The following is a 72,089-nucleotide window of genomic DNA, read 5'->3' on the forward strand; positions in this document are numbered from 1 at the left end:
GGGCAAAGGACCTAAATAGACACCTTTTAAAAGAGGACATTCAGAAAGCCAAGAGACATATGAAAACATGCTCAAAGTCGCTAATCATCTGAGAGATGCAAATCAAAACAACAATGAGGTACCATCTCACACCTGTCAGAATGGCTATCATCAACAAATCAAGAAACAACAAGTGCTTGAGAGGATGTGGAGAAAAAGGAACACTTGTGCACTGCTGGTGGGAATGCAGACTGGTGCAGCCACTATGGAAGACAGTATGGAGTTTCCTCAAAAAACTACAAATGGAACTACCATTTGACCCTGTGATCCCACTTCTAGGAATATATCCCAAGAGACCAGAAACACCAATCAGAAAGGATATATGCACCCCTTTGTTCATAGCAGCACAATTCACCATAGCTAAGATCTGGAAACAGCCTAAGTGCCCATCAGTAGATGAATGGATTAGAAAACTGTGGTACATCTACACGATGGAATACTATGCTGCTGTAAAAAAAAAAAAAGGAACTCCTACCATTTGCAACAGCATGGATGGAACTGGAGAGCATTATGCTAAGTGAAATAAGCCAGTCAATGAAGGAAAAATACCACATGATCTCACTCATGCATGGATAATAGAGACCATTATAAACTTTTGAACAATAATAGATACAGAGGCAGAGCTGCCTCGAACAGACTGTCAAACTACAGCAGGAAGGCTGGGGAGGGGGGGCGGGCAGGACGGGGGGGGGGGGGGTAAGAGATCAACCGAAGGACTTGTATGCATGCATATAAGCATAACCAATGGACATAAGACACTGGGGGGTAGTGGAGGCCAGGGGATTGTCAAGGGCAGGAAAAAAAAAGGAGACATATGTAATACTCTTTGTAATACTTTAAGCAATAAAAAAAAAAAAAGAGAAATAGCTAAATTTTTTTCACTTTATGTTGTTTACTATAGAGAATTTATATATTTTTAAGATGTTCATTAAAATGGTGAAGAAGTAAATATTAGTATCCTTGATTTCTGTGAAATTGTGCTTTCCTGATTCTCTTCCCTATTTTTAACTAAGGAAAGCAAAGGGCACTTTCCACCTGCCAATTCTATAGCAGAGGCAGTGTGAGGCATCAGGGCTATAAGGTATTCACAGCCTGCTGAAATCAGTTGAGGCCTTTGGGAGCAGAGGACAGAGGGCTCTTGGTCACGCTGGGGGATCTGGAAGCTTCCAGAAACAGCACTATAGAGGGAGACAGAATAGAGATTTGGGTTGTTTGGTTGCAAGCACAAAATCTGACTCTGGCCAACTCAAGCAAAATCAGACCATATTAGAAAGATCTATCAAAGACAGACTCAGAAAAGACAGTAGTCAGAACAGGTCCAGGGATCCGGAGGTCCAGACAGCAAGGACTTGCTGACCATCGGTCAGAGCTCCAGAGCTGGGGGGAGGAGATTCTAGCATTTCCTGTTCTTCCTTGCATCATTTCAGTCATATTTCCTAATCCTGAGATGAGGATCTAGGGACCCACCCTGAGTCACACATCTTTCCCTTAGCCAGGGTAGGTCAGAGTGTATAAATGGCAGATCCACAATTCTGCACATATGGTGGAGAGAAAATACCACTTTAAGAATAATGAGGCTCAGTTGATAGTGTGTCATCCTATGCACTGAAAGGTTGGCAGTTCAATTCATGGTCAGAGCACATACCTGGGTTTTGGGCTCGATCCCAAGTAGTGGGGTGTGCAGAAGGTAGCCAATTAATGTTCTCTCACATCAATGTTTCTCTCTTTCTCCCTCTCCCTTCCTCTCTCTAAAAAAATCTTTTAAAAAATAAGGAGAAAGAGATTCTGATAATAAAACAAGAAATAGCCAAAACCGGTTTGGCTCAGTGGATAGAGCGTCGGCCTGCGGACTGAAAGGTCCCGGGTTCGATTCCGGTCAAGGGCATGTACCTGGGTTGCGGGCACATCCCCAGTGGGAGATGTGCAGGAGGCAGCTGATCGATGTTTCTCTCTCGTCGATGTTTCTAACTTTCTATCTCTCTCCCTTCCTCTCTGTGAAAAATCAATAAAATATATTTAAAAAAAAAAAAAAAAAAAGAAATAATCAGTAAGTATAGCAGAAATTATCTAAATGAGGAGGAAGAGAAGAGCTTGGCAGTTGTATGGAGATACAGTTGCTTATATTATTGGAGCAAAAGTTCAATGTTGGGAATGACAAGATTGAGCAATAGGAATGGGAAGGGTTGACCCTGAAGAACTTTCAGTCATAGTCTATGCCAGCGGTTCTCAACCTGTGGGTCATGACCCCTTTGGCGGTCGAACGACCCCTTCAAAGGGGTCGCCTAAGACCATCCTGCATATTAGATATTTACATTATGATTCATAACAGTAGCAACATTACAGTTATGAAGTAGCAACGAAAATAATTTTATGGTTGGGTCACAACATGAGGAACTGTATTTAAAGGGCCAGAAGGTTGAGAACCACTGGTCTATGCATTATCCCAACAGCCTGGAGAGGCTCCAGAAACCACTGGAAGGTTTGAGACAGGGAAGTGACTTGATAGGGTTTGTATTTTTTTTTAATCCCAGGCAAAGATGGAACTGGCTGGGAAGGGACCACCTGAAGGGAGGTGGGTGAAGAGTGATGAAGAGCACAGAGGGAGATGGGGATAGGGGTCAAGAACAAATGAAGGGACAGAACCCCAGAACTTGATGGTTGAACTTGGGAAACTGGGTCAGGGAGTCAAGAATAATAACAGGAATAATAACAGGAATTCTGGCTTTTTTCCTGTTGTGACAGGAAACAAAGGTGAAGAAACAGCTGAGGTCCCAGGAGCACAATAAAAAGTGAGTTCAGCCCGGCCGGCTGACCAGTTCAATTCCTGGTCAGGGCACATGCCGGGTTATGGGCTCGTTCCCCAGTGTGGGGTGTGCAGGAGGCAGCTGATCAATGATTCTCTCTCATCATTGATGTTTCTCTCAATTCTTCTCCATTCCTCTCTCAAATCAATAAGAATATATCTATTTTTTAAAGTGAGTTCAGTTTTGGACATGTTGAGTCTGAGGTTTTTATGAGGTTTTGCAGGGTCTTAAAACCTCAAATCTACCCCTCCCCCCCAGTATAATTGTTTTGTTTATTTTATTTATCAAGCATTTATTGACCTCCTATAATGTGCCAGTGTTGGGAATATGGCACTTAACACAATCTCTGCCTTTTAGAACTTGCCATCTAGTGGACAGATTCTAATAAAGATATACAGCACAGTAAGATAATGTGCTACATAGAAGGGTAGTTAAGAAAGGTCAAGTAAATTTCCTCTTTTACTCTTTGGCCTAAAGCCAGACCTAGGTAGAAGAAAGCTTTTTTAAAAATCTTTTTAATGATGATTTTAAATATTATAGTACTCCTGGAGTCATTTTTCTTGTGATTCCCAAACTGTGTATTTTTAACTCTTCAGAGACCTTCCATTTTCACACTATAAAGACATGAAATTACCAAAAAATTTCCTCTTCTATATTTTAGTTTGTTTCAACTCAATATGTAATTTATATTCACACAGTATACATATGAAGGGATAGAACCCCAGAACTTGAAGAGAGTTTGTAAACAGCTACAATAAACAACAAATTGGTCAGAACACAACTTGACAGAAAGCCAAGCTGTTAAATGAATCCCAATCACTCCCACAATTGCCATATGCCCTGCCACCAGAGCAGCCCTGGGAGTGTGTGTGTGTGGCGGGGGGGAGGCGGGGGGGCCCCAGGCAGGAAATCTGGAAACTCCTTCTTGGTTTCCCCACCTCCATCCTCTTGCTGCTCTCCAGTCCTGACCCAGAGGATAATTTCGTGTGTCTCACAGACATACACATCCCTGAGGTCACCTGTTTTCAAGAAATTATTGTGCAAAACTCATCCTGGGAAATGTACTACAAAGATGTCTCTTATACCATGATTCATATTGTGAAGAGTAGAAGGCAAAGATGAAGGGGGAGCTATTCTATCTGCTGATTTAGGAGTGATGCATGCTCTTGATCAATGGCTTGCCATTCTCTAACTCAGCGGTTCTCAACCTGTGGGTCGCAACCCCTTTGGGGGTCAAAAGGCCCTTTCACAGGAGTCGCCTAAGACCATCGGAAAACACATAATTACATATTGTTTTTGTGATTAATCACTATGCTTTAATTATGTTCAATTTGTAACAATGAAAGTGGGGGTCACCACAACATGAGGAACTGTATTAAAGGGTCGTGGCATTAGCAAGGTTGAGAACCACTGCTGTATACACTTTGAGCCAGTCATCCATATGGAGAAATACTTTGTAAGGAAATAAATATGTAAGTCACAAGTATGTAGCTCCAAGATGGTCTCATAGCCCTTTTATGACAAAGAAAACTAAGACTCATCCTAAATGTCAAACGAAAGGTTGCTTATTAATAATTGATAACACATCAGTACAGTGAAATATTATTTAGCAATTATAAACAAAGGCTTCTTTTTTAAAATTTATCTTTGTATTACAAAGTGTTGAAAATATTATAGATGCCCCCCTTTTTTTTCCTTTAAACCGCCTCCACCCCGGCCCCCACCCCCTGTCTCAAGGCCTTCATAGCACTATTGTTTGTGTTCATGGGTTATGCATATCTATAATAATAATAAGAGGGTTATGCATATCTAATAATAATAAGAAGCTAATATGCTAATTAGACTGGAATCCTTCTGGGTGTCATTCTGGACGCCCTTCCAGATGAAGCTGGGGCCAGAGTAAAGCCTGGGTCCCAAGTGCCAAGCCAGCCCGGGTCCCAGATGCCGGCGGGAAGCCAGTGCCAGCAGCCGGGGTAAAGAAGGCCTACTCTTGCACAAATTTTCATGCATCGAGCCTCTAGTATGCATATAAATTCTTTGGTTAATCTCTTCCTGCCCTTCCCTTGCCCCCTTTCCTCTGAGATTCATCAGTCTGTTCCATACCTCCATGTCTCTGGATCTATTTTGTTCATCAACTTATCTTGTTCATTAGATTCCACATATGAGTGAAATCATATGATACTTGTTTTTCTCTGACTGGCTTATTTCACTTAGCATAATACTCTCCAGGTCCCTCCATGCTGTCTCAAAGAGCAAGAGATCCTTCTTTTTTACTGCTGCATAGTATTCCATGGAATAAATGTACCACAGCTTTTCCCCCCACTCATCTACTGATGAGCACTTGGGCTGTTTCCAGATCTTAGCTATAATAAATAGTACTACTATGAACATAGAGGTGCATATATTCTTTCTGATTGATGTTTGGGGATTCTCAGGATATATTCCTACAAGTGGGATCACTGGGTAAAATGGAAGTTCCATTTTTAATATTTTGAGGAAACTCTAGTAGTGAAACCATAAAAATCCTAGAAGAAACAATAGGCAGCAAAATCTTAGACATCTCTCATAGCAATATGTTTGCCAATACATCTCCTAGGGCAAGGGAAAAATAAACTAATGGGACTATATCAAAATAAAAGGCTTCTACACAGCAAAATAAACCATCTTCAAAATGAAATGGGAGTCCACTATATGGGAGAACATATTCACCAATGATACATCTGATAAGGGGTTAATTTCCAAAATATATAAAGAACTCATACAAATTAACAAAAGGAAGACAAACAATCCAATTAAAAAATGGCAAAAGGACCTAAATAGACAGTTCTCCATAGAGGACATAAACATGGCCAAGAGACATGTGAAATGATCAAAGTCACATCAGAGAGACGCAAATTAAAACAACAATGAGGTATCACCTTGCACCTGCCAAAATGGCTACCATCCGCAAATCAACAAACAGCAAGTGCTGGAGAGGATGTGGAGAAAAGGGAGCCCTAGTGCACTGCTGGTGGGAATGCAGACTGGTGCAGCCAGTACGGAAAACAAAGACTTCTTAAATAAACTACAGTTCAGCCATTCAACTAAATATTATATGTGGAAAGAATAAAACTTCCGCCCTAGCCGGCTTGGCTCAGTGGATAGAGCGTCAGCCTGCAGACCGAAGGGTCCCAGGTTCCATTCTGGCCAAGGGCACATGCCTGGGTTGCGGGCTCAATCCCCAGTAGGGGGCGTGCTGGAGGCAGCCATTCAATGATTCTCTCTCATCATTGATGTTTCTCTCTCTCCCCTCCCCCTTCCTCTCTGAAATCAATAAAGAAATATATTTAAAAAAAAAGAAAAGAAAAAAAAGAATAGCCCTAACCGGTTTGGCTTAGTGGATAGAGCCTGCGGACTCAAGGGTCCCAGGTTCGATTCCAGTCAAGGGCATGTACCTTGGTTGCGGGCACATCCCCAGTAGGGGGTGTGCAGGAGGCAGCTGATCGATGTTTGTCTCTCAGCGATGTTTCTAACTCTCTATTCCCCTCCCTTCCTCTCGGTAAAAAATCAATAAAATATATTTTTTTAAAAAGAATAAAACTTCTTCTAGACAAGATGGAATAAGGGAGACCAGATTTACATGCTCACCCAAAACACCTAAAAAAAATGGACAAAATACACGAAACAATGGTTTTCAGGCATTGGATAATAGGCATCGCAAAACAATTCTCCAGAGAGAAGAGGGAAAAATAAAGTGATGCCTGCAATACCCCAGCTTACTGCTTTGATAAATATTTCAGACCGTGGCACAGAAAGGTGGAACTTAGTCAGAACCTCGTGGTTTCTCGAGTTGGGAGGTCAGGAAGGTCAGGACAGCTGAAGTTCACAGTGCTGAATATCAACAAGGAGAGAGCTGAACAAGAGGACATTCTCATTAATGTGCAGGTGTTTCTCCTCATGTAGACAAACATGAGAAAACTAGCCCAGGTTAGGGAAATAATTTCCCAAAAGGATTAGAAGGAACGACCTCCAGTGATCACACTGGGGCAGGAATAGTGCCTGCTCTCACCATTCAGAGTGGAAAACTTTTTTTTTTCACGCGAGGACATGCTTTTTTAAATTTTATTTGATTGATTTTGAGAGAGAGAAACTTCGACGGGTTGCCTCCTGGCACCCTGACCAGGGTTTGAACCCACAATCCAGATATGTGCCCTGACCACGAATCAAATTCACCACCTTTCAGTGTACCGGACAATGCTCCAATCAACTGAGCCACGCTGGCCAGGGCTGGAAAACATTTTAATTCAGAGAGATTGGGTACAGTACTCAGGAAGGTTTTGTCTTAATAGTGGAGGAAATTAATGCTAAACTAAACCCTGTTCTGATCATCCCTTAGAAGCAACATTAAAAAAAAAAAAGTATTTCTTTATTACCTTACCCACATTCCAGAACAAAGTTCAAGAATATTTACAGAAATATAAAAATATCCAGCACCTATCAAGATAAAATTTCCAATATCTGGGATCCAATTAATATTTAGCAGGCATGCAAAGAAGCAGAAAAATATAACTCATTATGAAGAGAAAAATTAATCCATAGAAACTAACACAGAAAAGATATAGATGATAGAATAGAAGATAAAGTTATTAAAAACAGTCTGTATTATTGTTTTTCATATGTTCAGGGGATGAGAGGAACCAGTAAACATGTTAAAACCAAAATCAAAGTTCTAGAGACAACAATACAGTGTCTGAGATGAAAAACGTACTGAATGGAATAACAGCACATTAGACATTGCAGGAGAAACCATAAGTGACATTGATGACAAAGCAATAGAAACTACCTAAAATAAAACACAGAGAGAGAAAAGATATTGAAAAATATACAGAGTACAAGTAGATTGTTGGACAACTTCAAGCAGATTAATATACATGGAATTGTAGTCTCCAAGGAAAAAAGAGGGTGTAACAGAAAAAAAATTAAAAAAAGAGTTAAAGATTTAAATAATATGTTAAAACTATAAGTCTACATATTCAAGAAGGGCAAACAAACTTTCAGCACAAACAAGAAGCATGAATAAAACTATACCAAAGCACATCATAATCAAATTGCTTAATACTAGTAACAAACAGAATATCTAAAAGCAAATAGAGGGGGGAAAAACACATTATATGCAAAGGAACAAAGATGAGGCTGACAGCAGATTTCTCACCAGAAACAATGCAAGACAGTGAAATAAGAGGTTTAAAGTACTAAGGGGGAGCCCAGCCGGGTGTGGCTCAGTGGTTGAGGGTCGACCCAGGAACCAAGAGGTCACTGGTTCGATTCCCGGTCAGGGCATATGCCCAGGTTGCAGGCTCTATCCCCAGTGAGGGGTGTGCGGGAGGCAGCCAATCAATGATTCTCTCTCATCATTGATGTTTCTATCTCTCTCTCCCTCTCCCTTCCTCTCTGAAATCAATAAAAATATATATTTTTTAAAAAGTACTAAGGGGGAAAAGAAAAAGAAACTTCTGTCAATCTATAATTCTTTACCCAACAAAAATATCTTTCAATATGGTTATACAAACAATAAAACAAATAAATATACACACAATGGTTACAGTTACCACAACTTAGTAACTTAAAACAAATCTATTACATAGTTTGGAGGTCAGAAGTCCAACATCAATCCCAGTGGGCTAAAATCAAGGTGTTAGTGAGTCTGCATTCCTTCTCGAGAATCTATTGGGAAATGTTTGCCTTTTATAACTTCTAGGCTGACCCTATCACTTCAATCTCTGCTTCCATTGTCTTTTTCCATGACTCTTACCCTCCTGTCTCCCTCATTTAAAGACCTTTATGATTACATTGGGTCTACTCAGATAAACAAGGATAATCTCCCATTTCAAGATCCCTAAATTAGTCATATGGCAAAATCCCTTCTGCCATGTAGGAAACATATTTACAGGCTTCAGGGGACATATAGTTCATATGAGGGAGAGACAGTCACATACACAGGGTGTGTGGTAAAGGGACAAAAGTAAAACAGGATCTACCGGAGAAGGGCGAGATGGAGCAGAAGACAACTGCAGTCTGGAAACAGTGAATCATTCTTTATATTTTCCATCTAAACTGATTGGTCAGCTGCATATACAGTTAATTCTCATTATTGGTGGAAGTTAGATCCTCTACAGTTGCAGGGAACACTAAGTTAATGAATCCAGAACCATTGCTCCTAGAGAAAATACAGGGTTAGGTTCCTACGAGCCTCTGGTCACAACATTTTCATGAACTGATCGCTACATAACCTTGCTTTATGAGTGTTTTTTTTCAATACATCAATTTAATATATAATGAATCAATATATCAATTCAATAAGATTGAACTCATGACCAACAGCACTACAACTCAGCCTGAAAGAAGCTTATCAAGCACTTGTATTTTCTCCGTAAGGCACATCACAGCCTTCTTGCACCTAGGTAAGCTAGGCAGCACTTAAGTGCTGCATTTGGAGGCAGTGAAATCACCAAAAACACAAAAACGTAGAAAACCTGACACTAAAGAGACCATGAAAAGGACACTTGTTTACAGTATGAACAAGAAGGCAGAGCGTCACCTTATTGACCTCAGCTGGGAGCACGCATGTGGAGAAACTCAAATTTTTCCATTCTCTGTGCACATCTGCAAACAACTGCTGGAGGCCAGGAAGCATCGATTCTGAGGTTACAAACACATTTTAGCAAGTAGGTGAATTCTCAGATACGGAATCTGAGAATAATGAGTATTATCTATGTCTCTTCAAGATCTTAATTTGAACATTTATGGATAGAACTTTTAATTTACTCCTTTCCTATACGAAAAGGAGAGGCGAGGGCGCCTGTGCTGGTCAACAAGGGTGACAGCCGCTCCACCACCCTGGATGCCATCCTCTGACTTCTTCCTCAGCCTGGAATCAAAGTGCGTCATAAAACATTGTGCTGACTACAAAGCTTAGGATTCTTCTGTGGCTCTCTCTCCTCAGTTCAATTTCACTGTAGCCATTGTTCTTGTCTAAGCACTTAGGGTATAAGTTAAGCTTTGGTAACAAGAAAAAGTGGAATGACTCTGGAAAAATCAGGCATTTCTTGTAGATTAATATCTATCAGTTTCAATCATTCTCAGAGCAGAGTACCTGAGGGTGATCTCTTTGCTAGAGAAGAACAGTTGAAAAATAATCCTTGAGAACTGTTAGGTTAGGTGGCTCAGGAGGCAGCGTAGGAAATAAAGAGAGTCGAGTTAATCAGAAAAGAAAGAAAGGAAAGGCTTTATTCTGCGTCCCGGGCGACCCACGAACCCCAAAGACAGGGCACGTGGATCCACACCAACAGGGAGGAGGGCGCTTTTTTTATACAGCTGTTCAGTGAGGGCGGGGGAGCATGAGCTGTGGGAGTTCCCGCCTCGGGGGGTCGTCACGGTTTCCAGGTGTCGTCATCTGTCTGGTAGCTGACCTGTTAGGAATTCCAGGGCGGGACCGGTATCTGCGTCACCATTTACCTGGTACACTGGCCTGTTATGGATTTCAGGAAGGGCCCAGTATCTACGTCACCATCTGCCTGGTAGAGGCATGCATCAGCTCCTGGACCCCCTTTCAACCTAACAAGAACAAGGCAGAATTAATGTTTGTATAACACAAAACAAAAAATGTGGATAAAATAGCTTTGGGTGAATGAACAAATTATCCGGCTATATGAAATTAAAGCTGGGGTGATACAGTGAGTCAAATGTTTACTTCTGAAATGTCTTTCTTCCCTAAATTATAACAATTAGGAGTAAGAAAAAACACATGAGATTCCAAATATTATTTTAAATTTTGCTGACATGAACATATAAGACTAAATAGGAAGATGGCGCAAAGCCCACCTGGGGGTGGGGGTAGTGGAGGAGATAATTTGGTGAAGAAAGCATAATAATAGTACAGGTGTAACTCATCTCCAACAGTGGCATATAGCTAAAGCCCAAAACAGTTATAATAGAGAACACAAAACATAGATTAATACCTTTCATGACTAATAGAAAACATCATAGATTTTTCCTCAGAAATTTATAGAGTTAAATAATACCTAGCTACTTTAGTACCATTTTTTCTAGTTTGTTTTTGTGCAGGAAACTGGCTATAGTTAAATTCCTTCTCCTCAATCTACTCTCATTGAGAAAGAAATATTTCAAAGCACAAAAATACTAATTTATCCCTTCTGACAACTTAATAAAAAGATGACAATTTACTCACAACTTATCATCAAATGTGGAAAAACATGGTCTAGATAGAAACTTTCAACAGCTCATTCACCATTCCACACACAGAATATTTTATGTCAAGAAGTGTGCCAGGACAGAACCTAGAGACAGAACCTAGAGACAGAACATGGCAAAAGATCCTGGACAGAAACTGGCAACAGAACCTAGAGACAGAACCTGGCTACAGAATCTGGATAGAACATGGCAAGAGAACCTGACTAGAACCTGGTGACAGAACTGGCTGGAGAACCTAGCGAGGGAACATGGCTACAGAACCTGGCTGGAGAACCTAGCAAGAGAACATGGACACAGAACCTGGCTGGAGAACCTACACAGAACTTGGCTGGAGATTGTGGCTAGAGATCCTGGCAAGGCTGCTGATCAACTGAAAACTTTCTCCATGTCATTCCTTCTTCGCTGACTCCACCCACACCTATGGGGAACCCCTGGGCCTGCTGGGGTTGGACCCCAGCGCCACAGCAGATTAGGGGAAGCTGAGGATCAAATCAGTGAATTAGAAGAAAAAGTTGATGCCCTGACTGGTTTGGATCAGTGGATAGAACATCAGCCTGTGGATTGAAAGGTCCCAGGTTCGATTCCAGTCAAGGGCATGTACCTTGGTTGTGGGTACATCCCCAGTGGGGGTTGTGCAGGAGGCAGCTGATCAATGTTTCTCTCTCATCGATGTTTCTAACCCTCTATCGCTCTCCTTTCCTCTCTGTAAAAAAATCAATAAAATATATTTTAAAAAAAAAAAGAAGTGTGCCAGGAGATGGGAAATGGGGTTTACTGGAAAGGGTAGAATTCCTCTCAGGGTGTGCCCTTGGGTGACTAAGGAGACATTACTAACCAGGTGCTATGAGAAAGAGAAGCCTGGGGAGATTATAGGAGCTCAGAAGGAGAGAACATACCCAGTCAAAGGTCAGAAGGAACATCCTGGATAAGGTGGTGCCTGAACATAGACATACAGAGACTTAGAGAACCTCAAGTTTATACGAAGTGAAAGATTCAAATGTGAACCTTGGTGAGAGATGAACTGGGCAGATAGGCAAGGGCCAAACCTTGAGGGCTTTATTGGTTAGGCTAAGAAGTTTGGATTTGCTTAGAAAGCAAAGGGGCAATCCACAGGATTTTCAATCATGGGGGAAGAATTATGAGTGTAGTGTCAGGTTTACAATTTAGGAAGATCAGCCAGGAAGCAGGGTGAGAATGGACTGTACATGTGGGGCTCAAGTCAGAAAAAATGGCTAAGTGGCTGTTTTGCAACTTAAGTAATGGTAATTCAAGTAACAGTAATCCAAACATGATGAGGGCCTGAATTAGGATAGTGGTAGAGGGAAAAGAGGAAAAAAAAATGAAGAAACATTTAGGAGACAGAATCCCAAGGACCTGGAAACTGATAGAAGTGAGGTGTCAGTGAGACAGAAGGAGTCCAGGATGCTTCCAAGTTCCTAGCCTGCACTGCTAATTGAACAAGGATGACAAATAGTTCCTTATGACTGAATGCGACAGGCTTTTTATGTTATAGTAACAGCACCTGATGATATTTAAATATCGGAAATAAAAATAATCATTGTGACTGATGGGAGTGTGACAAATGGTAAATTCTACTCTGTGATCTTAAAAAATAAACATTTAGCCCCACAACTGAGCACAACACTGTGAAGTGGACATCTGCCGGAAGCCATTCCATCCTTACTGCTTGACACAGTCACTGCAGGGAAGAAACATCTGCACAGCGTATGTTCCAAGGGACCTGGCGTATATGGCAGACTGTTCTTAATATGTTTGCTCCCCTTCTTAGTGCTATGTGTTCTAACCAGGGCCACCTCCCTGAGAAAGGTTGTTTCCCTAGATGGGAATGTTTCCCTGGAGTTAGGGATTAACGGGACTAGGGAAGGGAATAAATCAGTAAAACCCCCTAGTGTTACAGAAATACCATGTACTACTTATGAGGAACGTAGACTAAGACTGTTAGCAATAAATTTAGGACTTGCTAGGCCCACATCCCCAGGGATCTACCTACCAGAGAAAGTACCAACGCCTATACCCCTAAAAACCTGCCGATGCAGGGCAGTCCCAAGGAAGATCACCAGTAAGGCTAAAAAGACAAATATCAAACAGTTAAAGAAATACTGCTGCAAACAATGCAGGCAGGCTCCTTATCTAAAAATCTTATGTGAGCTGTGCAAGCAGAAAGACTTAAACTAAGTGCCAGACAGGTAGTTAATCACCATAGCTAAGAATAATCATGCTTAAACTACATAACCTTTACTTGGGCCATAGAATAGGAAAACGTCCTTCAGTTATTTTCTTATAGCTTAACAGTAGAGCAGTAGAATAGTGACCTTGGAATAGAAATAACAAACTAGCCCTTATAATGGAACACAGAAACTAACCTTTAGAATAGAATGTTGAAACATAGACAATAGATAAGATTAAAATCAACAGAACTAGATAGAGATAAGATTTTTAGCAAAGGTCAGATAAGAAACTATAAACATAAAACAAGGAACTGTAAAAGGTCAAAGGAGGACCCAAAACATACCATGATGTAACTATAGAGGCATGCTTATAGAATCAAATAGTATAAATACAGCTGTAACAGGACAATAAAAAAGAACATGACTATGCTGATCATCTGAATGGTGTCTCCGTGTCCTTCATTCTTCGCCAACGCCGTCCACACCTTTGGAAACCCCTGGACCGCTGGGGCTGGACTCCCGCAGACATCCTGACCCCTAAGAGCTATTACAGCCCTGTGACCATTCAGGGGGTCTGGGATTCTCTGTACAGACAACAGCATCAATCCCATTGTAAGCAGACCCCTTCTGACAATCAATCCTATAAAATAAAAACCTAATATGCTGAATGTACCGACTGTTCATTCAACAGTTCGATCAGTCGCTTTGATGCACACTGACCACCAGGGGGCAGACGCTCCGACTGGTAGGTTAGCTTGCTGCTGGGGTCTGGCCGATAGAGACTGGGTAAGAGGGCCCGGACATGCCCTAGAGCCCTTCCTGGGTCCCTCCCCAGCCCCTATCATGCACTAGTGGGGTCCCTTGGCCTGGCCTGCACCCTCTGGCAATCCAGGACCCCTCGGGGGATGTCGGAGAGCTGGTTTTGGCCCAATTCCCACAGGCCAGGCCTAGGGGCCCCACCGGTGCACCGGGCCTCTTATACTCTATAATAGGATCTAACTGAATAGGATATTAGCGCCAGGGGAACTGATCATATAAAACAGGGTGGAGCTCAGACTTTTGGATGAGATTTTGACTGGGCTTCTGCATTTCTTACTCTTATATGAAAGCATTTCACTCTAAATCAGTGGTTCTCAACCTTCCTAATGCCACGACCCTTTAATATAGTTCCTTATGTGTGGTGACCCCAATTTCATTGTTACAAATTGAACATAATTAAAGCATAGTGATTAATCACAAAAACAATATGTAATTATATATGTGTTTTCCGATGGTCTTAGGCGACCCCTGTGAAAGGGTCATTCGACCCCCAAAGGGATCTCGACCCACAGGTTGAGAACCGCTGCTCTAAGTGAAGTATGGTAGCAATCATCTCAGGTAGAAACTATAGTTTAACTTTAACCCTGCTGTTTGGCTTCTGTACTTATTTGCTTTGTTTAACAATAGAAAAGTTATTTTGATTTTCTGAACTATATAAATCATCCCATTCGATTGAATACCCTATTGATTGTAATATGAATCATACTGCTCTTAGAAAGCACATTTTCCTTTACCTGGGAAGAACAGCACAGTTATCCCAAGGTCAGAGGGCTCCAGTTAACGTGTCCCTGTTGACTCAGTGTTCCAGAGACCCAAAAAAACTATAATTTAGATAACATGCTGCTTCTACTTCTGTAAACTGCTTTTTGCAAACCAGGTTCCTCATTCCAGACCCAAGGTCTCTAGATAATGTGTTTCTGTCAATTCAGTGATCCGGAGACCCAAAACTATAATTTAGATAACATGCTGCTTTGCTTCTGTAAACTGCTTTTTTGCGAACCAGGTTCCTCATTCAAACCCTGGGATGTAATCAATACCTTTGTGATTTTTGCCTATATAAACCTGGTGTTGCGACCATCTTATCACTATGAGATCTGGGAGAGCGAAATGCCCCCTCATAGTCCTGGATTTGCAATAAATGTGACCCTTTAATTCGACTTCTTGAGGTGTCTTTGTGTGATTCACAGGGTACATTACAACATAAGTATATAGTAGGAATATATGATTATACTAGGAAATGGATAACCAGGCATACTACTTAAATCTTCAGTGGCTCTCCATTGCTCTTGTTGTAATGTTTTGGGAACACTGAGTCAACAGGGACACGTTAACTGGAGCCCTCTGACCTTGGGATAACTGTGCTGTCCATCCCAGGTAAAGGAAAATGTGCTTTCTAAGACCAGTATGACCACAACAAATAGGATTTCACATTACAATCAACAGGGTATTCAATTGAATGGAATGATTTATATAATTCAGAAAATCAAAATAACCTTTCTATTGTTAAAGCAAATAGGTACAGAAGCCAAACAGCAGGGTTAAAGGTAAACTATAGTTTCTACCTGAGGTGATTGCTACCATGCTTCACTCTCAACACAGAATCCGAAATCCTTATCATGGATAAAATCATCTTCAGGTTCAGGTGGAGCATCTAACCCACTCACAATGGCTCCCTTTTCTGAGAACTGGTCTCTTCACCCGTAAGGCCATGGTCACCATGATTAAATGGCGTGGCCTGCACTCCTGAGAACAGTTTAATACACCAAGGTGGACATTCTCTGCCAGTAATGTCTTCCCAACCCTCTCCCCTCACTCAAACACTGCCATTTAAGGGGTCTTTAGTAAATGACAGCTGGTAGAGATGCAAATAATTTGGGGGGTGGGGAGGGGAGTTACTTCAAAGGTTATGGTTTTATTGCTCTGTAGGACATTAATCATTTTTGTATCAAACTTGGCAATCTATTCCAGCATTTTTTTACACTAACTATATAAACTATTCTTTCAAATGCTGTTATTACTATACTGATTCCCTAATTAGTAAGTTAAGTCAATCTTTGACACATGTTCTTTCTGTATTTGTTAAATTATACTTTTGATAAAGAGCTAATTTCCCACACCCCACTTTTCTGTGTGAAATATAAGAGGCATAAGCCCAGGAGAGTTCACTTGTATTATAAAAGGGTTCGCAATCCAAACCTGCTTCCCAGTAAAGGACTTTTAAAAATATTAATAGTATTTCTATGAGAGGAGTTTCATCTTCTGGAGCCCACTGAATCTCCCAGAATCCGCATTTTCCGACTAGTGTATCCCATTACCTCCGAGGGCCACCTAACTCAGCCTGGGAGCGGGGTCAGGGTCTTTGACTCAGCTCAGCCTCCCAAACATCATCTTGCAATATCTGAAAAAATATTTAGAATAAGTCCAAATTGTTCTACTTGGCCTTCAATCTCACCCCCACCTACACTATTACCCAGATCCGCCTGATGAAGCACAAATAATAATGGGCCACCTGCACGGAATAATAAACTCACTTGGGCCTTGGACTCCGAGCAGGGGGTTGAATCAGGACTTTGACCACTTTGGGAAAGTCACCTAATTAATGTTTTCTGGACCTCAATTCCCACACCAACAAAACGAAACAAGGACCTAGCGCGTCCCCGCCCACCTGCTCCCACAGCCCCGCCCTCGCGATCCGGCCCCGCCCCTATTGTGTCCAGGCCCCGCCCCTATTGTGTCCCGGTCCCGCCCCTATTGTGTCCCGGCCCCTCCTCGCCACCGGCCCTCCCCGCCCTCGCCCCGCGGCCGCACTCCCGCCCCCAGCCCCTCCTCCCCCCATCCCCGCGCCCGCCTATCCGGGCCCTTCCACCCCAGCCTCACCCCACCCACCGAATTCCTCCACGCCCCCGGGATCGCTATGGCGGGCGTGGCGGGGAGGCTGGCCCGGCGCTGGTGTCGGAGTGCCGTCCGGAGGTAAGTGCTGAGCCCGGGCCCGTCACACGCGGGACGCCGCTGTCCTTGCGGGGGTGCCGCCGCGGGAGCTCCCTCTCTGTGTCTTGTCTCCGCTGCACCGGGGTTTTGCTGGTAGGGTCTTCCGAGGAGAGAGTGACACCAAGTGCCCTTCAGAAAGGCGCACCCTCCTCCTCGGCGCGGAGGGGTCACGGGGAGGCGTCGGGAAGCCCGACTGCTGTTCCCTTTGCGCGGGGCCCCCACCCTGGGTGCTCCGTGCTGAAACGCACCGACTGAGAGCGTGTGAGCATGCCGTGCTTGTGTGCGGGACGCTGTGGAAACAAAAGTCTTAGGAGCAGTGTAACCAGCGGTTCTCAACCTGTGGGTCGCGACCCCTTTGGCGGTGGAACGCTCTTTCACAGGGGTCGTCTAAGACCATCCTGCATATCAGATATTTACATTACGATTCATAACAGTAGCAACATTACAGTTATGAAGTAGCAACGAAAATAATTTTATAGTTGGGTCACAACATGAGGAACTGTATTTAAAGGGCCAGAAGGTTGAGAACCACTGTCTGCCTTTTGGAGAATACTTCTGTAATGCCAAATGGCGGGGTACGAAAAACATGTAAAAACCCAAACGAATCTATCCGTAGGAAACAGAAAACCCTGGGACCTGGTGGTTGCCTTGTGGTAATGGAGTTTTGAGTTATTTTCTTTATTTTCTATATTAAACGGTCGTGTTTTGCAATTTTTTAAAACTCACTTTATTTTAAAATAAATAAGTTTGCACTATAGTTTGTGAGAACTTGCACATTTAGGCCTTATTTGGACTTTTTTTATTTTTTACTTTCTTTTCGTTTTCTACTTGGAATCTGCCAGGTGCCAAATTCCTATAGGATACAGAGTTTTCCCCACGGGGGAGAAAACCAGCACTCGGTCAAATATTTAGTATAAAACCTATTGAAGACCAGTTTTATTGAATTACAGAATAATATCTCAATTCTTGATCCTAGACTTCATCCTACTCTTTGAAGATTACATTAGTGCAGAGGAGGTGATACATTTGCTATGTTTGGGCTTTATTTGTAACTATTATTTTGTCATCTTTGGCGCAATTAACTTTATTATCCAAGATCATCATTGTGAACATCCATTTTTTGCTTGTGGCCTCAATATTGTGCACTGAATTTTCCTTCCCTCTGCTAACTGTGTGAGCTTAAGAACTTACCAGCGGTGCTTGCTGTTCTGCTCCTGGCTGTCTGGTTAAAACATAGTGGGGTTAGGAGTGAGTCTGTGTCTGCTCATTGTTAAGTGCAGAGCTGTTTCTAGGCCTTGGGACACAAACTACTAAATTCTTTCAGTGCAGTTTCCCCCTTGGTCTTAGTCTCCTGCTCTCTTCTACCTTGTATGCCTTTCATTTACTTCTTGCCTGTGGCAAAATTTACAAGGGCATTTGGGCTCCTCATACCTCGTTTTATTGCACTTTGCTGCACTTAACAGGTGTTGTTGCATTCTCTTTACAAACTGAAGGCAAGACCCTCCACCAGCCAAAAGATTAGAACTTGCTCTATTGCAAAACTCACTTTATTGTGCTGGTCTGGAGCCAAATCTGCAGTATCCGTGTGGTATTTAATTTGAATTGCTACAAATAATGTGCTGGATAGTAGCTTCTTTTACTGTTATTTTTAAATTACTACAGTTAGCTTCTGTATTGGTGTCTTATCTAGGGATCATTTTAGAAACCACTGACCTTTGCACCCAGGTTGCTGGGGCAAGTATAGGGAAAATATTTATAGAGAAACATAGCATTTTAGTATGTAAGTGTTGGGAATAATTAGAAATCCGTCTGCCTGTTTGCAGTCCTCTGCAGGTCATTAGTTTCCCATCACTTCAGTTGCACTTGAGTGGAACAGCAATGAGAGCCAGTCAGGAGGACTTTGAAAGTGCAATGAATCAGGTAAAACTGTTGAAGAAGGATCCAGGAAATGAAGTGAAGCTAAGACTCTATGCACTATATAAGCAGGTAAATGTCTGTGGTCTGATATAATTTAGAGATGTTTTGAGTAGATAGCGCCTCAAATTGATAAACTGTATGTTTTACTGAAATTCAGCTTTACTATTTTTAGGGTTTGTTTTGCTGCCTTTATTTTTATCTTTTTTTAAATATATTTTATTGATTTTTTACAGAGAGGAAGGGAGAGGGATAGAGAGTCAGAAACATCGATGAGAGAGAAACATTGATCAGCTGCCTCCTGCACACTCCCTACTGGGGATGTGCCCGCAACCAAGGTACATGCCCTTGACTGGAATCGAACCCGGGACCCTTCAGTCTGCAGGCTGACACGCTATCTACTGAGCCAATCGGCCAGGGGCCAGGGCTGTTTTGCTGCCTTTAAAGAGTGTATTAACCTAAAAATAAAATGTCAAAGTGAAAGGCTTAACAAGTATTTATTTGAGGTCACAGAATTGCAATTCAGGGTATAGATTCAGGCAGAAACACAAATTGCATCCTAATTACAGGGTGAAGGCAAAGGTTTTTTATAAGAAAGGAAGGGAAATGATTACATGAATAAAGGAAAGAGATTTCTATTGGTGTTGACACATTGAGTTACTGATTCTATCTTCAGAAAGGTAAAATCTTTCCTTATGGCCCGGGTGTCTGCTTTCCTGTAGTTTTACAAATAATTGCTTTGGCCCAGTCCAAAAATTATTTTGTCAGTTCACAAACATTTCAGAGGTTCCGGGAACAAAATGTACAAGCAATTTTTCTGCAGTAGCTACTTTGGCTCTATTTTAGAACCGTTCCACTTGTGTGAACTTCTCACAGGAGTATACATGTGTTTGTATATTACATTTTCAAACCCTGTTAAGGCAAAAAGTAACCCCTCAGGACCACTCCAGAGGAAAAGAGACTTGAAGGATATAACAACCAAATGTGTAGACCTTATTTGGCTGCCGATTCGAATAAATCAACTGAAAAAGTTGTTCTGAGAAAGCTGGGGAAATTTGAATATGGACTGAGTAGAAACTGTTAATAGTATAGTGGTTATATAAGAAAATGCTGAACCCCCCCCCTCCCCCCCCCGAATTCGTATTAAGAATGTATAGCCAGTTTGGCTCAGTGGATAAAATGGTGGCCCTAAGACTGAAGGGTCCCTGGTTCGATTCCGGTCAGGGGCATATATGTAGGCTTGATACCCAGCCTGGTCGGGGTGTTTCCTGGTGTGTGCGGGAGGCAACCATTCAATGTGTCACTCTGGCATTGATGTTTCTTTCTCTGTCTCTCCCCGTCCCTTCCACTCTCTCTAAAGAATCAATGGGAAAATATCCTCAGGTGAGACTTTAAAAAAAAAAAATAATGTAGGATGTGCCCTAGCTGATGTTTCTCAGTGGTTAGAGCATCTGCACACATACCAAAGGGTCACGGGTTCGATTCCCAGTCAAGGGCACCTGGGTTGCAGGAGCCCCAGCTCCGTAGTCGGGCCTCATGCAGGAGGCAACCAATAGATGTCCCTCTCCCTCTGTCTCTCTAGAAATCAATGGAAAAAATATATCCTCAGGTGAGGATTTAAAAAAAAAAGAATGTAGGAGTGAAACTGAATGGTGCTTGGGGTTCACTAAAATAATTAAAGCGAAAAAGAAAGAAAAAGATGGAGGAAGCGAGTATGGCAAAAATGATAGTTGTTTATTGGGTGATGAATATTGGAAATTCATTGTAATATTTTATTTTTGTGTCTCTTTGAAAACTTTTATAACAAAGTTTCAAAATGTAAATTTTAAGTTGCAATGTCTAAAGACTAGGGCTCCTGTGTGTTATCTGTTATTCTCTTCCTGTGATTGGCATGAGCCTCTCCTACCAAAAAGAGGTATGACCTTTGCCCTTGGCTTCTGGGCAAGATTACCTTAGATTACCCAATATCTAAACCCTTGAAATGCCATGCCTGATAGGAGTGTCTTTGCCTGCAGAATCTAACAGTGTGATTTAGAGTGGGACTGGCCATAAGATAGTAACAATGTGATTTACAGTGGGACTTCAGTTACATATTCCATGCCGATGAAGCTCACGATGAAAACTCTGAACACTGAGACTTGAGTGAGCTTCCCTGGTAGGTGATAGATATCCATGTGTGTTGTCACACATCAATTCTGGGAGAGGTACACTGTCCTGACCCCACAGTGGGGTGGGAGGGGTATACTTCCCCAGACTTTACCTTATGTATCTCCTCCCTTGCTGATGTTAATCTGTATTCTTTCCTGGCAGTAAATTGTAATCGTGAGTATAACAGCTTTCAGTGAGTTCTGTGGGTCATTCTAGCATATTTCTGAACCTGAGAGTGGTAATAGGAGTCCTCTAACCTTGCATTTGGCATTAGAAGTAGGGGAAGTTTTGTGGACTTGGTTGCCTCTAATTTCTGAGGTGGTTAACTCTTGCAGTCACTTTTGTTTCTTTGTCTTTGGACAGTCTTAGCTTTGTTTACTGCCTTTGTTTTTCAAAGCTCTTCTTTCCTCTTTTAGCTAATTATATTATGTAATTTAACATTTTTAGTTAATTTTTAGTAGTTATTTAGTGGAGTCTTAAATTGCCATTTCTGAAAAGTACTTGATAAGGTAGAATATTTTATTCATCTCAAAACACTCACTCCACCTACCCTCAAACAAGTAAAAAGTCTAGTTGCTTTTTGCTTTCTACTCACATGTCCTTTGATTCAGTTTCCTAAGGGCCAGTGGCTCTGACAGCCCCATCCTGCTCCCTCAGCTACAACTCTGTTGCTCAGTCACCAGAAATCCACCATTGAATTAGTGGCAGTTTTTTGTATTTTTGAATGGGCTTTTAGGGTAGACTGTGAGTTTCTAAATGTTTCTTGGCTAATTACCTTTAAAGATTGTTTGCTTGAATATTTTATTTATATGTGAAAATGTGATTATCAATTTAAAACTAATGAACTATTAGAATTTTTGAAAAGTGCTTTCCCACAACCTTTATCTTGCAGCATTTTCATATGTAGGTGGTTATAACTTATTTCACGGATTCATAGCCAATAGCACACTTTGTCTCTCCAGTCTTTTTTCTGTTACTTATGCATTTTTAACAACAGCACCAAAGAGAAGACAAAGGGGAAGTTCAGATCCATTTATGTACCTTGTGAAAGTAGTTGGGAGGGAAGGCACATTCATCCTAGTTGTGGATTTTATGGATCTTAAACTTTAAGGCTCCAATTTATTTGGACATTTGGCTAAAAATTGCCCCTCTCCTTTTCACAGGCCACTGAAGGACCTTGCAATATGCCCAAACCAGGTGTGTTTGACTTTATTAATAAGGCCAAATGGGATGCATGGAATGCTCTAGGCAGTCTGCCCAAGGTAAATTTGTTACTTTGCTTTTATTTTACTTGCTGTACTCCTAAAGGAAGTTGGGTGTTTCTCATTATCAATCCATTATAGATGGAGCCCTTGAGATCTTAATGTAATTCTATTGAATCAGAACCTCTTTCTCCATTGCAAGGTACTACTTATTAGCATAGTAAGTTTCTCCAAATGCTTTTTTGTCGACCATGGGCTTAAGTTATTTGTCATCTTCTCTTCAGGAAACTGCCAGGCAGAACTATGTAGATTTGGTATCCAGTTTGACTTCTTCATCTGAGTCCTCCACCCAAGTGAAGCCTGGAGCAGACAGGGGACAACAGGAATATGAAAACCTAGTGGTGACCTCTGAAGACGGCATCACAAAGATCATGTTCAACCGGCCCACCAGAAAGAATGCAATCAGCACCCAGGTGACGTTACCTTCCCTAGAGTTCTCCACCTCCCCCCACCCCCGCCGGGCTATTATACTCAAAAACTATAGTGTTTCAGTATCATTCCTGTTTTTGTAATAATATCATTTGATTTTTGCAGAAAGGTTAGTAATTGTGGCTACTTCTTCACACAAAAGAGGTAGGCCTTCATTATTTAGAATCTGTGAGCTTCAGGTAGGTTCTAAATTTGTGAGCTTTAGGGAGTTCCCCAAAGGGAACTAACTACAACTTCCCAATGATGGAAGCACAGATAAATCAATATAAATGGAACATACGTTAATGTGCGAGAACGTGTGTGGAGGTTCTCTAAGGTTGGCATAGACCATCCCAGAAGTATTTTCATGTCGCTTAGGCTTGAGAGTGAGCACTGCTCTGCCTGCATGAAGCTTTATTTTGAATAAGTAGAGGGAGAAAGGAGAGCAGGACTTCATCTAAAATCAATTATAACCCATCTCTGCTTGAAATGTGTTACTTCCCAAGAGCAACTTTAGTCTTTGAATCTGTCATTGAATTAGAATGATAATAAAAATAAGCACTTTAACCATTTCACCTTGAAAAAAAATTACAGGGAGTTAATTGGATGCTTGGTGCTGCACTAGAAGTGAAATTTGAGAGGGCTCTGACCCCTTTCATTGAGTTTATCATTAACGTCTTAAATAAGAATTTCATGAAGTTGGATATATGCCATTCAATTAATAAAACATTTGGTTTTCAAAGCTGTTTTTCCTTTTATCCTGACTCTTTCTGTATTATCTTGTTAATAATAATAATACTAGCTACTCTTTACAGAGCCTAGTATGTGTCAGCCGTTTCCACATTCCCACAAGGAGCCTAGTTGTTCAAATTCACATAACAAATATGGAGGAAAACCTAACCCAAAACCCTGATATATCCATCTCCTAATCCGGCACTTGCCAGTTACCCTGTCCTACTGTGTCATCATGACTATAATAATAATGGAATGACTTCCTTATCCCCTTCCTCAGTGGAAAGATTTTACCTTTATTCATATATGTATTTTCAGCAATGTTGCTGATTTAAAATATTGGGCCTATTGTCCTTCACTATCCTTACAGTGTCTTGGAAATCCCAGTCTTTTAGCATCATTAACACTTCCCAGACTGACTACCTGGGCTACTCATGCTCTTTCTTGAGGTTGTAGTTGAAAAGTTGCTTCAAGGAAATCTTTCTCTGGCCACTTCCCATCATATCCACCCTAGATAAGTATCACGCCTTCTCTGAGTTTCCTGCTACTTTGTACTTTCCACCCATTTTAGAGCAAACCCCTCTATTCCAAAGGCTCAAGGATTGTGTCTTATTTGTTTACTTTTGGAAAAAGCATCCACTATAGCACTTGGTACATATACAAGCAATCGTAAAAGGAATAAAAATCCCTTCAAGTGTATTGGGCTGGCTTTTTGATTATTTAAATACAACCAACATAAGTGTTTGGCACTGTGCAGAGAGCAGGCCTGCAGACTGACATTTAGGGAATCCATCCCATAATGGTTATCATCTTCCCCTTTTCATAGATGTATCAAGAAATCATGCTTGCACTTAAAGCTGCAAGCAAGGATGACTCGACCATAACTGTTGTAACAGGTAAGACATTTTCTTAGATTCCTTTTGTTTGTTTGTTTTTAACAGGAGAAAATCAAAGTGTGATACATGCATGGGGAATTCACATAGATATAAATCAATGAAAATTCCAAAGACAGTGAGGCAACATTGGATATGTAAGGTATTTTGGCAAAGTGAAAAAGGGGAGTAACAGGGTATTAGAGTTCAGCAGAGAGACTGGGCGATTTACAAGTAGTTGAGGAAGAGCAAAACTTTTCTTAGATTTCTTAATTAAATTTCTATTTGGGGGGATTTCCTACTAGATAGGAAATTGAGTACATAAGCTCTAAGATCTTGTCCAGTACTAAGATAATCTAATTCTTAAATATATGAAAAATTTAATAGGCACAAATTGGTATTTATAAAAAGCAGATACACATAAGTAAGGAAAGTATTATTGGTACTAAAATTGGGTACTTGCCAATAATAAGAGAAAAGTAATCTTGGCAGCATTACTTTGTGAAAACATTCTAAATATGTTGCCATAATAGAATAATGAAGCAAATTATAGAACATCCATTAGACTGTATATTGCACAAGCATTCAAAAGTATAATTCTAAAGATCAACAGTATAGAAAATGTTTAAGATATTAAAAAAATTAAAAATATATCAGTATTGTGATTATACTGGAAAATAAGATGGATGCTCATGGGCCTGAGCTGATGAAAACATGGAAAATGGAAGTTGTTGGATTTGGAATGGGCATATGCATAGTGGGGACTCAGATCAACTTGAGGTAAATCCTGGGTTCACTCCTTACTCCTGTGGGTGACCTCTGCTTCTGAACAGAGAAGACAGTGTTTTACTAACGCCATTGAATGGATGAGATGATGACATGAAATAATGCAGGTAAGGGGCACGGCACACAGCAGACACCTGTTAGAAGTAGCTGTTACTGTTTGTAGGCATGGCAGAAGCAAGAGTGATTTTATTTTTAAATTTTCATTACAACTTGTAAAATAAATAATTATCTAGGGATATCAGATACGTCTTACTAAAAAATAGAGGCGGGCGGGGGGGGGGGGGACTCTAATAGCTGATTCGAGGGAGGAATAAAAGGGAAGAGTTGAAAATGGCCCTCGTATTTCATTTGTATGCCCAGATAATTTAAGAGAATAAATATAAGAAAAAGAGTCTAGAAATAGCATTGGTTTGATACTGGAGAAAAATGTTTTATATTTTTTAAATGAACTGTTCTTAATTAAAGTAAAATATAGGTACATGGTATTTTTTTAAAAAAACAAAATGAAAGTTACATAACAAAACTAAATCTCACTCTCCTTGGAACCCCAATCCTGCTTCCTAGAAAAACTCAGTTTTCCTTGATGCCTTTCAGAAAGTTGTCTATGTGTATACAAGCATGTGTGTGTTTGTTTCCCTCCACTTAAAAAAAAACAAAAACAGAAAAGGAAGCATATAATACACACATATTATACCCACCTTCCTTTCTTAACATTTCCTGAAAAATTGTTCTGCCAGTACATACACTTCTAAGTTTTTCTCTTCAGGACTACAAAGTACTAGTATTAAATTTTTTGGATTTCATAATTCATCATTCCACTATTGATGAACATGTAGATTGTACTTAGTCTCTTGCTATTGAAATGGTGTTGTAGTAAGTAACCTTGGATATATGTCTTAGAACTAACATGCAAAATATAGGCTGTATTCCTAAAAGTACGATTCCTAAGTTTAATAACAATGATAATAATGGTTAATATATATATAATACTTTCTGTTTTCCAGGCACTCTAAGCACTTTAATTATTTTTAAAGTTTTCTTTTAATTTCTTAATTTTTTTAAGCTTTCTCGTAACAAGCCTATGTGACTAGGCCCTATTATTACACTAATTAATAGGTTAAAAAATTGAAAGATTAAGTTTTGATAAATAGTGCTTTCACTCATTATTTTCTATATATTTTCCACTTTTGGTTTCTAATTCCTCTTTGATCTAATCATTACATGATAATATTCCTTTAATTTCCAGAAAGTTTGTTTGGGGGTTTCCATTTCTGTTCATTCCTAGCTTTATATATTATAATCAGAAATAATCAGTTTTACTAATTTTACTTTTTTAGAATCTATTAAAATTTAGTGTATATTACTATCTATTGAAAATTCTATCTTGAAGATAAAGAAGTAGAAAATGACCAATTTTTTTTTTTATTTTCTTTTTTTTTTAATTAAATCTTTATTGTTCAGATTATTACATTTGTTCCTCTTTTTTTTCCCCCCATAACTCCCCTCCTCCCAGTTCCCGCCCCACCCTCCGCCCTCACTCCCCACCCACTGTCCTCATCCATAGGTGCATGATTTTTGTCCAGTCTCTTCCTGCATCTCCCACAACCCTTTCCCCCCCAGGAATAGTCAGTCCATTCCCTTTCTATGTCCCTGATTCTATTATAATCAACAGTTCATTCTGTTCATCAGATTATTTATTCACTTGATTCTTAGATTCACTTGTTGATAGATGCATATTTGTTGTTCATAATTTGTATCTTTACCTTTTTCTTCCTCTTCCTCTTCCTCTTCTTAAAGGATACCTTTCAGCATTTCATATAATCCTGGTTTGGTGGTGATGAACTCCTTTAGCTTTTCCTTATCTGTGAAGCTCTTTATCTGACCTTCAATTCTGAATGATAGCTTTGCTGGATAAAGTAATCTTGGTTGTAGGTTCTTGGTATTCATCACTTTGAATATTTCTTGCCACTCCCTTCTGGCCTGCAAAGTTTCTGTTGAGAAATCAGCTGACAGTCGTATGGGTATTCCCTTGTAGGTAACTGAGTTTCTTTCTCTTGCTGTTTTTAAGATTCTCTCTTTATCTTTTGCTCTTGGCAGAAAATGACCAATTTTTATATCCTCCAGGAGCACTTCAACAGTTCTGTGCTATTTTATATATATGATAATGTACAATATAATATATGAAAAATAATTTTAAGTAATACATTTATTCTTTTTTTAATTCTTTTTAATCCTTACCCAAGGATATGTTTATTGATTTTCATTTTTTAGAGAGAGGGGAAGAGGGAGAGAGAGAGAGAGAAATATCAATGTCAGAGGAAACATTGATCGGTTGCCTCCTATATGCACCTCGACCAGGGATAGAACCCAGAACCTAGGTATGTGCCCTGACCAGGAATCAAACCCGCAACCTTTTGGTGTACAGGACAGTGCTCCAACTAACTGAGTCACCCAGCAAGGGTTATCATCATTTTTAAGGTATAGAATTTAAATTGTCAGTTTATATTATTTTGATTCCTCAAATTCTGTTTTTTCTTCTAATGACTGTCTTGGATGGAAAAAAATGAATTAAAGGCATCTATCACTATTTTGTTTCTGTCACTTTCTCCTTTGTGTCAAAAAAATAGGCCTTTGTTTTAAAGCATGTTTTTATCTTGATGATACTAAAAGATTTATGGTTAGTCTCTTCAATATGGAATTTATCCTTTATTGCCAACTGGCCCTCTAGCTCATTTAATGCTTTTTGCCTTGAAATCAACTCTGTCAAATATTAATGCCATAACACCTGCTTCAGTACTGTCTTCACTTGTCTGTAAACCTTTATTGATCTTTTAACTTGACACTTTTTTGAATTATTTTTTATTGGCTGTTTCATATAGCACATTTTTTGGGTTTTCCTCCTCTGATCGTATGTGTATTTATTGTAAAGGTTTGTGTATATGACAGATATGTTGGGTTTTAGTTCTGGCATCTTACATGCTGTCATTTATAATGCTTCCTTTAATTGTTATTTTTTACTTGGTAGTCTGTGTTTCTCATTTTGCTTAGTGTGTGTTTTATTCCTCACCGTTTGGAAGCTTTTTACTGCTTTTACAGCTTTATGTGGTGCACATAAACATCTCTATCTTCTATTACTCCCTTTGGGCAGTATCTGTTGGTTGCCTCCATGAAAGGTGAGGAAGTGAGCATGAATCCCCTGATATCCTTAAACCTCTCTCCAAGTGTAATCTGTTAAATAGAGCTCCATTATTTTCTAGCATCAAATGTTGCTGGGGAGATATTTGAGACTACCATTAATTTTGGTTTTAGTCCTTTAAGATCTTTTTTTTTTCTCTAGATGACCATGGGATACTTTCCCATTTTTTTAAATCACTTTTCCCTAGGCAGTGCACACCCTTTTTAAACTGATTATTAAGGCCTTATTTTAAATTTTCTTTGATAATGTCTCTGAATATTTTTGTTTCAATTGATCTGTTCTCTTTGAAAGAAATTCTAGTTATAGAAAAGTAATGTTTGGTCTGCTGGATCTGTTATCTATTATTTTCTCTGAATTCTTAACTCTGTAGTCTTCCATTTGTTTTGCTCAGTTGTCTCAATCCTGTATTTCAATGCCTTGATTGCATTTTTAGCAATGTCTCTTCTCCTTTTACTGCTTCTAATGGCATCATTTCTTTAATGATTATGGTTTTCTCTTTCATTTTTTCCTGGATTCTCTCAGGCACCTTTTCATTTCTTTCTATTGTCCATCACTTCTATTTTGAGTCCATAGGACAGCTCAGCTCTTAATGTTTTAGGTAGGTGGGTAGGTGGGTGGATGGATGGATGGATGGATGGATGGATGGATGGATGGATAGATATAGGATAACCATAAGCATTTTTTGGAAAAGATTTATTGCTCGGAAATTTGTTGAAAATACTGTTTATGACACTATTTCCTTCTAGTGGAAACAAGGAAGAAATTGAGGAACAAACATTATGTAGTAATACTGCTGAAATTAATACAGCTCTTTGCTTCTCATCACCCCACATATAACTGTGTAAAGCCCTGCTTACAAAACAAACATGTCCTTTGAATCTTTCCTTTGAAACTGGCCCTCGAGCCCATGTGATCTCTGTTTTTGCTTAGGTCTCCACTGACCATTATATAATTAAATCCACATTTTCAGGCTTTATTTGACTTTCCCTCCTTCTTAAAGCTCTGTCTTCTCTAGGCTGTAGGGGCACAGCCTGCCCCTGGTTTTCCTCCTGTTCCTGGTTGTTCTCTCTGATCACCTTTGCAAATTCATTTTCTATGTGGCCACCAAATGAAGTATTCCCGAAGGTTTAGCCCTAGGCACTCTTCCCTTCTTGATCTGTGTTCTCCCTGGACCCTCTCATCCATGCCTACTATTAAACTTCAACAAAAGTCTTTAGCCTTTGATTCCCATGTCAGTATCTTTAGTCCAGGATGCTCCCCAGGGTTCCAGACTGGTATGGGTGTCACTTCCCACATCTCTACGTGGGTCTTTTTTAGTGTTCCAAATTACAGTGGTGGTTCCATATGTACCATTATGTAGATCAGAATCCTAGCATTCATTTTTAAAATATTTTTTTATTGATTTTAGAGAGGAAGGGAGAGGTAGAGAGAGATAGAAACATCAATGATGAGAGAGAATCATTGATCAGCTGCCTCCTGCACACCTCCCACTGGAGATCAAGCTGACAACCTGGGCGTTTGCCCTGAGCAGGAGTCGAATCATGACCTCCTGGTTCATAGGTCGATGCTCAACCACTGAGCCACGCCGGCCAGGCCCCTAGCATTCATTATTGATACTTGTCCCTTCCTCAACTTCCGTGTCCAGTCTAATCTCATTTCACTTTATCAATATCTCTGGAAGAATCGATCTTTTTTTCTTTCTGTCTTCTTGGCACTAGTCCAAGCCACCACGGACTCGGTCTGAACTGAAGTCAGCCCATATCTAGTCTCCCTGACTCCCTTTTGCCTTCTTCTTTCTCATGCCCAGTCCAGTCTCCTCACTACATTCAAAATAATCTTTTCCAAATAAAAAGCTATTCCTCCCCCATTTAAAAGTCTTTAGTGGCACTATGGCGCTTCAGTGGAGAAAGAAAAATCTTTTAACAAATGGTGCCAGAGCAACTAAATTTCCATATGGGGGAAAATAAATTTCAATCCCATCTTACACCTTACACAAAAATTAATTTACCTAAGCATAAAACCCAGAAACATAAAGCTTCTAGAACAGAACAATATCTTTGTGACTTTGGGAGAGGCAGAGGTATCTTGGACAGGAAAACAACAAAACAGCATTAGCCATAAAAGAAACAATTTATAAATTAGACTATCAAAATTTAAAATTAATATAAAGTTACAGGCTGGAGAAAAAATATTTGCCATATAAAAATCTGATTAAGGACTAATATTCAGAATATATATATATAAAGAACTACTAATTAATAAGATGAACCGTCAGATTTTTTAAAAATATATTTTTATTGATTTCAGGAAGGAAGGGAGAGGGAGAGTGAGAAACAATGATGAGAAAGAATCATTGATTGGCTGCCTCCTGCATGCCCCCTACCCGGAATGGAGCCAGCAACCCGGATATGTGCCCATGACTAGAATCAAACCCGAGACCCTTCAGTCTGCAGGCTGACACTCTACCCACTGAGCAAAAACAGCCAGGGATGAACGATCAGATTTAAAAACTGGTTAAAGACTTGACACTTCATAAAAGAAGTGAAAAGGTTCTCAATATCATTAATCAAAGAAATGCAAATTAAAACCACCCTGAGATATGTCACCCACTAGACTGGCTAAAATCCAAAAACAGACAATATCAAATATTGGTGATGATGTAGAACAACTGGAACCCTTCGACATTTCTGATAGGAGAACATTTTGTAGTTATTAGTTGGCAACTTGTGATAGAGTTACACATCAGCTCAGTGACATACCAATGCAAAAATTCAAGATAAATTAAGGATATATCTATAAAAAAAAAAAAAAAAAACTTGTACAAAGAACAATCATGGTAGCCTACTTCACAGTAGCCAAAAACTGAAAGCAACAAAATGTCTATCAAGCCCAGCCAGTGTGACTCAGTGGTATAGTGTCAACCTATGAACCAGGAGGTCCTGGTTCCATTCCCAGTTGGGGCACATTCCCAGGATGTGGGCTCGATCCCCAGTAGGGGGCACACAGGATGCAGCCAATCAGTTATTCTCTCTCATCATTGATGTTTCTATCTCTTTCTCCCTCTCACTTCTTCTCTGAAATTAATAAAAATATATTTTTTAAAAATGTCCATCAATAAGAGAATAAATGATCAAGTTATCCTAGTATATAAAAAAGCCAGGGGCTGTCATGACCGAAACAACTGGACGGACGACCGAACAGCAGGCTGAGTGGGGCGACAAGGCCGGTAGGGGGATTAGTGAGGGACGACCAAACGACTGAACAGCAGGTTGCGTGGGGTGACCAGGCTGTCAGGGGGGCAGTTGGGGATGACCAGGCCGGTGGGAATGGCAGTTGGGGGCAACCAGGCAGGCAGGGGGAGGGGCAGTTAGGGGCAACCAGGCCAGCAGGGGTTGGGGGGGCAGTTGGGGGTGACCAAGCTGGCAGGCAGAGGTAGTTAGGGGTGATCAGGCTGGTGGGGGGGCCAGTTAGGGGCGATCAGGCAGGCAGGTGAGCAGTTAGGAGCCAGCAGTCCTGGATTGTGAAGGGGATGTCTGACTGCCGGTTTAGCCCTGATCCTGGCTAAACCAGCAGTCGGACATCCCCCAAGGGGTCCCAGATTGAAGAGGGTGCAGGCTGGGCTGAGGGGAACCCCCCCATGCACAAATTTCATGCACCGGGCCTCTAGTCTATTTATAAAAGCCTAAGCAACCGAACAACTGGTCAACCAGTCACCATGACATGCACTGACCACCAGGAGGCAGATGCTCAATGCAGGAGCTGCCCCCTGGTGGTCAGTGCACTCCCACAGTGGGAGTGCTGCTCAGCTGACCACCTGTCTCGGTGGCCCACCAGCCCAATGGCAGCCACTCCCTCAGTAGTCCCTCAGATCTAATATCTGGAGAACAGGCCAGGCACCTACAGACCACACTGCCAGCCTCCTAGAAGTCAGCCTTGGATGTCCTGGCCGCTTCCCCTCCCTAGATGCTCCACAAGGAAGAAATGATATAAAAGCTGCTCCCAACAACTGGGGTGAACGTCAATGGAAGGGATCTGGATTCTGGGCCATCAAGGGTGTCCCACCACCCGCCTGGAGGGCCAGTCACATCCTGGACCCCTAGACCCCCCTCTAGATGGGCATCAGATGCAGGTCTCATGACTGGCAAGTCCTGCTGCAGCAGCATGAGCCTCTCCAGATCAGGACTGACTGGGCGCGAGTCCGGGGCAAGTGCAGCAGGGCCAGGATGAGTGGGAGCAGCAGGTGGCATTGGACTGCCAGTTTCGGCCCAGTCCCCACAGGGTCACACCGAGGGACCCCACCCATGCACAAATTCGTGCACCAGGCCTCTAGTTGACTATACAATGAAATGCTATTCATCAATAAAAGGGAATAAATAACTGACACACACACAAGAACATGGTGGATCTTTAAAACATAGTTGAGCAAAAGAAAGAAGACACACAAAAAAGTACATATTGTATGATTCCAGCTACATAAACTTCTAAAATAGGCAAAACTATGGTAATTGAAGCCAGAGAGCCTCAGGACAGGGTTGGGTAGAAGTTTAAGGGAACTTTTTCTGGGATGATGGATGTTTTGAATTGTGATCACACAGATATTTACAGTTCTCAAAAATCACTGAACTGGCCCAGCCAGTGTGACTCAATGGTTGAGCATTGACCATGAACCAGGAGGTCATGATTCGATTCCCAGTTAGGACACCTGCATAGGTTTCAGGTTGGATCCCCAGTAGGGGGCGTGCAGGAGGCAGCCAATTGATGATTCTCTCTCATCATTGATGTTTCTATCTCTCCCTGTCCCTTCCTCTCTGAAATCAATAAAAACATTTTTTTTTAAATCATGGAACTGAGTCTTTAAAACTGGTCATTTTATTGTATGTAAATTATACTTTAAAACAAACAAAAAGAAAAGACCTTCAATGGCTCTTCAAAGGAAGGATCTCCAAAGCCTTGCATGCTTTATCCTACCTATCCTCATCCTACTCCTACTCCAGCTGCTTCCCCCGGCCCCCTGCTTTTTCTGCCCTGGCACAATGGTACTTCTTTGAACCCATCATAAACACTAGGGTTACCCCCTCCACAGAACCTCTGCACATGCTATTTCTTCTGCATGAATATTGTTCTCACACCTTTTTTTCTAGTTAACCCTGCCTCTCCTTCAGATCTCAGTTCAATGTGAGAGAGACACATCGATTGGTTGCCTCCTGCACACACTTTTCCTTAGAAAAGTCCCTCCCAAAACTCTGATTAAACCAAACCCCCTATTACATATACTCATATTCTTGTCATGTACCACTCCTTTGTGTCATAGTTTCATTGCTTACACTTATTTGTGTGTTTTAAAATCAATGTCTATTTTACTCACTAATCTGTAAATTGGGGCAAGAACCAGAGCTGGTGCACCAGTGTGTTTCCAGTGTTTGGCACCGAGCCTGGTACATAGATTCTCAACAGTTATAGAATGAATGAAAGGTGAGCTTGTTGATTTTATTTACAGGAAATGGCGACTATTACTGTAGTGGGAATGACCTGGCTAACTTCACTGATATTCCCCCTGGTGGAGTAGAAGAGAAAGCCAAACAAAGTGCTATTATGCTGAGGTAAGAATGTCATTTCTCTGGTCCCAGAGGGTTCATCCATATTCGATCAAAGTGGTAATCAGTTGAGCAAAAGAAAAATAAATACTTCTTGTGTCCATGTGATTAATTGTGACTTTGAACAGGCATATTTCTCCAAACTGCTTTATCAACAGGCAGACATTCATTCTATCTCTTTAACTTCTGTTACCTATTCATCCTCTGCTCTACATGAGATGCGATTGGAAAGCATAAAAGTAAACTAGTAAATAAAGGAAATAAAATTCTCTCATATTGAGGCAGAGGAATTTAGCAATTATCATGCAGCCAAAGGAATTCATGACTTCCATGATTGCTGGTAATAGGAGACTTTGACGTAATCTCAAAAAACAGAAGGTGTGAGGCTCGTCTTCCTGTCTCATTTATCCCTGCAGGGTCTTTGATTCCCTCTGAGCTGTGATATGCAGCATATGCTCAGTCAGCCATCTTAATCTCTTAGGTCCACAGCAGCTTTATGGTCCTGACCTAACTGCCCACAATGCAAGATTTGAACCAACGTCAAATCTAGGACTCACTCTGTGAGCTGTCAAGTGCCATTCAGATGGCTGTCCTGGATGCATCTGGTGTGGCAAGACAGGGAGGCCTGCTGGGTGAGATGGGAACACCCAGTCTGGCCAGAAGAGTTTGTTACTTCAGAGTCCTGCTGTCTTGCCTGTGCTTCCATAATGCAGCTTTAGAACATTTAAACATGCTTTTGTATTTCTATTTCTGTAGGGATTTTGTAGGCACTTTTATAGATTTTCCTAAGCCTCTGGTTGCAGTGGTAAACGGTCCAGCTGTGGGGATCTCCGTCACCATCCTCGGACTGTTCGATGCTGTGTATGCCTCTGACAGGGTAGGTGAGCTCCCAGAAACTTAGCAAGTAATGCCAGTAAAATGAGATCCTTGACTCTCCATTATTGTTGCTAGTAGTAAATAGATTACATATTGTTTGTGGTTGAATGGACTAAATTTAAATTTTTCCCAAAGAATTAGTCTAACTAATTTGACTCATTTTATTTTGAATTTTTCTAAACACCAATATTGTTGTGAACATTTTCTCAACTCTTTTCTCAACTCATTTTACAACTCTTTCTGTATTTTAATCAAATTACACAACAGTGATTCAATTTTCATGTTACTCTAAAATATTTTGGAGACTTTAAAAGCTTGTTGGGAGAGGGGGTAAGGGAATAGCATCTTTGCAGGTTATACAAGTGGATTATTTGATACTTTTTTTCCTAATAAATGAATGCTACAGTTTAGAATTTTAGAATATGAAGGTCATTTTTTTTTTTAAATATATATTTTATTGATTTTTTACAGAGAGGAAGGGAGAGGGATAGAGAGTTAGAAACATCCATGAGAGAGAAACATCGATCAGCTGCCTCCTGCACACTCCCTACTGGGGATGTGCCCGCAACCAAGGTACATGCCCTTGACCGGAATCGAACCTGGGACCTTTCAGTCCGCAGGCTGATGCTCTATCCACTGAGCCAAACCGGTTTCGGCATGAAGGTCATTTTTGAGCATGATCTACTTTCACTTCCTCCTTTGCAGATAAGAAAACTGAAAGCTCAGAGGACTGACTTGCCCAAAACACAATTCAGTCTTGTGTTCACCATTGAATGATACTGATTTTAATTTCTGTTCTTACTTCAGTAGAAAATTTTGAAAAATATGGAAAAGTACAGAGAAAAAAGTTAGAAATCATTTAGCTACCACTCAAGAGATAACTAGTGCTAACATTTGAGTTATTTAACTTATTGGTTTAACCAGCCTCTGACTGCTGGAAGCCTTGGCTGCTTCCAGTTTTTGTCATTACAAGCGAAGACATGATGAACATTTATCTTAGAACTTTTTACTGTAGAATTAGTAACCACTTCTAGGGTTATCTGGTTATTAGAGTGGCGCTTGATTATGTCATGGTAAAATTTGCTGTTCTGCAACCTGGTGGGAAACGTGATTTTTACCACTGATGAGAGTCCTACTTGTGTTTGGAGGTGTTTTCCCCACTGAGAGCCAGGCCTGTTTAATAGGGTCCCTAACACTTTGTTTATCTTTTACTGGATTCCATTTAACCAGATTGGGCATTTTGGCAGATCTAATTCTTATTAATAATTTTCCCATAATGGGAGCAAATGAAATTCTAGCATCTACACTGCCTAACCTTTATATGTGGAAGTTTCTGCTCAAAGGCAGAAATCAGTAGTCTTTGGCTACATTCTTTGTGTTAAATGACCAATTAATTGATCTGCTTTGAACAGGGGTGGCAAATAAGTTAAATGCTGCTCATCGTCAGCTCAGTATGTACCTGTTTGTGGCCCCTTAGCTATGAAGGGTACCTGGCCTGAATTTGGGGGTCTCACTCTTCACTACTTAGAGGGCAAATATCATATTTGAATCTTGTCCTGATTCTCCCACTGTATTCAAAATGACTATCATATACATTATCCTTCTAAAGATTTCTGGAACTTTCATCTTATGATATAAATTAGAATTAAAATTAAAATTAGTTTCCCCAAAAAATGTATACACATACTTTGAATAATGATAATGGCAGTGTTTATGAAAATACATTTCATTTTCAAAGCTATCAGTTGTTAAAGTGTGTATACATTTTGGGGGGACATTGTATGTGTGTGTGTAGCTAATATATACTTAATATATAAATATAAACATTTTTTTTTAATCCTCACTCGTTATTTTTCCACTGATTTTTAGAGAGTGGAAGGAAGGGGAGAGACAGAGAGAGAGAAACATCAATGTGAGAGAGACACATCAATTGGTTGCCTCCTGCACACACATACAACAGGACCAGGTATCGAGCCTGCACCTGGGTATGTGCCCTTGACTGGGATTGAACCCAAGACCCTTCAGTCTGTGGGCCAGCACTCTATCCAGAGCCAACCGGGTAGGGCTAAACATACATTTTTTTAATGCTAAGCGATTTGGTCCAAAGTAAAATATTTAACAAATAATGACTACTGCTAAGAGTTCACCCTACTGAATTAAATCAGGTCTTAATTTTAAATTAGGGAATGACACAGAAGTAAGAACAAGTAGAGAGGAATTCATTTTCTAGGATTCACCATTATCAGCTTCATAAATAAATACATACATTAAATATGGGTTAACATTTAACCCATGTAACCAAATTATTCTTTGTTATAATTAATAGTTAACTCCTATTAGTTTCTCTGTCAGCAAATGGCACATTTTCTCTATGAGTTAATAAAAAGGTTGAAATCATAAAAATAGTAAGTATTTGAGTACTCGACTGTGCTAGGCACTCTGTTGATGCACATTGTAATCGTCACTCACTGCACACAACAGTCCTGTGAGAGAGGTACTCATCCACATTGTACAGATCAGGAACCTGTGGCACAAATGGTTAAGAAACTCCAAGAGTCACAGCAGTCTAACACCAGAGCATCAGACTAAACCCTTAACTACATCTACTGCTCCATTTCCACAGATAAATTAAATGCATGCCTATAACAATGCTTATAAATAAGTTAAATGCTGCTCATCGTCAGCTTAGTATGTACCTGTTTGTGGCCCCTTAGCTATGGTTGTTGGCCTTTTAGTTTTCTTTTTTTCAGTTTTCTGTTCCTTAGGCTGTGACTTCTCAGTATATTTTCTTGAATAAGCTTTCTTTTGGGAGAGGAGGGAGAGAAAATAGGGAGAGAAGACATTAATAACTATATGTTTTTATTATTTTGATTAATATGCTGCATACATTATATATTTACACCTTCTAACAATATTCATTAAAATAAAAACACCATATCTGATAATAGGAAACAAAGCCTAAATATTCTGTTTGCATATTGTCAATATTCATCAAGAAAAACACAGAAATATTTCTGAAATATAAAAAACACTAAAAATGACTTATTTTAAATAACGAACATTGAAATTGTTCCTAGTGTTTAAAGCAAATCAAAAAACCTCTGGGGCGAAATTGAGACAAATGACAGATTGGGAAAATAGTTTTTCCACTCACATAATAAAGGCTAATCTCTCTAATATATTTTAAAAATACATCTAAAGAGTGATAGGTCACCAACTTAATATAAAAATTTGCGATTACGGCACAAATAGCTCACAGAAAATAAAGTATAAATGACTTAATAATATATGAAAAAGACACCATTATGAAAATGACTTGTAACCAGAGTATATAAAGAACTCTTACAACTCAATAATAATAAAATAATCTAATTTAAAAATAGTGGGAAAAGTACTTGTAATAGCTACTCCACCGAGGAAGATATGAAAATGACTAGTAAGTACATGAAAAGATGCACAACATTATTAATCATTAGGGAAATGTAAATTAAAACCACAGCAAGATACCACTACATACCTATTAGAATGGTTAAAGTTAAAAAGACTAATAATAACAAGGTTTTGCAGGGATATGGAGCAATTAGAACTCATAAACTGCTGGAGGGAATGTTAAATGGTACACCACTTCAGAAAATAATTTAGTAGCTTCTTATAAAGTTAAACCATACATTTACCACACAACCCAGCAATTCCACTCCATGAGAATTGAAAACATGTTCCTGCAGAGACTTGTACACAAGTGTTCATAACAACCTTATTTATAATAGCCAAAATACTGTAAATTACACCAATGGCTTCAACTGATAGAAAGATAAATAATGACACATCCATGCAGTGGACAAACTAGTAATACATACAACAACACGAGACTCTCAAAAGCCGCATGCTAAGGACAAGAGCCTACAAAAGGACAAAATGCTACACAGTATATTATTTCATCTATATATATAAAAAGCTAAGCGACTGTCTGACCATCCAGTAGGTATGATGCACACTGACCACCAGGGGACAGACACTCAACGCAGGAGCTGCCGAGCTGCGGTAACATGGCAGTGGTGGTTCTCGGGTGATGCGCCCCAGAACCAGAGAGTAGGGAGCCCGATTAAATATTAAAGTATTTCTTCTAATTAATTTCCTTTCAATGTGCACAAATCCATGCCCTGGGCCACTAGTTTACATATAAATTTCTAGAAAAGTCAAAATTTTAGGACCAGAAAGCAGATCAGCAGTTTTTCGGAGCTGAGAGGAATGGATGGCTGCGAGGGACACAGGGGATGATTGGGGGTGATGGAACTATTCTGTATCTTATTAGGGTGGTGGTTACATAACTATACATTTGTTAAAATTTATCAAACTGCATACATTAAAAGAATGAATTGTGTGTGTGTGTATAATACCACAATACTAATTTTTAAAAAGTTTTCAACTAAGTAATGTGAGGGTATAGATAAATAATGATTTTTTTAAATCACATACAAAAATTATTTCTTTTTAATTTTCTTCTCCAAATAGGCAACATTTCATACTCCTTTTAGTCACCTAGGCCTAAGCCCAGAAGGATGCGCCTCTTACACTTTTCCGAAGATAATGGGCCCAGCCAAGGTAACCTTTGAAAAACCTTAAAGATAAATTTTAATGACATCTCTTTTCCAAAAGTAATCCTGTGCTCTCTTCTCTTTCCCTCAATAATAACAACAAAAGAGAAGGAAATTTTCTGCTCATCAACTCTTAAAGAGTTTTAGAATGAAGAACCAGGCTGTGGGAAATGTCTGCTATGGGGGGAAATCAGAAACTCGCTCTCCAGCACCCCAAATCTGGGGGACTGGTCTTTCCACTGGCTGCCGAGTGCCAGCTGCACCACAAGTGGCACAGGCCTCCTCCTCCACAGCTGCGCGGCATTCTTCAGGGGCAGGACTGGAGCTGTGCCCGCCTCCCTTGGTCTGCGAGGCTGATTCCTCTCCTAATTTCCTCATGGATGAGCATCATCCACTGAAAGTGATACAGTGACATCTTTACTTTCAGAATCATGGGAAGTACCAGCAGATGTGAGGCCCCACGGGGTCCCACTTTGTCACGGAGCCTTTTCATCAGCTGGTTTTAGCAGGGTCTGAAGGTTCCTGGAGTGGCGAGGTGGCTGCTCAGGTCTATCACTGGGTCTATGAAAGCATAATTGTCACGCTCTGTGTACATAGTTCCAAAGGGTTCGTGACAAGACCAGAGAGACAGGGATAGGGAAAGGCTTAGCAAACATTCTTCAAGGCCTGAAAGGGAGAGTAGGAATTGAGCCTATTTTCATTGCTATTAGGGTTTTGTCACATATTTTTTAAGTCTTTTCTGTCATATACCTTGAATTGTTATTGAGGTTTTAACTTTGAAACATTGGCTAGAAATAACCCTAAGGTTTAAAAGCATTTGGCTATGAAATAGTCTTACTTTTCTGGAAGAGAAACTGCAAGTGTAGAAATATATATACTTAGTGATACCGGGTTTTTTTGAAACTGAATATTAGTCTTATCACTTTCCTTCAGTCAAATAGAACTAATTTGAGTGCCTGTGCAGGTAAAAGAAAACCATCAGAGCTGGACCACTGGGTAAAATTTCCAGGGAAGGGAATTTTGAAGGTTAGGGATTCTAAAAGTTGGTTGGCATTTCCTATGACCATGATTTTTTTATCTTTTTAAAAATAATTGTTTATAGTGTATAAAAGCAGAAAATCATATCTTCTGTGGGTTATAAAGTCAGCACCTGCTTCAGGTCATTCCTGCCCCAGCTTCCTCTCCAACACAGATAACACACAGAAGCAACAACCCTACAAACCTTCTAGAGAGCCTCACTGCTCAGTTTGCAAATTATTGCCTATTGATGTCCTCAGTTTCTTCCTTTGAGAAATACTAGCAACCTCGAAAGACCATAAGTAAATCTCGCTATGTCTATTAAAAGCAATTCTCAAGTTAACAGCCTCGTTTCATTAAGTTATTTTCTTAGTCTTGCTTTTCATTTCAGGCAACAGAGATGCTTATTTTTGGAAAGAAGTTAACAGCAGGAGAAGCATGTGCTCAAGGACTTGTTACTGAAGTTTTTCCTGATAGTACTTTTCAGAAAGAAGTTTGGACTAGGCTGAAAGCATATTCAAAGCTCCCCCCAAATGTTAGTATTCTTTTTATTTTTTTACTTGTATGAACCATGGAAATAATTTATTTACCTTAAGAAAATAAGCAATTAAAAAAAACACACACACGAGACATATCTTGATTGGCTTTAAGTACACCTAAATTTGAGATTAAAAATTATAATGTTAGCAATACTAATTTTTAGAAAATTTATCAAATAGGCATTCCATTTCTATGACATGAAGGCAGAGGGGCCAGTTCTTTCTGGGGATAACTTTGAGGAGAATGATAGGCAGTATTTGCCAAACACTTTTAGTCTTGATTCTAGGTGAGAAACTAGGTAAGATAGCTTAACTTTTAGGTGATTCTTAATGTAGCACTTTAGTTTTCATATGTGATTGGTAGTGACTGATTGATATTTTTGCTGCTCAAATTGTCATCCTGGGATCAGAAGCTTTAGTATCTAAGATGGTTTGTATGCACATTAAAATTTGAGAAGCACAGTCTTATATATTACACAAATATGTTAATGTCTAATCAGATTGAATGAACAGTGGAGAAACAAGAATCAGAATTTTAGAATAATCCCACGCTATTAGACCTCTTAACCTTATTGTTGGTTTTGTTTTTTTTTAGTCCATGAGAATTTCAAAACAGGTCATCAGGAATATGGAGAAAGAAAAGCTACATGCTGTTAATGCTGAAGAAAGTAGTGTCCTTCAGGAAAGATGGCTATCAGACGAATGCATAAATGCAACCATGAACTTCTTATCCAAAAAAGCAAAACTGTGATGACTAATATAGCAAAGTTAAGCATTTCAAAGGAGGGGACGTGCTATGATTTCTAATTTCTAATACTTCAACTAAATAAACTTCACTGTGCCTTTTTTTCAGTGATGAAATATTTATGATTATTATATTCACTAGAGTCGTGATAAAAAATTATATAAAACAAGCTTTAAGAATTTACATAGTTTTGATGTTCAACTCCTGACTCTGGTGGAGGAATGAGAGCCTTATGGGGCCTCAGTCCTCTCAACTCCAGGTGCCCCCCCACCCACCCCCATGTGCTGGGCCTTGGCAACCTCAGCTGCTGCTCCCACATTGCCCTGGAGCCAGTTGATCATTTAGAATTTGATGACACCATACCAGTGTTCTCTACCGGGCTAGTGCTGTCACCTAACAGTATTTGGGACTGCTGGGGCATATTTTTTGGTTGTCATGGTGACAGAGGATGTATTGAGTGTCCAATACTAAGACTTGGTAATATCCAGCATGCCAGGATAGTCACACCTATTAAAGAATTTCATCTAAAACACCCATCATTGAGAAACTTGTTACACCTGGCAGTTTTAGAGTTCCACATCTAATTTTTATTCCCAAAATAGAATTACCCAAGTCAGAATTACAACTACTACATTATCTGAATTTTATAGGTTTTTGCTATAAATCCCCACTTGTGGAAATGTTTTCTTTCCCCAGAAGAATGCTGGAGGAAACTGTGAAACAGCTAAATGTACTCTCCTGCTACACTGATGCCACAATAAGTTTTGTTTTTTCTTAACCATTGAGGTGTCTACAGTTCTGCAAAACAGCCAAGTTATTTTAAAAAGTGCCCTTTTCCTAACAATCTTTGTTTTGTGTTTTTTTTTTAGCAAAATTACAATTTGATCTTTTACATAAACAACCAATGGGGAGAGTGTGAAGGCACATAGCATGCCTGTTTTGGGTGCTCTGGAACTGTTTTGTAGCCAGTGGTTTTTAGTATGCAGCAGATGTGTTAAACTTCAACACCAGCTGAGGGATTCAAACTTGACCCCATAAAAATCAAGGAATTGGGGGGGGGGGGGGTGGCATTGGGAGAGATCCAAAATGACTTCTCTAGTGCCACGATGTAGATAACTTTATTGTCAGAGTTTTCATTAGAGTGGTAAGCGTTTCATAAAAGATCACTTTAAAACTGAGTTAAACCTTGATACTTTAAAAAACTTAACACACTAGATTTATTGCAGCCTTTTAAAATTAGCAGTCTCACCATATCACATATGTGATAGAGCATACTTTTTCTATAACCAGGTACCTTTTGCTGCTTTTGAGTAAGACTTTTCCTGGTTAGATTTTAAGCACTGCCAAAAAGAACTTGTTCTGCTCCCTTGACTGTAGCGTAGCCTCATAGCTCTTGATGCAGCATTTCTATGAGGAAAATGCGTGTCTGCCTAGAAATCCGGAGGACTAGCCGTGTTTCCTCAGACCCAACATGTAGTTTGCACTCTTGGCTGTGAGGAGCTCTCTGGCATGTGATTATTTACTTCAAACTAAAGTTTCATGTGCATCCTGTGCAGAATAATTTTTTAATGTCAGATATAACACACTGCACATATTGCTTTTGCACTATTTTAAAATTTTTGTAATAAATAGAAAATATATTCCTTGAGTATGAGACTTAAATAGATGGCCTTATCACTTTATTGTTTTATAACAAATTTTTTTTTCTCAATTATTCTGTTGCAATGTTACTCCAAGCAAATCCTATGCCAAAATCTTGCATAATGGTTGCATGGCAGATTAAATTTTACTTTTGCATGGTAAGAGTATTCAGTTATAGCCTTCATAGTTGGAATTTGGCATTCCGGCACAAAGTCCACAATGTATTCAGAAATCCAAGTTGGTGTCATACATTTCATTTGGATGTAAGCTTTGCTTTCCTTTGTTTTAGACCATTTCACAATAAACATTTTGGCAATAAAAAAAGAAAAACTTACATAGGTTTTTGGTAAAGGGACCCTTACAACTTTTGACATAAATGGTTGTTGCCAGGAACACTGCACCATGGTGCCAGGGGTCCTGCTGTGAAAAGCACTCACAGCATTGCATGCTGAAGTCGTGTTCTCAAACACCACGATGGCACTTTGCTGTCCACAAAGGCTGACTGACTTAATTGGCCCAAAATTGGACAGCTTCTGGATTACTGACTGAAGATCTTCAGTGGGTTTCATGTTCCTTTTCAGCCATCTAGCAAGGGAGCAAATGGAAACAGTAGTATCACCCAGAAAGTAAACAAAAACCTTAGTTTTCATTTATTATACCTGTAGGGGAAAAGTAAATTTACAGTTCATATGGAAAATAACACAGTAATCCTATCTAATAAAAGAGAAACATGCAAATTGACCATACCTCCGCTATGCTCACAAGCCAATCAGAATGACTATACAAATTAATCCAACCAAGATGGTGGCCGGCGGCCATGGAGCTGGAGCGAGCAGGAGGCTTGGGTTGCCCCAGCGATGGAGGAAGCCAAGCTTCCAGGCAGCCCTGGCCAGCTGTGGCCTCCGCTCAAGGCTACAAAGTTTCAATTATAGAAGAAAAATAAATCCCAGATACCTGCTTCCAGCCAGCCTGGCAATCCGCTCACAGAGGTGCTTAAAAAAAAAAAAGAAAAAAAAAAAAGAGAGGCTGGGAGCTTGGGTCACTGGGGGGCTTGGCCAGCCTGCAAACAGCCATCAGCCCCTCACCCAGGCTGGCCAGGCCCCCTAGCAGGGACCCCCACCCTGAAGGGGGTGTGCCAGCCTGAAAACAGCCCTCAGCCTCTCACCCAGACTGGCCACACCCCCATGGGGTGAGGGTCCCCACTGAGGGGCTTGGCCAGCCTGCAAACAGCCATCAGTCCCTCACCCAGGCTGGCCAGGCACCCCAGTAGGACCCCCACACACACACCCTGAAGGGGCTGTGGCCAGCCTGAAAACAGCCCTCAGCCCATAATCCAGACTGGCCAGGCACCCCAGTGGGACCCCCACACACACACACCATGAAGGGGCTGTGGCAGGCTGAAAACGGCCCTCAGTCCCTCACCCAGGCTGGGCAGGCCCCTCTCTGGGACTCCCCACCCTGAAGGGGATGTAGCCAGCCTGAAAACGACCCTCAGCCCCTCACCCAGGCTGGTCAGGCACCCCAGCAGGACCCCCACACACACACCCTGAAGGGGCTGTGGCCAGCCTGATAATGGCCCTCAGCCCCTTACCCAGGCTGACCACTGCCCCATGGAGTAAGAGTCCCTGCTGGGGGGCATGGCCAGCCTGCAAACAGCCATTAGCCCCTCACCCAGGCCGGCCAGGCACCCCAGTGGGACCCCCCACCCTGAAGGGGCTGTGACCAGCCTAAAAACAGCCCTCGGCCCCTAATCCAGACTGGCCAGGCACCCCAGCGTGACCCCCCATCGTGTAGGGGCTGTGGCCAGCCTGAAAACGATCCTCAGCCCCTCACCCAGACTGGCCATTGCCCCATGGAGTAAGAGTCTCCGCTGGGGGGCGTGGCCAGCCTGCAAACAGCCATCAGCCCCTCACCCAGACTAGCCAGGCACCCTAGCAGGACTCCCCCATCCTGAAGGGGCTGTGGCCAGCCTGAAAACAGCCCTCAGCCCCTCACCCAGGCTGTCCAGGCACCCCAGCGGGACCCCCACCCTGATCCAGGACACCCTTCAGGGAAAACCAACCAGCCCCCACCTGTGCACCAGGCTTCTATCCTATATAATAAAAGGGTAATATGCAAATTGACCCTAACAGCAGAATGGGAATGACTGGTCACTATGACACACACTGACCACCAGGGGGCAGATGCTCAATGCAGGAGCTGCCCCCTGGTGGTCAGTGCGCTCCCACAGGGGTGACGGCTGCTAGCACAGCAGTGATGGCAGGAGCCTTTCTTGCCTCCTCAGCAGCACTAAGGATGTCCGACTGCAACTTAGGCCTGCTCACCTCTGGCAAGTGGACATCCCCCGAGGGCTTCTGGGCTGCCAGAGGGATGTCTGACTGCCAGCTTAGACCCAATCCCCCAGGGAGCAGGCCTAAGCCAGCAGGTGGACATCCCCTGAGGGGTCCCAGACTGCGAGAGGGCACAGGCCAGACTGAGGGACCCCCTGAGTGCACAAATTTTGTGCACTGGGCCTCTAGTCTATATATGTAAAAGCCTAAGTGACTGTGCGACCATTCGACCATCTGACCGGTAGCTATGACACACAATGACAACCAGGGGGCAGACACTCTGACCGGTAGCTGTGACCATCAGGGGCAGATGCTCAACGCAGGAGCTGCCAAGCTGCAGTGACTTGGCAGCTGCAGTTCTCAGGTGATGCACCTGGAACCAGAGAGGAGGGAGCTCAATTCTGGGGTGCATCACCCCAGAACTGCCTTCTCGCAATCTGGGACCCCTTTGGGGATGTCGGAGAGCCAGTTTTGGCCTGATCCCCACAGGCCAGGCCGAGGGACCCCACCAGTGCACAAATGTGCATCGGGCCTCAAGTTAATAAATAATAACACAAGAACAGACTGTTTGACCTACAAGTGCAAACCTACTTTTGCCCCTCCCTGAATATCCTTCATTCTTATTTAACTTGTTATTTTATAAAAGGCACTAGAGGCCTGGTGCACAAAATTTGTGCACTGAGGGGGGGGTTGTCCCTCAGCCCAGTCTGCACCCTCTCCAATCTGGGACGCCTTCAGGGGATATCTGACTGCAGTTTAGGCCTGATCAGTCGGACATCCCTCTCACAATCCAGGACTGCAGGCTCCCAACCGCTTCTGCCTGCCAGCCTGATCGCCCCTAACTGCCCTCCCCTGCCAACCTGGTTGCCCCCAACTGCTCTCCCCTGCTGGCCATCTTGTGGCTGTGGGCACCACCATCTTTGAGAGTGTCACAGTCAATTAGCATATCCCCTCCTTATTGGCTGATGGCGCCACCATCTTTGAGGGTGGGCAGTCAATTAGCATATTCCCTCCTTATTGGCTGTGGGCACTGCCATCTTTGCAATGGCATGAGGGTCAATTAGCATATTCCCTCTTTATTAGATAGTATACCTGCAAGCTGCTTTAACTGTCCTTTAAATGCTGTATTGATTACTGCCATATGTATCAATTGAAAAGGACAAGGGTATAATTTCAGTGGCTACAAAATTGGCATAAAATATTTTGCTCTTCTAAATGTCCCCTCTTTTTAACCTTCAAGCATCAGCATCCAGGTAGTCAAACCAACAACTTCTAACTTTTTAGTTCTTACTATTTTTTTTCAGTAATGCTAATCCAAAATGTTCACTCTTATGGTACATACATGAATAATACCTTAACGTATATTGAGCACTTATTGTCTGTTACTAGTGCTTAAAGCCCATAATCACATTTTATTTTCAGGACACAATGCCAAAAATGAAAAATGAGGTAGGTAATGTTGCTACCACCATTGCACAAGTAGGGATCCAGAGGCATAGAGATATAGTAGCTTTTCCAGGCTCAAACTTCTATTAAGTGTTGCAGAGTTCCAGTTCCATCCTGACACCTTGAGCCAGTGACTGCCTATCCCACTAATTTCAACTAAAATCTCTTGGCAAAAATATGAAAAAATTACTTGAGGATGCTGAAATTGAAAGCAGATGGATTGTGTCGGTACGGAGAATCATCTGCACAGGGAAGCATCAGACTGCAGGGAACAGGACCTCTCTCCTGAGCATGTGACTTATGCTTCAAAGGCAACCCCCCCTGTGGAGCAGTGCAGTAGTGGCCATGATGTGGCTGGCTAAATAAAATCTGAGGTAAAGAGAAACATCTTTCTAATTAAGAAAAGTATCCCTTGGGGGCCTAAAGTGAGAGTGAGAGGAGAATCCCAGAGCAGAAAGAGAAAGAGACCTTCCTTTAATTCTGTATAGGAACCCACACAAGTTTTATGAGTGGGACAGACTCAAACCAACATATTAAAGGTTTTGAGAATTATACAGGCATTTTAACCACCATCCATACAAGATCAAGAGAGAGCATGCAGTCTGACCCTAACCAGGTTGAAAACAAAAAGACCAACATTCTCCAGATAATCTCAATAGGAGCCAGGGGCCATGCAACACAACATTGACAATGTCCATGGCACAATACAAAGTTATTTGACATACAAAAGACCATAATACTCTCAGGTGGCAGAAGACAATACATGTCAAGCCTGAGAAGACCTCATGGAATTGTCACATGAAGGCTTTAAAGCAATTCTTATAACTGGTTCACAAAAAAGACGCACACATGAGAAAAGTGGTGTAACCATCACAGTGAAGTGAGAAGACTCCTTTTTATCTTCCCCTAAATTTACAAGTAGGACGTCTACAATCCAACAAAGGCTCACTTGCTCAATACACAGACATGCCTGAGAGATCCACACATGAGTACATCTGCAGGTGGGTGTATTGAAATGTGTAGGGGAGGCAAGATGGGAGGCAGGACAGGGATAGTGTCTGCAGGGGCAGTTCGGCAGCAGCTGCAGGAATCAGGGTTTGACCACACTGCAGCCCACAGACTATGGCGCAGTGGAGGGTAAGAAGGGCAGTGGCAACATCGGTGCCCAAGAAGCCACTCCCCCCACAATTGTGAGGAAACCTGGTGGCAGAACTTGAGAGGTACTAAACAGCACAAAGGTTCTATAAGCCATTAGCAACAATGCTACAGGCTCCTAAGCCTGGCTCTCCCTACCCTACACATCCCCCCGACTGTGGAGGTGGTGCCCTAAGACCAATGTGAGCTAACACAGTGGGGAAACCCACTACCCCATCACACAGTAGTCAATTTTCATGACAAAGAAACACTCCTCTCATCTCCACCTGGCAGCAAAGTAACAGAGGTAAGAGGCAACAAAAATTTGCACTATAGTGTTATCTATTGGTAAACAAAAGAAAAACGTATGGTTATTAACCTGCTGAATTGTTAAGATCAAAACAGTAACTAAACAAGAGCCTAGTACTTCACATGTGCGAGCAGAAGAATAATACATCAAGTAACATGGTAACCCAAAAAGAAATGACAAGTCTCCAGAAACCAAACTCAAAGTCAGGAAAGAGCGTGACTTAAATGACAAAGAATTCAAGATGGCAATTTGAGGAAACTCAATGAGATAATTCAGAAAATAAACTCAGAAAGGAGATTCAATGAACTCGGAAAGAAAATTAATGAACAAAAGAAATACTTTACTAAAGAGATTGAAACTATAAAAAAGAACCAAATAACAGGAACAAGATGGTGGTGTAGGTAAATGCCAGTACTTGCCACCTCCCACAACCACATCAAAATTACAACTAAAATACAGAATCACCATCATTCAGGACCACCTGAAAGCTGGCTGAATGAAAGTCCTACAACTAGAGCAATAAAGCAGAAAGCACATTGAGACTGGTAAGGGGCAGAGGCACAGAATGGGCTGGTCTGACACCCATGTGTGCTGTTTTTTAATCAGAAGAGAGATGGCCCCTGTGGAGACTTCCCATGAGGAACAAGGGGTCCCAGTCCTATACTAGATCCACCCCAACCCAGGGTCCCAGAGCTGGAAAGAGAAGTCTCTATAACTTTGGGTTGTAAAAACCAGCAGGGATTGAGGCTGCTGTAGACCCAGGTGTCCCTCTTAAAGGGCTGGCACACAAACTTACTAGGACTCGACCCCTGTGAGCTCCAGCACCAGAAGGCACCGGGGGACCCAGACACATGTGTCTGGCACTGGGGCAGGAACTCAGGGTAGCTTTCTCCCAGACGGGAGTGCTCACAGGGGTTATTGTTCCTGTGCTGGAACTCCCCTGTCAGAGGGCTGAATGGCAGCTATATATGAGTCTCCATCATCCTGGCTCAAACTATTTGCTCCACCCTGATGATTCCTTGAGACCCTGTCCCATACAATTTGCAGCCCCATCCAAGCTGTTTGCAGCAGCTTTTCCATATGAATGGCCTGTCCAGGCTCAGGCCTCAGACTTTGCTAAAATCTCTCAAACAAACTGCAGTTGGTGTCAGCATGCCCCAAAACTATCAATAAAAGAAAGGCCCAAGACCTGGCACTAGCACCAGCCTGCCTCACTTTCCAGCTGGGCCTCACTTGGGCACTTACAAACCCAATACAAATAGAAGGCATCTGCAGATTTCTTTGTAGCTCCTACTGGGTCGCTCCAGGCAATGGCTTAATTTGTACCTTCCTGGAGACCCTAGAGCCAGTGCACCCAGTGAACAGTTTCAGACCACAGCTTCAGACTACAACTCTAATGACAAACTCAAGGGGGAGACTCAGTGAGCACCAAAACCCTACTGAGGCAAGTCCTTCTCCATAGTGTTGTTTCCTGTACAGCTCTCGCACTGTGGTTGCAGCTGGTCCTCACAGACAATTTGCTTGGATGTCAGTTCCTCCCAGTGACACCAACAGCAATTAAGGCTCAACTACAACAAGACTGTACACATAGCCCATACAGGGGTGCACCTAAAATGCCCAGTTCAGGTGACTACGGAGGCTGAACCAGTGGGCCCTACAGGACACCTACAACACAAGGCCACTCTACCACCTCCAGGAGACATAGCAGCTTTACCTAATACATAGAAACAAACACAGGGAAGCAGCCAAAATGCAGAGACAAAGAAGCATGTCACAAATGAAAGAAATGGAAGAAAGCAAACTGCTGGAAACAGAGTTCAAAACCACAGTTATAAGGTTACTCAAGAATTTTCATAAGAGCTTCAAGGGACTTAGTGAGCATGTCAAAGACATGAAAAATGACCAGTCAGAAATTAAGCATATACTAACTTAAATAAAGAATAACTTATAGGGATTCAACAGTAGAGTAGAGGATTCCAAGAATCAAATCAATGATTTGAAATAAGAGGAACCCAAAGAGGTCCACACCAAGACACATCATAATTAAAATGCCATACCTGCAGGGAGGCTTTTGCTGGATAGCCTCAGGCAAAGGCTAGATTAGCACCTCCCTAGAGATCCAGGAGCCAGGAAACCCAGAGGTCAGAGTGGGACGATCCAGTTTGCAGCTCCATGGAACCATAAAGGACACACTCAGGGGGCAGACTCAGTGAGCACCAAAGCCCCACTGAAGCAAGTCTTGCCCCGGAGGGGTGTCTCCAGCACAGAAGTTCTCCCACTGCAGACACAGCTGATTCTCACAGCCAATTGGCCTGGAGGTCAATTCCTCCCAGTGATACCTACAACAATCAAGGCTTACCTACAACAAGACTGTACACAAAGCCCACAAGGGGGTGCACCAAGAGTGTCCTCCTCAGGTAATTGGGGAGGCTGAACCACTGGGCCCTAGAGGACACTCAGCACAGAAAACCACTTTATCAACACAGGGAAGCATAAAAAATGCGGAGACAAAGAAAAAGGACACAAATGACAGAAATGGAGGAAAGAAAACTACTGGGTATAGAGTTCAAAACCACACTTTTAAGGTTTTTCAAGAATTTTCTAGAGACTACAGATAAACTTAATGAGATCTACAAGAAATCTAATGAGACCCTCCAGGTTGTGATAAAGGACCAACTAGAAATTAAGCATACACTGACTGAAATAAAGAATATTATACAGACTCCCAACAGCAGAATAGAGGATTGCAAGAATCAAGTCAACAATTTGAAATACAAAGAAGCAAAAAACACCCAACCAGAAAAGCAAAATGAAAAAAGAATCCAAAAATACGAAGATAGTGTAAGGAGCCTCTGGGACAGCTTCAAGTGTACCAACATCCAAATTATAGGGGTGCCAGAAGATGAGAGAGAGCAAGATATTGAAAACCTATTTGAAGAAATAATGACAGAAAACTTCCCCCACCTGGTGAAAGAAATAGACTTACAAGTACAGGAAGAGCAGAGAACCCCAAACAAAAGGAATCCAAAGAGGACCACACCAAGGCACATCATAATTAAAATGCCAAGAGCTAAAGACAAAAAGAGAATCTTAAAAGCAGCAAGAGGAAGACAGTCAGTTACCTACAAGGGAGTACCCATTGGACTGTCAGCTGATTTCTCAATAGAAACTTTGCAGGCCACAAGGGAGTGGCAAGAAATATTTAAAGTGATGAATACCAAGAACCTACAACCAAGATTACTTTATCCAGCAAAGCTATCATTCAGAATTGAAGGCCAGATAAAGAGCTTCACGGATAAGAAAAAGCTAAAGGAGTTCATCACCACCAAACCAGTATTATATGAAATGCTGAAAGGTATCCTTTAAGAAGAGGAAGAAGAAGAAAAAGGTAAAGATACAAATTATGAACAATAACTACACATCTATCAACAAGTGAATCTGAAAATCAAGTGAATAATCTGATGAACAGAATGAACTGGTGATTATAATAGAATCAGGGGCATAGAAAGGGAGTGGACTGGCTATTCATGTGGGGGAAAGGGGTGAGGGGAATGTGGGAAGAGACTGGACAAAAATCGTGCACCCATGGATGAGGACAGTGGCTGGGGAGTGAGGGAGGAGGGTGGGGTGGGAACTGGGTGGAGGGAGCTATGGGGAGAAAAAAGAGGAACAACTGTAATAATCTGAACAATAATGATTTAATAAATAAATAAATAAATAAATAAATAAATAAATAAATAAATAAATAAAAATAAAAATGAAAGAACTTGAAATTACTCCAAGAGGAAAATGGCGACCGGCAGGAAGGTAGGGAGGGAGAGAGTGTGAGAGCGCAAGGAAGTGATAGAGGAGTGTGTGGACGTGTGTGGTGTGTGTGTGTATGAGCTAGGGACAGTTAGATTCTGCAGGTCTTCTAAGGGGCTGCTAAACCTGGCAGTCTTAGACAGCGGAGCCCCGCTCCCTGTGCAAACACTCCTGGGCGGCCAGCACAGGCACAGCAACCATGCCATCTTGGAAAACAGAGCTTCTTGAGACTAGGATCCTGGCCTCAGCACCACCCAGTCTGATCTCAGACGCATACCAGGACCCTGCAGCCACTGGGGACAGAGACCTATGACCACAGCTACAACCTGCGAACACCAAAAGTTCAGAAATCCCCATGGCAGATCCGTGAGTAACAGAGCCCATCCCCCTCCCTGCAGGCTCGCGGGCAGCACCATAGTAACTGATAGACCCACCCCTTGCCCGGGCCTCAGTGCTGCTACAGGAACTTTAGCCTGGAAGTGTGCGAGCACCTTGGAACTGATCCTGTGCGCACTGCCGGCTTCAGGAGTCCTGGGCTGGGAGCAATCCTGCAAACACTGGGAATTTGTCCCACGTAGCACGGGCCCAGGGACCCCGATTCTCTGGGCAGGAGGCAGCACCAAGCACCAGTGGCTTGACTGTGTTTCTTATCACCTGTACCTGAGATCCCTGATTCCCTGTGCATTCATACTAAGAGCCAGTGACTCCAATTCTTGGTGCAAGGGCACACAGGGAACCTGATTCTCAATGCGAGGTCGCGCAAAGCAACAGAAACTCTGATGCTGGATTCTTGGGGAACTCTGACTCCTGGTGCATGCTGGGGGTGCTGATTTTCAACACGCTCCAGGGGGGTCTCTGTTTCAGCACTGTGCAGGCAGGGTCCCTGATTCTAAGGGCACACACGAGGCCACATTGAGTGCTGGCAACACTGACTCAGAGCCAGCCTGGTTCCCACCAACCCACAACAACAACACATCTTAGTGTCAGAGCTCTTCAGTGACACTAGGGTGGTGGGAGGCTCCCACTGCACATGGCCCAGGCCCACGCAACTCGACCTTTGAACCATCGGGAGATAATCAGAATGAAGAGACGACACAACACCCAGAGGAAAGACAATGAGGAGTCACCAAGAAAGGAAATTAATGAAGTTGAAGCATGAACATGACAGAAAGAGAATTCAGAATAATGGTTGTACAATTAATTTACCGGATGGATGAGAAAATCAACAACCTATGCAAGAATCAGGAAGAAATGAAAAGTGATATAGCTACAATCAAAAACACCATGGAAAGTTTCAACAGCAGACTAGAAGAAGCAGAGGACCGAATTAGTGAGTTAGAAGATAAGGCAGAGAAACAAGCTCAATCTCAACAGCAACTGGAGAGAAAAATTAAAAAGCAGGAGGAGAGCCTAAGGGAGCTTTGGGACAACACGAAACGAAGTAACATACGCATAATAGGGCTGCAAGAAGGACAAGAAGAGCAGCAAGGATTAGAAAATCTATTTGAAGAAATAATGACAGAAAACTTCCCAGCTATGGGGAAGAAAAAAGTTACACAAGTACAGAGAGTCCAGGCAAGATGAACCCCAAAGACCCACACCAAGACACGTCATAATAACGATGGCAAATGTACAAGACAAAGAGAGAATCTTAAAGGCTGCAAGAGAGAGACAGAGAGTTAACTACAAAGGATCCCCCATCAGATGATCAAATGATTTCTCAACAGAAACACATCAAGCTAGAAGGGAATGGAAGGAGGTATACAAAGTGTTGCAAAGGACTGAATCCAAGAATACTCTATCCAGCAAGACTATCAATCAATATTGGAGGGGAAATCAGGAGCTTTGCAGACAAAAAAAAAAGGCTAAGGGAGTTTATCACTACCAAGCCAGCAATGCAAGAAATGCTAAAAGGAATCCTGTAAAAAGAAGAAATATAAAGGTAAGAAAGAACACTGGCATGAAAATAGAAATGACTCCAAGCACGTACCTTTCAATAATAACTTTAAATGTAAACGGACTAAACACTCCAATCAAAAGACATCAAGTGGCTGAATGGATAAAAAGACATGACCCATATATATGCTGTTTACAAGAGACCCACATCAGAAAAAGGGACTCACACAGACTGAAAGTGAAGGGATGGAAAAATATCTTTGAGGCAAATGGAAATGAATAAAAGGCTGGAGTAGCAATACTTATATCTGACAAAATAGACCTCAAAGTGAAGGCCATAACAAGAGATAAGGAAGGCCACTTCATAATATTAAAGGGATCGATACAACAAGAGGATATAACCCTTATAAACATATATGCACCCAATGCAGGAGCACCCAAATACATAAAAAACCTCCTGGAAAATAACAAGGGAGAGATCAACAACAACCCAATCATAATAGGGAACTTAAACACACCACTGACATCACTGGATAATCCTCTAGACAAAAAATCAGCAAAGAAACAGCAATCCTAAATGACTCACTAGATCAGATGGACTTAATTGACATCTCTAGAACATTTCACCCCAAAGCCACGGAATATACGTTCTTCTCAAGTGCACATGGGACATCTTCAAAAATAGACCACATATTGGGTCACAAGCAAAGTCTCCCAAAAATCAAGAAGATTGAAATCATACCAAGCATCTTCTCAGATCACAAGGGCATAAATTAGAAATAAACCACAATAAAAACAATCCAAAAAACTCAAACACTTGGAAGCTGAATAGCATGTTACTAAATAATGATTGGGTTACCAGTGAGATCAAAGAAGAAATTAAAAACACCCTGGAAACTAATGACAGTAACAGTACAACAACCCAAAATCTATGGGACACAATGAAAGCAGTCCTGAGAGGGAAGTTTATAGCACTACAGGCCTACCTCAAAAAACAAGAAAAAATGATAGTAACTCATTTAACTCTACAACTCAAAGAATTAGAAAGAGAACAACAAAACAATCCCAGAGTGAACAGAAGAAAGGAGCTAATAAAGATCAGAGCAGAAATAAATGACATAGAGTCCAAAGAAACAATACAAAAGATCAATGAAAGCAAGAGCTGGTTCTTTGAAAGGATAAACAAGATTGATGAGCCTCTAGCCAGGCTCATCAAGAAGCAAAGAAAGAGGACTCAAATAAACAAAATCAGAAATGAAAGAGGCAAAAATAACAACAGACCCCTCAGAAATTCAAAGAATTGTTAAAAAATACTATGAACAACTCTACTCTAACAAACTAGACAACCTGGAGGAAATGGACATATTCCTAGAAAAATACAATCTTCAAAAACTCAATCCAGAGGATTCTAAAAATCTCAACAGGTCAATAATGATGGAAGAAATTGAAGCAGTCATCAAAAAGCTCCCAGCAAACAAAAGCCCGGGGCCAGATGGCTTCACAGGGGAGTTTTACCAAACATTCAAGGAAGAACTAAAACATATCCTCCTCAGATTATTCCAAAAAATTCAAGAAGAAGGAACACTTCCCAGCTCATTCTATGAAGCCAGCATCACCCTAATACCAAAACCAGGTAAAGACAACACAATGAAAGAGAATTACAGGCCAATATCCCTCATGAACACAGACGCCAAAATACTCAACAAAATTCTAGCAAATCGGATCCAGCAATACATCAGAAAGATCATACACCATGACCAAGTAGGATTCATCCCAGGGATTCAAGGATGGTACAATATCTGCAAATCAATAAACGTGATTCATCACATAAACAAATTGAGAGATAAAAACCACATAGTCATATCAATTGATGCAGAAAAAGCTTTCGACAAAATTCAACACCCTTTCTTGATAAAAACTCTCAGCAAGGTGGGAATAGAAGGATCATACCTCAACATCATAAAAGCCGTATATGACAAACCCACAGCCAACATCATAATCAATGGGCAAAAACTAAAATCATTTCCCCTGAGAACAGGAACAAGACAGGGATGTCCCTTCTCACCACTCCTGTTCCACATAGTACTGGAAGTACTAGCCATTGCGATCAGACAAGAAAAAGAAATAAAAGGCATCCAAATTGGAAAAGAAGAAGTAAAACTGTCCTTATTTGCAGATGACAAGATACTGTACATAGAAAACCCTAAAGACTCCATCAAAAAATTATTAGAGTTAATAAATGAATTCAGCAATGTAGCAGGATACAAAATTAATGCCAAGAAATCTATGGCATTTCTTTACACCAATAGTGAACTTACAGAAAGGGAGACTGAAAAAGCAATCCCATTTACCATCACACCAAAAAAATTAAGATACCTAGGAATAAACTTAACTAAGGAGGTAAAAGACTTATATGCGAAAAACTACAGGACACTGAAAAAGAGATAGAGGAAGACACAAACAGATGGAAGAACATATCGTGTTCATGGATTGGTAGAATCAACATCATCAAAATAGCCATACTACCCAAAGCAATCTATAGATTCAATGCAATCCCCATTAAATTACCAACGGCATATTTCACAGATCTAGAACAAACGTTTCAAAAATTCATCTGGAATAAAAAAAGACCTCGAATAGCTGCAGCAATCCTGAGAAAGAAGAACAATGTAGGTGGGATCTCAATACCAGATATCAAACTGTATTACAAAGCCACTGTTCTTAAAACAGCTTGGTACTGGCACAAGAACAGACATATAGATCAATGGAATAGAATAGAGAACCAGAAATTGACCCAAACCACCATGCCCAATTAATATTCGACAAAGGAGGCAAGAGCATACAATGGTGTCAAGACAGTCTCTTCAATAAATGGTGTTGGGAAAATTGCACAGATACATGCAAAAAGATGAAACTAGACCACCAACTCACACCATACACAAAAATAAACTCAAAATGGATAAAAGACTTAAACGTAAGACAGGAAACCATAAAAATACTAGAGGAATCCATAGGCAGCGAAATAGCAAACATATATTGAAGGAATTTCTTCTCTGATAATGCTCCTAGGCAATGGAAACTAAAGAGAAAATAAACAAATGAGACTACATTAAAATAAAAAGCTTTTGTACAGCAAAGGAAACCATCAACAAAACAACAAGAAGACCCCCTGCAGGGGAGAACATATTTGCCAATGATATCACCGATAAGGGTTTAATCTCCAACATTTACAAGGAACTCATGAAACTTAATAATAGGAAGATAAACAATCCAATCAAAAATGGGCAATGGACCTAGATAGACACTTTTCAAAAGAGGACATACAGAGGGCCGAAAGACATATGAAAACATGCTCAAAGTCACTAATTATACGAGAGATGCAAATCAAAACGACAATGCAGTATCACCTCACACCTGTCAGAATGGCTATCATCAACAAATCAACAAACAAGTGTTGGAGAGGATGTGGAGAAGAAGGAACCCTTCTGCACTGCTGGTGGGAATGCAGACTGGTGCAACCACTGTGGAGAACAGTATGGAGCTTCCTCAAAAAACTAAAAATGGAACTCCCATTTGACCCAGTGATCCCACTTCTAGGAATATATCCCAAGAAGCCAGAAACACCAATCAGAAAGGATATATGCACCCCTATGTTCATAGCAGCACAATTCACCATAGCTAAGATCTGGAAACAGCCGAAGTGCCCATCAGCAGATGAGTGGATTAAAAAACGGTGGTACATCTACACAATGGAATACTATGCTGCGGTAAAAAAGAAGGAACTCTTGCCTTTTGCAACAGTTTGGATGGAACTGGAGAGCATTATGCTAAGTGAAATAAGCCAGTCAGAGAAAGATAAATACCACATGATCTCACTCATTTGTGGACTATAGAGAACAACATAGACTGATGAACAGGGACAGATCCAAAGACTGAGAAACAGCAATCAGGCTATCAATCCCCAGAAGGAAAGTAGGGGAGGGCGGGGGTAAGGGGAAGAGATCAACCGAAGGACTTGTATACATGTATATAAGCCAAACCAATGGACATTGACAACAGGGGGATGAGAGAATGAGTGGGGGGGGGGGGGATGGGGGTTAATGGGGGGGAATGAGGACACATTTGTAATTCCTTAACTAATAAAGAATTTAAAGATTTAAAAATAAATAAATATTTTAAAAAATGAAATAACTCTATCTGACTCTGTTAGAAAGAATAGCGTAAGGATAATAAGATGCTCAAGAAGAAGAGATGGAAAAGGAAACAGAGAGCATATTGGAAGAAATAATTGATGAGAACGTCCCAAACCTAGGGAAAGAGCTGGTCATTTAAGTGCAAGAAGCTAACAGACCACCTAATTATCTCCATGCAAAAATACCTTCTCAATGCAAAAACACATTATATTAAAACAATCCAAAGGTAATGATAAAGAATTCTCAAGGCAACCAGGGGAAAAACGACAGTATCCTACAAAGCAAACACCATCAGATTTATCAGTAGAAATCCTACAGGACAAGAGAGGGTGGAATGATTTATTCAAAATATTGAAAGAGTGAAACCACTACCAAGAATAGTATATCCAGCAAACTATCCTTTAAATATGAAGGCGAAATAAAGGCTTTTCCTGACAAACAAAAGCCGAGGGAACTTAACCACCACAATACCTGCATTACAAGAAATGTTGAAAGGAGCTCTTCTACCTGACCCAGAAAGAAAAAAGTATATAAAATTTTGAATAAGTTTCCTCAAATTTTATCTCTGAGACATTTTATATAAATTACATGAAACAAAAATCCAGAGTTGAGACACAAAGCATAAAATAGAAGAAATGGAGAAAACAGTATAGAAAACCAACAAACTAAAATGTCAGACAGAAACATAATGGAAAGAAACAATGGAGATACAGAGCAACCAGAAAACAAAAGATAAAATGGTTGTAGTAAGTCCTCATATATCAATAGTCACCCTAAATGTAAATAGACTAAACTCACCAACCAAAAGGCACAGAGTAAATAGCTGGATTGAAAAACAAGACCCAACTATACTTTGCCTTCAAGAGACATCTTAGCTCCAAACATAGGCTCAGTGAATGGGATGGAAGATGATACTGCAAGTAAATGATATCTGAAGAAAAGTGAGTGTCACCACACTTATATCAGACAAAATCAATTTCAAGACCAAGAAAAAAAATAAAAAAATAACAAAAGACAATGATGGACATTTTTTTATGATAAAGGGGAAAATACATCAATAAAACACAAACCTGTCCCTATCTCCAGGAGTGTTTTTTTCTTTTTTCTTTTTTTTTTTTAAATATATATTTTATTGAATTTTTACAGAGAGGAAGGGAGAGGGATAGAGAGCTGGAAACATCGATGAGAGAGAACCACCGATCAGCCGCCTCCCGCACACCCCCCACTGGGGATGTGCCCGCAACCAAGGCACATGCCCCTGACCGGAATTGAACCCGGGACCCTCCAGTCCTCAGGCCGACGCTCTATCCACTGAGCCAAACCAGCCAGGGCAGGAGTGTTTTTTTCAATGAGGGTGTTTGAAAATGGGGTTCAGGTAATTTTATACAGAGCAATGCTTGTTTTTATCCTTACCATGTATCTCAAAGACCACAGTATGTCATTTTTAGTTAAGATGTAAAGAGTTTGTTATCACCCTATATATTTCTAAATGTATCTGCATATGACCAAAGTTAGGCACCTACCTGACAACTATAGTTGACATTGGGGGATCCTTTATTCTTTTGTTCAACAAGTGGCACCTTTTCCATCCATGATTTTCATTATTGATGATTTTCCTTTTCCACAGGGGCACATTGCTTGGCTTTGGGGTCATATAAATCTCTTTTGGAAACTGACGACTTGCTAAGATCCTTTCTAAGCCACCGAACTCAAGATCCTCACCTAGTAATAGAAAAAGCATTACTGCAATTCAGTGTTCCTCTCCATTTTTGCATAGCAAGAATAACGTAACATTAATGTGAGAAAGAATATTTATGACATTTAATAATTGCTATTTAGCTCTTCCACTCTATCACTGCAAAAATATTATTGAGCAGCATCTATACATTAGCCTATTCCTAAGCATCTAATAAATACACAATAAATACACAGCAAATGAATGAATTAACAGATGTTCTTATACCACCACAAATACTGAAGGTTATTTGTACAACTTGTGCATGATCATCAAACTAATAGCAAGTTACTGCACAATTATTTTGACTCACTCCAAGTTAGTTAAGAACAGGGCTGGAATCAAGGGCTCCTGCCCAGTCGTATTAATAACATTTTGCATTGACACAACACCCAGTGCTTCACATTGACCTCAATTGGCCCCTAACCAAATTTCTCATCTACATTGAGACAAAGAGCTTTGCCAGAATGTAATTCAATACACTGCTTTCTTCAGCAAAACAGCCTTGCTACAAAAAAAAAAAAAAAAAAAAAAGGGGGGGGAAGAAAGAAAGGAAAGGAAGGAGGAAGAGAAGGAGGGAGGGAAGGAGAGGGGGAAGAAGGGAGGGAGAGAGGCAGGAGAGAAAAGAGTTAGTGGAACTGCATAGTGTGTTTAGTGATATAGTTGACTTGTATTGGAGTGCAAGCTTCTTATCTCTTTGCTGTTAGTAATTTGAGAAACAAAGCCAGTTTGCAGGTTATACTATGTATGAGTAGCTCAGCGATTCATTTAGAAATAACCAGGGCTGGGTGAGTTCTGATCTAATTCCTATGCAGGGTTACCTTGACTCTCTCCAAGGCTCGGTTTCTGTTCCTGCATTAAGTTTATGATAGCTCTTTTATTCTCTAATACATTGATGATGCCTCCCAGACAGGGCCATTGGCAGAGATCCCAAAGAACCAAGAACTGGCTCAAAGGACGTAACTTGGCACTCTGACTAAATAATATATTGAGTTGATGGATAGCTTGATCCTTGAAGGCCCAAAAATCACTCCAAGTGAGTTAAGAACAGGACTGGAATCTGAGGCTCCTACCTAGTGGTCAAGGCCTGGCCCAGACAGCTCCCACATACTACTCTTAACAGTTTATTAGCTTAGTGATCACACAGCTGGGACACCTGGAAGCTCTCACAGGCATACTTGAACAATAGGCAGAACATATGATTTGCTTTGGTTGTCAGAATTTCATAGCTAAATTTAATATTCAACTAAATTAATCAAATTCAGATATTTGGTGACATCCATTTAACATAATTTTTTGCCTCTAATTATTTTATTGTCTTGTTGTATAGCCATATTTAAATATTGTATACTGCCTCACCCTAGCCAGTTTGGCTCAGTGGATAGAGGACAGAAGGGTTCCAGGTTTGATTCCGGTCAAGGGCACATGCCCAGGTTGCAGGTTGGATCCCCAGTAGGAGGCATGTAGGAGGCAGCCAATCAATGATTCGCTCTCATTATTGATGTTTCTCTCTCCCTCTCTGAAATAAAATATATAATATTGTATACTGCCTCTAATTCTCTTTGTAAGCAACTAGAGGTAAATTAGAAAGAGAATATAACATTTACAAATTCTCATATTCTCCATTTAGTAGTCATATTTAGTACTCACACACACCAAAATTAGATAAAAACTCAGAACTCATTTTGAATATTTAATTGGATCTTACAGCCCACTTTATTTGAAATTATAAGCAAGTTTCCTGGTTTTGAAAGAAAGTATGGTAAGCATATGAATACCTCAAGAAAATTAATATCATTAGAAGTAAAATGATATTATCAATTTTAGATGAAGTTTTGGAGATATTGAACCATAAGCTACTTGATTTTTAAAATTTTCTTATTTTAATGTGTGGACTACAATGCATGGTTGATGGATGAATGAACAAATGAATGAATTAGTAACACAATACAAATCATCATAAATAAGGTCTAGAAACCAGTATATACACCCTTGCAAGCGTGCCTGCATGCATGTGTGCGTGCATGCATGAGCGTGTGTATTTACCAGAGACAGTACAAATAGATAACTTAAAACTTTGGGTTTTAAGGTGATCTGTTACTTTTGCACCTCCTAATTGTCTTCAATGTGGGAGCAGAAGTCATGGATTTGGTAGGCAGGTGGCACACACTGCTTCTAAAGTTGCCCCATTGGTTTCCTCTCCAAGCCACTCACTCTGTGGAACCATTCTTCCTGCCTGCCCTGGCTCTCCCTGCATGTCCCACAGGCCAGTTAAGCAACCTCCCAAAGTATTTTTTGGGGGCGGGGAGGCAGTGAATTAACCAAGAGACTTACTTTCTTAAACATTAAAAACAACACACAAAAGCTTTTTAACCTTCCTCCCACTTCCTACTTTTTGGTTTGGTACCAGTCAGTCATTTAGGAAACTGGTATGGAAAATATACTACACATCATAAAACCAGTGCTAACAAGATCTCGACATAACCCCTCTCTTTGTGGTACCGGGGCCCGAGGGGGAAGGGGAAGACCTCTTGGAGAGTGTTATGATGTGGGAGACAATTATCTGGACAGCAGTGTATCTAAATCCATATAGCGTAATGGATCCTCATTTCTCAGTTTCATGTTGTTCTTATGACTTAACTTCACTATTATTTAAAATATAGGAGAAAAACCTGGGTTTTTAGCAATAAATCTTTAGTTGGGTTTTTTTTTCTTTTTATGATGGCCCAGGGTAACAAATACAGGCTAATACAGGCAACACTTCCCTGCAGATGAAGAAGCAGATGGCCGGGAAGGGATAAAACCGATTTTCAAGGTCAGATGAAATTTCTACTAGAAGAAAGGCTTTGGACACAGAGACTGTGAGGCAGTGGTATCCATTATTGAATTTATAGCCTGACAGATGAAAGTGAGAAATGGGGCATCTCTTTAGGATGCACTTTCAAGGCAATCACTATGCATTTGGAAGTAGCATCTTGGAAATGAAGCAGCTTTTTAGTGAAGAACTCAGGGCCTCAGTGACTGGATTCCACCTTAGGCACAGTTCCTTCAGGGCATAGACTGGAAACTCAAAGGAACCATGTCTTCCCCCTGCATGCCATTCCCCGCTCCTCATAGTGCACCTCTTTAGCCTTGTGGGAAGAGCTCAGAAGATTTATCTCAGTGCAGTGGCGGATGCAATGGTATGAGCACACTCCGCCTATACAAGCTTCCTCAGCACACCGGGAAGTGGCAGCGCCCACCTGAGTAAGCCTCCTAGAGCCCCTACATAGTACCCTGATCTATCCTACTATTGGTTGCCCTAAGGATTGTGTAAACTTCTGATTGGTCCAAAATGTCATATATACTGCTGCACTTACACAATAAACTTAGATCTGCGTCACTGAAACTGGTCACCAGAGTCGGGCATGCTTTGTTAGGACTCCGTCGGCCTCACCCCCGCGGGACCCCCTGCTTCATTCTGGCGCCCGAACAGGGACCCCAGCAAGAAAGCGTCAGGTCGGGTGAGTGCCCCTCTGTAACGATGGGAAACCTTCCCCCCTCAGCCAGAGCCCCTCAGGCTCGGGCACTCCATGCATTGTTACAGAGCAGGTGAGTAAAGGTAACAGAAAGGGAGCTACAAAAGCTCTGGGATATCCTAATAGCATTTAACCCCTGGCTCTCCACCACCAGCGGTGAGGATGGGGGAACAGAAGACCCTTTACCTCCCTATTCCCCTCCAGAGCCCTCTGCCCCCGCAGATTCCTGGGCTGTTTTCAACAAGCCAAAAGTAGTTTCTCAAAGCTCAAGGAAGGCTGAAACTGAAACAGAAAAAACCTCTAGCGAGGAAAAAGCAGGGGAGTCTCACCAGGAGGCTTCCTGCCGGAGTCACTCCCTCGCTCCCCTTGCAGAGCGAACAAAAAGTTTAACTGCCCAGTGGCCCCCAAGTAACCCTTTTGTGGGAGACACGGATGATAATCCATGGACGGGGATATATCAATCCATGTGTAGCCAAAGAGATAGAGCAAAGAAGTCCTTAGGGCTAGAGACCCCTGGACTCTTTCCTGTGAATGTTAACCCCACAGCTTCAGCAAATGCCACAGAATCTGCAACAATATTCCCGATATCCAAATGGTTAATGCAGAGAAAGAAAAGAAAAAAAGAGAGAGAGAGAGAGGCCGTTGCCATGGAGAGCAGGGAGAGAGAGTTCTTTATTGGTTTTTGCTTATCTAAGGTATGCGGGTCTCAAGGAGTCACCACCACCACACACACACACACACACACACACACACACACCCGCAGCAAGCAAAACAAACTTATCTCTGTCCAGTTTTCTTCTCTTTAACCCTTCCAATACTAAATTAGACTAATACAATATACTTAAGATTACACAAGAAAGGAAGCACCTACTCTTATTAATCTAAAGAAATGTTGAATGTTTAACTTGCCAGCTAAAAGTTTAAAGTTCTAGTTAAATTAAATTGGGAAAAATTATAATTGTGGCAACTAAATGCCTAAATTAGTATAGAAAAAAAATCTTGTCAGTTTTAATTTAATTGATATCTCTTAATAATTATAAAAAGTACTATAACCAAGGAATGACTTTGGGACATTTCATGGGCCCTGAAATGTTTTCAAAAGTTTATTCTCTCTTCTTAAAGGATTTTTTAATAAAGCCAATTTAATGTGCTTGAAATCACATGGAAAGCTTTATCAAATAAAAATTAATAAATATATATCTTGAGTTTTTGCCTCTAAGAAAGGGCAAAACAAGTTATTTTATATAATAGTTCTTAAAATAGAGCAGTAGAATTTTAAGATATAATTTAAAATAACAGAAGCTCATTAATAATTTTTAATATTTTATAACAGCATATTATACATTTATTCCAAACAAGCTTACAAACTAATTGTTTGGCAGCAATTTAATAAGAACATAAAAGGATTTAATCCCTTCCACTGTGTGGAAGGTTCCCTGGAAAGGCACTTAAGCATTCTATATTGACCTCTCTTGCCCTTTTTGCCAAGGGGGTCCCTCTTCCAATTGCCCACAACTGTTGCCTGAGCTCTCTGTTCATGCTGAGGTTGAAGCCTCATAGTGGCTAGTACCATAAATCTCCCAGATATCAGAGACTTGGCTAACAGCAGGAATGCTCAGGGCCTTCTCAAAGGATGCAAAATAATCCTTTCCATTAATATTTACAGTGTAAACTAGAATTGTTATTAGAGTATTGGATTTGACAGTAAAATAGTAGTCAAGTTTTCAGATTAATTAAAAATGGTTCAAGAAGTATTAACCAAAATTTTCATTTCATAGATAAATTGCTTAACATACTATAAACCTAAAGCAGTCATATTTTTATACAAAAAATTAAAATTAAAAGTTATCAAGACTACACTAAAAAATTTCCAAAAACCTCCTAATATTAAAAAAAATAAAAAAGAGAAGATAGTGGAAAATACCATGTAAGGAAAAATATCCTGTAACTAATTTACATCTAGAAAAATTTTTCATTTATAATCCTAACAGCAAGACACCCATGAAAAACCTATGTGGTGTCAAAATAAGCCAAAGGAAATTCATTTAAGCAAAAATAAATAAAACTCCAAGTAAAGTTTCCTTTATTAACCTTTGGTCGAGAATACGTTTATATATTTTCAGAAAACAACTCCAAGACCATATGGATTCCTACAAGAGAGGAATTATCAGGAATGCTCCAGCCATGAAGACAAGAGGAAAAACAATCCAGAGATAGAGGCAGCTAGCTCACACAAGCTATTTCCTCATTTAACCCTCTCTAGCTGCAAGCATCTCATACGGGCATGCAAAACCTGTGGCGCCCTATTGCCTTTAAGCCCCCTCCAGCCACAAGGTGTCAACCCCCAGGAGCTCCAACTCAATGCCTTATGGCAAGCAGATGTGACCCATATTCCGAGCTTCGGTAGGCTCAAATATGTAATCATTGACACTTGCTCTGGGGCCACGTATGCTCAAGCTCACATAGGTGAAAAAGACTCGCCACACAATAGCAACACTCAACGGGGCATTTTTCTTCCCCTGGAAAATTAAAACAAATAATAGCCCCCACTACACGAGCGAGGCTTTTCAGCAATTCCTCACAAAACATAACATCCAGCATGTTACTGGCATACCATACAACCCACGCATGCAAAGCACAATGGAAAGACAAAATAGTTAAAAATCCAGCTTACTAAAGAAAAAGGGGGGGAAAAGAGAGACCAAAGATTAACGCCTCAACAGCAACTATTATAGGCTCTCATAACCCTCAATTATTTTCATTTTGCCCCCGATGGTCTTCCTCCCATTTTCAAACATTGGGGAGGTCTCAGAGACGTACCAACACCTCTCCCCTTGGTCCGGTGGAGAGATCCACTAACCGGGGCTTGGAAGGGCCCCACGCCACTCTTAACCCAAGGGAGAGGGTTTGCTTGTGTTTTTCCAGAAGGTGAGAAAAATCCCGCGTGGATTCCTGCCCGTAACATCAAACCCTGCACCACCAGCGATGAGCCGTAGACCACCATCACCATCACCCCCGGTAGAGGAAATGGAGGACCTGACCATAGAGGACAGCCAGCCCCGGCGGCAGAGACGACCAAGACACTGATGGGCTCACAACATTACCTGGAAAGACATCAAGAACCTACAGGACCAAGCTGCACACATGGCACCAGAAGGCAATCGGTCAGAAGGGACATTATTCCTATTAATGTGTGCCATCATAACAGCGAACTCTCAGGCGCGAGCACAACATGTATGGGCGGCCATACCTCATCCAGGGGTGCTCATGCCTGTCAGTGCCGACAGCCTACAATTCCCCGCTGTCCAAGTGTCTAACTGCTCTGTGGGCTTACCCTGTGATGGAGCGGAACCGGTCTCATTGCCATAGAACGGGACGGTATGGGCTGAGAGCAGTAGCCCTAACCTCCTTAAGTGGACTCTAGATAATGGGACTGCCCCGGGACAAGGGTGGATATACCTAGCACCTCATGCAATAATACCCGAGTGAAACCCATTGAGTTAAGTTTCTTAAGTGATGCCCTCAGCCATCTAACCTCCTGGTTAAACCCAGCCAACCTCCTCATTTGGGGAGTCATGATAGTAGGATTTGCCGTAGGAATAGTATTATTTCGTTGTTTATACAACATGTTCAATAAGCTAAGTGCCTAGCAAGCCATGGTCATACACGTCCAGCAGGCGCTAATAAGAAAAGAAGGGGGAGATGTGGGAAGAGCTCAGATTTATCTCAGTGCAGTGGCGGATGCAATGGCGTGAGCACACTCCGCCTATACAAGCTTCCTCGGCACACCGGGAAGTGGCAGCGCCCGCCTGAGTAAGCCCCCTAGAGCCCCTACATAGTACCCTGATCTTTCCTAATATTGGTTGCCCTAAGGATTGTGTAAACTTCTGATTGGTCCAAAATGTCATATATACTGCTGCACTTACACAATAAACTTAGATTTGCGTCACTGGACCTGGTGTCCGGAGTCGAGCATGCTTCGTTAGGACTCCGTCGGCCTCACCCCCACGGGACCCCCTGCTTCATAGCCTGGCTTCCAGCCCCAGCAGAGAATGACTGCAGCCAAACACCTCGGAAACAACGGCAAGGGAATCGCCACGGCAGCAGCTTCACAGGGTGGGACACGGCCAGTTGCTAAATATGTATCCATATCAGTATCTACACTGGGAGGCTAAGGGGACAAAAGCTAAGTCACTTCTTCAACCTCACTGCAATTTCAGTTTTAAAATTACATTTTATTGCAAAAAAAAAAAAAATGGAGAGATCTTTGAATCTCTCTGTGGAGAAATTTCCACTGAAGTAAATAAAATCAGACAACTTAAAGACATATACATAGTCAAAGGGAAAGTCCTCCTTCCTCCAATCTCTATCCTTTGTCCAAAAAAAGCCACCAGCTTAACTTGGATGTGTTTCTTCAGAACTCTTTTCTCTGCCTTGACATACACATTTGTATGTATAAATACACTGTCTTCTTTTGGCATGAATGGAATCCTTGTTTCTTCTTATGCAGCTTATTAAAACTCTATAGTGTGTTTTGTAGATTTCTAAAAAATGTTTTTTATTATTTTTATCCTCACCTGAGGATATGTTTCTTTTATTGATTTATTTATTTTTCATATATATATATTTTATTGATTTTTTACAGGGAGGAAGGGGAAAGGATAGAGAGTTAGAAACATCGATGAGAGAGAAACATTGATCAGCTGCCTCCTGCACACCCCCTACTGGGGATGTGCCCGCAACCAAGGTACATGCCCTTGACCGGAATCAAACCTGGGACCCTTCAGTCCGCAGGCTGATGCTCTATCCACCGAGCCAAACTGGCTAGGGCTCTTTTATTAATTTAAAAGAGAGAGAGAGAGAAACATCTATGTGAGAGGGAAAGATCAATCGGTTGCCTTCCACACTCACCCCAACTGGGGATCCAATCCAAGACCTAGGTATGTGCCCTGACCGGAATCAAACACACCACCTTTTCTTTGGTGTACAGGTTGGCAGTCCAACCAACTGAGCCACTTGGCCCAGGGCTGTTTTATAGATTTTTTAAAAATATATTTTTATTGATTTCAGAGAGGAAGGGAGAGGAAGAGATAGAAATAGCAATGATGAGAAAGAAACATCAATCAGCTGCCCCTTGCATGCCCCTCACTGGGGATCGAGCCCACAACCCAGGTACATGTGCTGACCGTGAATCAGTGACCTCCTGGTTCATGGGTTAACACTCAACCACTGAGCCGCATGACTAGCTGTTTGTAGATATTTTGATGTTAACTTTCTTTTTCATAGATTCCATAGTAAGAATATACCAGAGTACTTACTCACCCTTCTATTGAGTTTCATTGGGCTGTTTATAGTTTTCAGCATTATAAACTGCTTTCACATACATCCTGGTCATGCATCTGTGTGCACAGGTGTATTTCTCTAGAAAACTAACTAGAAGTGGAATTGCTAAGCTGAAGGATATGCTTATATAAGGGGACTAGAGGCTCGGTGCATGCAATTCATGCATGGGAGGGGTGTCCCTCAGCCTGGCCTGTACCCTCTCCACTCTAGGACCCCTTGAAGGAGGTCCGACTGCCAGTTTAAACCGGCAGTCGGACATCCTTCTCGCAATCCAGGACCACTGGCTCCTAACCACTCACCTGCCTGCCTGCCTAATGCCCCCAACTGCCCTCCCATGCCGGCCTGGTCACCCCCAACTGCCCTCCCCTGCCAGCCTGGTCACTCCCAACTGCCCTCCCCTGCAGGCCAGTTTGCCCCCAACTGCCCTCCCCTACCGACCTGATCTCACCCCCAATTGCCCTTCCCTGCTGGCCTGATTTTGCCCCTAACTCAGCAGTTCTCAACCTGTGGGTTGCGACCCCTTTGGGGGTCGAACAACCCTTTCACAGGGGTCGCCTAAGACCATCGGGAAAAACATATATAATTGCATATTGTTTTTGTAATTAATCATTATGCTTTAATTATGTTCAATTTGTAACAATGAAATTGGAGGTCACCACAACATGAGGAACTGTATTAAAGGGTTATGGCATTATGAAGGTTGAGAACCACTGCCCTAACTGCTCTCCCTTGCCCCTAACTGCCTCTGCCTTGGCCCCCCCACCACCATGGCTTTGTCTGGAAGGAAGTCAGACGTCTGGCAGATGGCCAGTTGACCCAGTCTAATTAGCATATTACCCTTTTATTAGTATAGATAGATTATATAGGATAGGATTGCTTAAATGGGGGAAAGGGGAAGCCTTTTTCAGCAGGAGGAGATGCTCTTGGCAGAAAAAATACATAATCCCTATATCTGGACTAAAAGCCAGCCATATGCATTATACTGCCAAACTGGTTATTAAAAAATTGAACCGCTTTCTTACACCTTACACCAAACAGCTGTTGCCCTTAAAACCCCTCCTCAGCCCCCACCTTAGGTTCTGCCTTCGCAGTTCACCCAGATTTGGTTCTGATTGGTCGATTACTATGCCAGTCAGCATCAAAAGCTCCACCTCCTAGGCAGCCATTGGCTCCTCTGGGAAATCCAGAATGGCCCCGCCTTCATGTTGGCACTACCCCTTCAGTCATGCCCCCAGTCCGCTACCGGGCGTATCTCTGGCCACTCTGAGAAGCGGCACCTAGGTCTTCTGGTGGCAATTTTGAATTCTCATCCCTGATCTAACCTTCTTACAGTGCGAGCTCTGTGAAGGAAAGCATTTGTCTTGTTCATTCTTAGTGCACTCATAGACTTTACCTGTGTCTATGCATCTATACTAGCACTGCATGGTGACTGGTCGAGTGGTCGTTTCAGTCGTCATGGTCACTGCCTTTTTATATAGATAGATAATAAAATATTAGTTTTTCTTTTATCTCTATTTTGTCCTAAGGCCACACTGTCTAAGAAAAATCCAGTAGGGGCCAATACCTACCTATTCCCGATATACCCATCTATATCAGAAAAGGCTAAGTCTTCTTTAAGGAACATGAATATTTCTTTAGGCAGAGTAACTACAGTGCTGTGTACTGTGGCATCTCCCCTCCCCCTGGCGAATGAAGGTACTAGGCTGTGTCCTCTAACATCTAATTTATTAGTTTCTAGAGTTGCCATAACATAGAACCACCAACTAGATGGCTTAAAACAACAAATTTATTGAATCACAGTTCTGGAGGCTAAAGTCAAAAAAGCCAAGTGTGTCATCAGGCCTATGTTCCCTCTGAAACCTCCAGAAGAGAATTTGCCCTTGCTTCTTCCTAGTGTCTAGTGTTTGCTGGCAGTCATTCGTATTCTCTGCTGACAGACACATCACTCCAATCTCCGCCTCTGCTGTCACATGGACAGCTTCTCCCTGTGTGTCTCTATCTTCTTATAAGGACCAGTCATATTGGATGAAGAACTCACCCTATTCCAGAAAGACCTCATCTTAATTACATCTGCACCTCTATAAAGACCCTATTTAAAGATCACTTTCTGGAGAGCTTGGCGTTAGAACTTCAATTCAACCTCTAGCACCACCTGGAAAAATCTCTTGGTATATGGCCAGGACCACATCTGCCTGTGACCATGGAGAAACGCGGTCAGTGTACTTTTACCAACTGGATAAAGACGTGGAGGACAGGGCTGCAAATTTTCTATGAACTGTACATAAACTCCCCCAGGAAAGTAACTGGTGTTGAGTCATCTAATATAGCATCTCAAGAGGGCTTTGTCTCAGCTGAAATAGAACGGAAGTATACTATATCAAAGATGGGAGGGCTGGAGCTGACGAGGGAATATGTCAGCAGAAGGCTGTCAAGATTGGCGATGGGAAACCAAGATGGCGGCATAGGTTAACTCCGGAGTTTGCTGCCTCGAACAACCACTTCAAAAATACAACTAAAAGATGGAACGGACATCATCCAGAACCACAGGAAGGCTGGCTGAGTGGAAGTTCTACAACTAGGAGGAAAGAGAATATCATACCCAGACTCAGAGGAGGCACAGTGCTGAAGTGAAATACTCAGGTGCGGAGTGCATGCAGAGTGGGCTGGCGGCTGAGGGTGCGGTTGTTGTTTTCAATCGGGAGGGAGTTTCAGACTCTGAGCTCCAGATCCGGGCGAGTCTCTAGGGATCCAGACTCAAATGGGAGAAGCGGGAGTGTCTGGCTTTGGTTGGAACTCGAAGGCAGCTTTCTCTCTGAGGTTTGCAGCGGTTGCTGGGACTCTGAGAGACAGAGCCCCTGAGGACGGAACTGAGAGCAGCCATAACTGCTTCTCCGCCCGCCCTGTAGATCCCTGGGGACCCACCCCGACCAAGCCCGGCACAGAGGCATTTGCCGGATAGCCTTAGG

General features: G+C 41.5%; 1 protein-coding gene and 1 long non-coding RNA gene across 5 annotated transcripts; one reads left to right on the top strand and one right to left on the bottom strand.

Moving 5' to 3' along the window:
- Positions 1 to 10,111: 10,111 nt before the first annotated feature.
- On the bottom strand, positions 10,112 to 17,321 carry LOC118677041. Its single transcript, XR_004974305.1, has 3 exons — positions 16,988 to 17,321; positions 16,417 to 16,499; positions 10,112 to 10,436 (listed from the first exon to the last, which is right to left on the bottom strand). It is a non-coding gene; the product is annotated as an uncharacterized LOC118677041 (long non-coding RNA).
- Positions 16,953 to 41,889, top strand: ECI2 (enoyl-CoA delta isomerase 2). Of its 4 annotated transcripts, none has more exons than XR_004974302.1 (10): positions 16,953 to 17,071; positions 18,913 to 19,075; positions 22,315 to 22,413; positions 22,638 to 22,826; positions 24,380 to 24,449; positions 33,905 to 34,007; positions 34,758 to 34,878; positions 39,390 to 39,479; positions 39,579 to 40,791; positions 40,881 to 41,023. XR_004974302.1 is itself a non-coding variant. In XM_036351796.1 (10 exons), exons 1-10 carry the CDS (start codon positions 17,016 to 17,018, stop codon positions 41,777 to 41,779), a joined length of 1,191 nt encoding a protein of 396 aa, XP_036207689.1. In that variant the 5' UTR covers positions 16,953 to 17,015; the 3' UTR covers positions 41,780 to 41,889. The 4 variants fall into 4 exon arrangements, 1 of the variants encoding a protein (XP_036207689.1); XR_004974303.1 differs by having other exon boundaries at positions 40,863 to 41,004; XM_036351796.1 differs by lacking the exon at positions 39,579 to 40,791 and adding an exon at positions 41,624 to 41,889 and having other exon boundaries at positions 40,881 to 41,024.
- The last annotated feature ends 30,200 nt before the right edge of the window (positions 41,890 to 72,089 follow it).

This window comes from Myotis myotis, unplaced genomic scaffold (assembly GCF_014108235.1).
Source record: "Myotis myotis isolate mMyoMyo1 unplaced genomic scaffold, mMyoMyo1.p scaffold_m19_p_2, whole genome shotgun sequence".
NCBI classification, from domain to species: Eukaryota; Metazoa; Chordata; class Mammalia; order Chiroptera; family Vespertilionidae; genus Myotis; species Myotis myotis.

Excerpts from the sequence above, each read along its gene's own strand:
- ECI2 (XM_036351796.1), top strand. The coding sequence starts at position 17,016 with ATGGCGGGCGTGGCGGGGAGGCTGGCCCGGCGCTGGTGTCGGAGTGCC. Across the intron at positions 19,076-22,314 it reads TCTATGCACTATATAAGCAG|GCCACTGAAGGACCTTGCAA; the intron begins GTAAATGTCTGT and ends TCCTTTTCACAG. Across the intron at positions 24,450-33,904 it reads GACCATAACTGTTGTAACAG|GAAATGGCGACTATTACTGT; the intron begins GTAAGACATTTT and ends TTTTATTTACAG.